Source organism: Pistacia vera, unplaced genomic scaffold (assembly GCF_008641045.1).
Source record: "Pistacia vera cultivar Batoury unplaced genomic scaffold, PisVer_v2 Contig432, whole genome shotgun sequence".
Lineage (NCBI taxonomy): Eukaryota > Viridiplantae > Streptophyta > Magnoliopsida > Sapindales > Anacardiaceae > Pistacia > Pistacia vera.
Window position 1 is genome coordinate 1,585,682 of NW_022196260.1, and position 72,089 is coordinate 1,657,770.

Sequence of the window (72,089 nt, forward strand, 5' to 3'; positions counted from 1 at the left end):
AAGGGGCTAGGTCCTGGGTTGATTGGTTAAACCGGTGGTCTGATTTGTGATAAATAAGTTTAAAATCAAGCAAACACACCCTAATAAATACGTGTCAATCCCTATATGTTTGAATTCTATCAAACACACCCTTGCTACAGTTAGGGTGTTGATTTTTCCGACCAAATTCTGGCTGATTCTGGCGTCAAGAATTCAATCTGACACCACCACCACCTGAACAACTGGCCTCCACTTTACATAACCCCTCTAACCCTGACACTTGATAGCCTCTTGTTTGCTAGCTGTGATTTGTGTATACCACCACGATTGGGATGATTTTCCAATCAAATTCCGGTTGATTCTAGCGTAAAAAATACAATCAAACACCACCCCTTGAATCATTAGCCTTCACTCCACAAAACTCTTTTAACCTCGACACTTGATAGCCCTTCGTTCGTCGGTGATCATATTAGAAATTTTGGGAATAGTTAAAAGCGATAACCCAGCTCGAAGAAGGCCTCGAGTCTCAAACTCTCAGTCAAACCGATTAAACCGATCGGTCTAGGCTGGGTTCCTCATCACTGGTTTTACGTGAATCTATCACTATGTAAGTATGTGGTAAAGAAACCACATTACAGTACCTATTTAATAAACCTTACTAGACCCAACATTATAATAAAGTTACTAAACCTAACACTAATACAACTCTTACAAATCTCAGATTTTTTTAAATGCAATAGATGTATTTACAACCAAATCAATAAAAATGTTCATATATATTTTATATTAAATAAGTTTTAAATTGATGTATTAATACATATGCTGACATGGCTTGTTCTAATTTGATGACTATATGGCAACTTTGTTCTAAAGTTCCATGTTAAACCCTTGGATTGCACAACAAATATACCCAAAAATCTACATGAGGAGCAATAAATAAACACAGTTGAATCTCATCCTCCCCAATAAAGTGAAGCTGCAGCCACCCATCCAAAGTACAAATTGCAAACCCCAAAATGCATAGCTTTAATTACCCCCATAGCCATTTTTGTGAAAAAGCTCAACGTCGACACAAGGAAGTCAAGAGGGAAGCTTTAATTTCTTCACCAGGACCCCCCCCAACACACACACACGACTCTTCATCAGAATCATCATCATCTTCAACCTCTACGTTCGTACCCCTGTTATAGCTATCGCTGCACGTTCATTTTCTTAGTCTTACGTAGGCAAAGAGAGAAGAGTTCAGAGAGCCTGATTTGGATTGACCATGTATTGTCACATCACTGACCTTTGTTATGATTATCAACATCAAAAGCTGTCAAACATCCTGTTCTACATTGCTTCGCTTTGCTCACCACGCTCTCTTTTTCGGTACGGAAAATTAGAATCGTCCCTCAGGTTTTGAAAACACTACAGTTTCGTCCTGAATATGAATTTAGGAGACACTGATAAACATGTCAGTTGATGGTTTACAATTTAAACTTTTTTTTTTTTTTTTGAATTTTTTCCTTCTCTTATTTAACAAAAATTTTTAAAACATAAATGTTTGATTTCATTTGGTATGTGTTTGTCCCAGTTTTTCATTTTTAATTTACAATTTATAATTTAGTTAATGACATTGATGTCCATGAGGTTTCATTAAATAAATAATAAAAAAAATCCTCCCGAAGTATTTGAAATAGCAAAAATCAATTTATCGTTAAAATTTAGGTATTAAAATATATCATAAGACGATAATTTAGTAACTATTCATAAGCTCAAGATAAGTATAAATCATAGTCATTAGTTTATTAAACCTAAAGGATCCATCTAGATCCTAGAAGTTAAAAGAGAATATAGTGTTCCTTTCAGATTTTTCAGGGTGGAAGTAATATTTTATGAAACTTAATTTGGGATACAAAGAAAAATTAAAAATATTGATAGTTTTCGTTCTCTTTTATATCTCTTATGAAACTTCACCAAACCCTTTCATGTTCTGCAATTTTTTCCATCCCCCCTCAGCTCTGTATATCAATGCAAAATTTGTGTCTTTGCTCTTAATTCTAAGAAGTAGGAATTTAAAAAATGAGAAGAGTGCCGTAGTTTCTTATGGTAAACTTGGTTTGCCCGAAATTACTGCCCTTCCGCATATCATTTTCTCTTTCATAGTTGCAGTTTCTCCTAGAGCTGGGCAAGGGACCAGTCCCAAACGGGCCCAGGCCTGGGCCCGTTTGGGACTGGTCCCTTGCCCAGCTCTAGGAGAAACTGCAACTATGAAAGAGAAAATGATATGCGGAAGGGCAGTAATTTCGGGCAAACCAAGTTTACCATAAGAAACTACGGCACTCTTCTCATTTTTTAAATTCCTACTTCTTAGAATTAAGAGCAAAGACACAAATTTTGCATTGATATACAGAGCTGAGGNCGAATACCCCCAAACACTAATAGGAGTGATCACTAAGGTTCTTACCGAGTTCTCAGTTAGGGGATTAGTTAAGATACACCCAAGCTGACCCAGATACTCTCCATGACCAAAAAAAAAAAAAAAAAAAAAAATTTCAAACCCCTAACAATCGTGAAGAAGTAAATTATGAATTTCCATCCAATGACAAGCCTTTTCGTAATAATAATTTTGGATTTGGACAGGATCCCATCCCATGAATAATGAGTATAAAGTAGTTTTGATAATTAAGCTTTATGGGATTCTGAAACACTAAGGGTCTATTTGGGAGTTTTGTATCCACTGGTTTCAAGAAGTTTTTAATTAGACTGATTTTGAGGTGTTTTAAAACTATTATTTGTAGAATTTTTATGCATTGGTTTTGACTGGCTCAAAAACTCCCTAGAACCAGTGTAGTATATTTTTTAAGGGTTTATAAAACACCCCAATTTGGGGTGTTTTGATTGGTTTTAAAATTTTATTCTACAAATACCCTATCCACTATAAAATTATCACAATTATATCAAAAAATAAAAAATAAAAAATTAACCATATTATGCACGTCTTCAACTATATTAAATATAAAATAATTTTAAGTAATCATAAAAAAAAAAAAAAAACATTAAAATCTCATATCTAGATACTTTCTTGGAGAAGTTGAGTTACAATTTTTCAATCATTCCAGATATTGTAAAGAATGGCGAAGAAGGATAAAAAGACTTTATTGTAAAACTTACGTTACATGAGTAACGTAAATAACGTGATTTTCATCAGTTTAAAGTTGATGGTCCACATCCTTTGTTCAGTTTTCAAACGCTTCAGTTTTCAAACGCTTCAGTTTTCAAACGTTTGGGATTTATGGCAGCCATTAAAAGCTTGATGGAAGCTTGGTTATGAATATATTATTTTGGTCCCTAAGCTCAAAAAACACGAATATACAGAAAAATACACCATCAATAGAGTGTCTTGAGAGCTTAGAAGATCCAAAATACTGCTCGTGAGTTTGTTTCAATGGCTGGAGGTAATTCTTGATTCCTGGTTTATAGTTTAAGAATATTATATTCTTTGTATTTCCGTCTAGATTACAGATAAAATATCTTACATTTATCACATTTGAAGTTATAAAATACTAATAAGTAGAAAACAAATTAAGAACTCTTACCTTATAATTGGAAAAACAAAACTCCCAAATACTAGTTAGAGTTGAGGTATTTTTCTGAGCATATATGTAAATTTATTATTTTAAAAAACTGTTAGAACCGTTGGAAAATAAACTCTAAAACATAGATTGTGTATTTTAAAAACCGCTGTTAAAAACTCCTGGACTTAAGGTTATTAAATGAATTTTCAGTAGCTGTTTTATACCACCTCTGTAACAATTCTTTGGAAGATTGTAGATTATTCATGTCAAATCACTACTATATGGGCCATGATCAAATGGAGGATAATACATATTGGACGGAATCTTTTACTGGTTATTATCTGAATATCAAATTTTCTCAAAGATTCATTCTTTCATTTGACATGGGAAGAAATTCGGGAACCGTGAACTATTCCTGAATACACTGTGACTATTGGGTTATATGATAACAACTCTCATTCTCTACTACTTTTAGATGGGATGGATGGTTGTTTCATGCAGAAAGACTAGCTTTTTACAAGAAATCCATTGCATACTTGCATTTGACATATGGGTGAGGAAACAGAGATGTTGGAGCAAGATATTAAGAGTTGGACCAATCATAAGAGTCCATACGCCACTTGGATTCTGGAAGAAAGGTGCATTTTTTTATGCATTCTAATAATCTAAGACTACTCTTATATGACCCTGGAAACGAAGAAATAAGAGATTTAGCACTCAAAAGTGATTTTTTTTCTTCATATTTTTGGTTTCACGAAAAGTCTAATTGAAATCAAGCAAGAAGATAGCTTGCTTGAGAATTTTGACATTCCATGGCATATATTGGGTGTTTACTTATAGATGCATTTTTGTTTTTTCTTATTGTCCTCTTTGTTGGCATGGCATAGTTTCATTTGAGATGCTCCCATGGACAAAACTAATCAAGTACATCGCAAGAACAAGTTTATCTCTTGCATTTTGCACTTGTTGGGATTGGAATATTAGAAAAAAATTCCTAATTGCAGGCTAACATTAATTATATTTTGTTTCAATAAAACTACGTCTTAATACCCACCCATGGATAGCCTAGCAGTAAGGGCGAACCAAGGAGGCTGTAAATGAGTAGAACCCACAGTTCTAAGTTCAACTCTCTGTTGGGTGTAAATGTAGTACATTTGCCCATAGTTTACTTGGGGGGTCATGACGATGGATTGCTATAGGATAGCTCCCTCTGAGGATTAGTCAAGTTTAAGCTCATTAGCTTAAAAAAAAAAAAAAATCTAGGTCTCAATGTGATCATTCTAGGATTGACTGGTTAGTGGAATTGCATTTCTTCTATCCCTCTCAAGCTTTGTATATAAAGAAAAAAGAAAGAAAGAGTGGCGTAGTTTCTTATGGTCAACTTGGTTTGCCAGAAATTATTGCCCTTCCACATATCATTTCTCTCTCTCTCTCTCTCTTAGTATCGTGGGGTTTCCGAGCCAGCTTGCACACATCTTGACTATTCCCTCGAGGTCCTGAAGTTGATGGCCAGGTAATCCTCCAGTGGCTACCCCTTATTAGTAGTCGTGGGGATTCGAACTTAGGATCTCTTGAGTAATACACCCAAGAGTCTCAAGCAAACCAGCAAGCTACCTAGAGGTAGTTCATATCATTTCTCTTTCATTGTTGCAGTTTCTTCTTTGGCATTTTATCAACTTTTAAGACCATAAAATCTTCATTGCCAACTGTATAACTTGAATTAGTTAATTTGATGTCAGTTAGGTTTGATCATTGATATTCATATCACTTTGGCTCTCTCTCTCTCTCACACACACACACAGAGGGGTGGATTCAGCCCCTTTGAGGGTAGGCCCAGGCCTACCCTCAAGTTTTAAAAAAAAAAAATTATTAATATATAGACCTACAAAATTGTTATTAACATATATACCCAGGTCTATCCTCGGATTTTAAAAAAATGAGAATTATTATACATTATTTAGGCCTACAAAAAACTTGTTATTAATATATATATTCTAAGTCCACATCATATTAAAAGTTTAAAACTTTCTCAACTCTTCTTTTGGCTCCACCTGCTTTTTATTATTTTATCTCTAAAATTCTTAACTCTCTCATTCTCTTCCTCATGCTATTCAATCTTAAAACTTTTAAGACTGAAATTGTTGAAACTTTCACTACTCAAGATGTCACAATTAACTCTGTTTTCTGTTTTATCAGTTTTAGGTATGTACATTGCTCATTTCAATTTAGTTTATTTTAGGGTTGAATCATACTTTCTTTTTTGGAGGTTTTTTATTCTAATTTGAGAGGAAATGACATAGATATTGTGAGTTTATTTTGTGTTTTGTGTCTAAGAATAAACTTGATTTCCCAAATTAAAACTTTAACTATATTTTAAAAGATGTTATTCTTCTCCCTTCACCCACCACTTTCCTACATTTCAAACGTCACTATTCTGTTACTCAAAATAAATAAATAAATTTGAGTTACTATCGATGTTTATATCAAGAATTATTTTTTTATTAATTTATATTAAAAGTCAACGTAATGTTGACTTGATTTAAGTTTTGGTCAATTTTAACTTAGGTTAGGTCTAGTCAAAGTCATGAAAATTTATAGTATAATATTTGGAAGCCAAAAAATAACAAAAAATAAAAAATAAAATAAAATAAAAGAAGGTTTTGCTCAAGGTTTAATTAACATTTACTCAAAATTTTGCTTCTCATGAATTTATTCATATAGAAAAGTATTGCGTTATTACATTTTTTCTCAGGTTTTTGATATTGTATTATTTTCGTTGCTTAAAGTTTTATGGTTTTTTAAAGTTTTTACTAGTTGTTTAGCAAACAATGACGGAGCTGCGGAGGCTCCCTCTCAACAAAAATCCTGGATCCGCCACTGCACACACACACACATAATTGCTAAGGACTAGCAAGAAGCTGGTTGGGTGTTGACAGGTTATTCGCAAGTGTACGAAATCGCATAAGTAGTAAAGCTCAAGTAAACGAGTGTCGAATCCCAAGAGAACTACTTACCAAGTATTATTTTATTACTACTTGATAAACAAAATTTTAAGAATGATTTAATGAAAAATAAAACAAACTAAAAACTAAACAAAAACAGAATTTTATTAATACTCTGGTAAAAAGATCAATATGACTAAACTTAGGGCACAGATTTCACACCAATTTAATCATATGCATTGACAATTATTGTTAACCTAATTGAGCTTATTTTAAAGGCCAAACTCCATAATATTTTACTAACTTTCTCTCGAATAATTAGCGAATTAACCCTTAAGTAACAACTCAAAATATCTTTAAAGTAGATTTAGAAGCTGAGAGATCATTAAGTTCCATGAAATTTACCAAAGCCTCACAGATCGCGGTAACCTATCTCTAACATTCGCTCAATCTATGGTTTTATTATCTTAAATTAATCAGGTTTTATCTCTCGATTTCAACCCAACCCATGATATCATTTAACTCTCATATTTATAAGAATTGAAAGCATTACACATAATAATAAAACTTAGAATTAATGCTCAATTAAAATTAACAACAATAAAATTAACACATATTCATAAATTAGGCTACATCTTTAACCCTATAAAAGAAATTTAGTTCATAATTATAATACCAAAACAACCATTGTATTCAATAACATGAGTTCAAGAAAGAAAATAGAAAACTTCTCTAATTGGTGAACGAAAATTGCAAGAATTCTGATCTCCGAAATAGTAGCCACTCCCTCTCCTTCTCTAATATCTTAAAAACTAAATAAAGACCCTTATTTATAGTGCTAGGGTGGGTTTGGAGATTAATTAGGAAAGAATTAAATGCCTTAAACCATTTAGATTCGGACTAGGAAAATACAATAACCCAAAAAGGCCCGCAATCCATCGCTGCGACAACATAAACGGTTGCTATAGCAATCGTTTTTTTTGTCCCACAAGTCTGAAATATTTAGAATTTGGCAAAGTTATCAACACAAACTTTGTAGCTCTTTGAATAAGCTTTTCAATGCCAAAAGAATCATCGAATTCCGATTTCTACAACTTAAGTTATGATCAAAATATCAAAGCATACTCATCTTGAATCTTGAAGAATTTTCAAGTTTTAAGTCTCGTCATCAACGCATCATAACTTTTTTATTTCAATTCCGATTCTTGCACCGTTTATTTTTACTTGTCACAATTTTCATCGACATCATTCTTCTTCATTCAAATATCGTTTATAACCTGAAAATACTTAAACTATACCCGTGATCCCATAAAAAATATTTATGAAATAATTAACTCAAATTTCGTAATTTAAATACATTTTTCACAAATAATCAAATTGAATTACTAACAAAATATGTATTTTAAAGCTTTTATCACTAATGCTATTGCAACGGTAAGAATTGAATCACAAGTTAGACAAAGTATGAAACTTCTATTTCTTTCTTTCCCATTATTGGTCTATAATTGTTCAATTTACATGAAACATAAATTGATCACGAAAGGATTTATTTGAATTTGAACCTTAAGAGTAGACAATGACGACAAGCATGGAAGATTTGTCCGAAGATATAATAATTGAAATTCTATGAAACTACCAGTGAAATCTTTGATGAGATTAAGACGCGTCTGCAAATTTTGGTATATGTTATTTAAAAGACCTAGTTTTATTTCTAAACATCTCCAAAATCTAACTCTTACAGAGATCCCTTGAATAATGACAATAATGCATTACCATCGGACACTCCTTTTATTCTTATATAAAGTTAAATCTAACTCTGACCAAATGTAATTATTCCTTCAATGTGAAAGTATAAAAAACTTTGTACCCTAATTGATAATATCCCTTGACTTTATATATGTTTTTCTCACGAACTTTAGCATTTTTTTAGATAATTTTTCAGTTTTGGTTTTAAAATTTTATGAAATTATATATGTTTGATATAATTTCATGACTTTGATTAATAACGTATAAATTGTTAGGAGATTGCACACTAAAAAACATACATTCAAGATTAATAACATAAGAATAAAATTACATCACATAAAAAAACACGATATTACGTGGTTCGATATAACATGTATATATCCATAGATAAGAAAAATTCATTATAATTTTATGAACACGATATATAATAGTACATAACACCGTAAACATGATACATAATCGATAGAGCAGAAATAATTCTCCTGGTATATAATTAATAAAGTAAAAACAATCTTAGTTTTTAACTACGATCAACCTAGTACCTAGAGCGTAAATAATCCCACTTTTTAAGATACTATCCATGGTGTTTAACAACCGTTACATCAAATATTTTGTGTTCTCACATTCTTTCATCACCTTAAATCGGTTTTTATTCGTTATATTTATACGTAGTATATGAGATATTTTATTTTTAATAAGATTCATATTTCAATTATTTATAATTGTATTCATTATTAAATAATTTTCTTAAAAATATTTAATTTTAAATCTATAGAAAAAGGGGTCGCAATGAACCAAAAGAAATTTAACATGTAACTCCGTTACATTTTTACATGTTAGTCGCATGGTCATAAAACATTACGATCCCAAGATAAAATGGTTTTTATTAACCACCTTGTGACATGTTAGCTATTTTCACGTGCACCAACTATTTCTGAAAAATTAATTTTACAATTTTCTAAGTTATGTATTTATAATGGAAATTGGAAAGAGAGTATATTGTTCTTTTGAGATTGTTCAGGACTGAAGCAATAATTTAAAAGTTTAGGAATTTCCGCTGTTAACACTTCGTAATAACTCTCTCTAACTTCTGGTCCTTGAAATGGATTGATCTCGACCTGACTGTTAACTTTATGGCTCTTTCTTCAAGGGAATCTGTTGAAATAAATAATTGCGCTCTCTCTTTTCCTTTCCGTCTTCTTTCTTTTCAGACAGAAAGAAACCCTAACCCTAACCATAGCTCTAGCTTGATAAAATCTTTGGTTAGGGAGAATTGGAGATTATTATTATTATTATTAATTAATTAATTTGTGCATTTTGTGCGATGAGAAAAGGCAACAAAAGATCTTGTTTGACAGTGGATCTATGAATTATTGGGGATTGTGTGCTCACAAGTCATTCGTAGTCTAATTCTAATGGTGTTTGGGAAGAAATTAAGCACACAATACAAGCCATTTTCATGCAGGCCTTCTGGGTTTATGAGCTCTCAGTCAATTCAACAGCTTTTTTAAAGACTTCACTAAACAGAACACGTAAACACATAAATAAACGGATAACTATCATACATACATGCATGGTTGAAAAATCATGGCCTAAAGTGTGAACCAATCAAATTAATTAATTACGAAAATAACTTCATAACAAAGATAGACTTATAAATATTTTTCACAATATTCTCTCGTAATCATTAATGTGATAGGTCACATTGATCAATTTATATTTGATCAAACAAGACCCATTACAAACTGATCTAACTAATATATTATGTTTGTGAGAGAAAAATAATAAAAAATATTTATGAGTGTAGTATTACTTATAACCGAATACCCATTACAGAATTGTTTCTTAAACAGTCATTACCATTAATTTTATAGACTTTTATATATTAAAATTAAGTTGATTGAGATTTTATTTTATATTTTAACATTAATAGGAACCAATAAACCATTAATCAATACCACTTGATTATGTAACGTTGTCTTCTATCTAAACTTTCTTATCAAAATAAGTTACCTTTTCCATACAAAGGCCTAGATTGTGAATAGCTTAGCCTTTTATACAAATTTCATAAATATAACAGTTCTGAATTGTAATACTCTATCATCATTAGATTGTGGTCCGAACACCCGATTCCCAAAAAAAATAAAAAATAAAATAAAAAATTTGCGGTCACTACATGTACAGTTAGGGTTTATATATTACAATATCATCTCGAAGTTTCTGCACATAAACTTTCTCCCCGTCGATTCGAGACACTAAACACAAACTTTCTCCAGGCCGATGCAAGACACTAACACAATCACCTATAAAAGATATCTCTGTTAGTTAAATGTAATATTTTTAATAATCTATTATCTTTTATGGTTAAATGGTTGACAGTTTTGGACAAACAATTAAAAATTTAAACAATTGACTAATTTGCTACTGTTATAATTCTTGAATATGAAACTAGTGAATTGTTTGACCAACACTATTGAATATGAAACATTTTTACATTTAACTGCTATAACATTTATTTGGGATGTTAATGTTAATTTCTCAAAATTGGAAGGAGTTTACAGTTTACACTACAAAATGACAATGAAATTATCTCCCTATAGTTATCAAAGTTGATCAATTTAGATTTATCATTACGCAACTTCAAAACTATAGTATAATCCTTAAATTCCATTGCAAAAATTTTATAGCCGTGAGGGAAAATATGAAAATTACATGTAAAAGACAAAATTGAAAATAGTCAAAGAAGGCTAGGGTTTTACTTTTTTTTTTTTTTGTGATAAAACTGGAAATTTTATAAAAGAAAGAATCTAAGAAACAACAGGGAGGAAAAAGACCCTATCAAACTAAGAGAGCAACTTTGACAGCCCCAAGAGCTCAACAAAGAGTGGAAACTGAGAGAAAAAGGTAGTACGTTACCGTTTTTCTTTATACGTTTATTGAATTGAATTGAATTTTAATATCGATTGCTACACTACTATTCACTCTATCGTCTTTCTTCCGGGTCCCAATAAACTTCTTCTTATTCTTCCAAATTTACGTAATTCAGAGGGTAAAAGATCATGTGCAACAAAAGAGAAAGAGAGAGAGAGAGTCTGAAAAAAAAAAAACAAATTGTCTTTAATTAATTGTTACGTCAAATTGAATTTTACTTTCACTCCTCCTGCTATTCTTGTACTTTCTCTCGTTTCACTCCCCGTTTACTTGTTGAATGAAAGACACAGTTTCTCTCTTTACATACTTTTGGAATGTCAGCTCTCTCTGGTTTCTCATTTACTTCTTTTCTGATTAATTAAACTTTGAATTTCGATCTCAATTCAATCTCAATAAACCCTTTTGCCTTTTTGGCCTATTTATATCACTTCACCACTCAGCTCAACTCTCACAAAACACAACACAATGTCTTCAACATTTCACTTTTCTATCTCTCTCTCTCTCTGGTTTCAGCTTCGTCTTCAAGCTTTCTTGCTATTTCTAGCAATGGAGTTCTTTGATGATGATGACAAATGGAGATTCATGGAGCATGCTTCTAGGGTTTGATTTTGATGGTGCTATCCCAACTGAGCTTCTTTATAATTTTTTTTTTTTAATTTTTGTTTTCCTTTGTCCTTTCTTTTCTTGACCTTGCAAGGCTTTTTCGGTTTTGCATCGCCTTCATGGCCGCCCTCTACTCCGTCCTATTTCTTCGCCAACCTTGCCAATCTCACCCACTTTTCTGTGTTTTCTTCCTCTTTTATCTCTCTAATTTTTATTTTTACTTTCAACTTCACCGACCCTCCCATGTTCTGCATTTGTTCTATCCCTCCTGAGCTTTGTGTATATATCAGTGCAAAATATGTGTATTTTTCGCTGTATTTTGTATTGTTTCTTTATGTCTATTGTACTGCTCGAAACGTTGCTGCAATGAGAACTATCTTTTCTTATGTACGTTCAATGTTGTTATGTGCAGGCTTACTGTTAGTTTTTTGTTTTTCTTAATTAATCGACTGTAATGTTTAATATTTATACGAATTATGATTACGTAGTTTTGGCTTGGCTTTTGCTAATGTTTTCATGTAATCAAAAAGAGCTATATGGCCGACCAAAAATGAAAGTTATTGCAATGGACAAAAAACCATGACCCTTTTCAGTTTTATACTTGTTTCAGTTCCTACTACAGGTAACTTTTTCTTCTTATTAATGAACCCTAAAAGCTGGTAAGATTCAAAAAGTTGAATATCAAAGCAGGAAATTATCTCAATAATTAAATTAGAATTACAATAGATTGGCAACTATCGGGGTTGTTATTGGCACTTTCAAGATATAATTAATTAGCCAGTCAATGAGACAATTGCCGCTATGGTTTTCTTTATTTTTATTTGTTTCTGTGTCCATACCTTCTTCTGATCCCAAAGCAAATTGCATTACAGTTAACTTCAATGCTTTAGAAGTCTCATTTAACGTAATATTGATAACTTCAACTTCAATATCACACAGATGTAATGGTATCGTTCGGCTACTATATGTAGCTAGCATGTTTAATCTACCATGCATTGAAGTTGAGGTTATAATTGATTTGTCCAAACGTTAATCATGAAAAAACTGATAATATAACTAGCATAATTACGAAAATTTGAGTGATAAAACTTGTGTTTGTTTTAGTATTTTGGATAATATTTTTGAAAAAGGAAGAGTTGAATGGTAATATCAAGTAGGATTTAAAAATTAATAAAAATATTTTTAGGTTTGTTAACAAAACTGTAATAAAAACATTGAAAATTATAAAATTATCCTCATTCACCCATTAAATACCAGTAGTCGGTTACCACCGCTAGAGGGTGGTTGGAATCATCATATCGACGCATGATTGGTTAAATCGGTTACCACCGCTAGAGGGTGGTTGGAATCATCGACGCATGATTGGTTGAATCTAGCCGATCATGGTTGTGCGCCGAGATGACATTTTCTACCCAAATTCACCGTGGATTTAGTCGAAAAAGTCCAGATACGGCTAGATTTGGCCATTGACGGCCAGAACTGGTCGCATTTGGTTGTCAATAATGGCCAAAGATATGACTGTTGTTGATGGTCAACGACAGCCAAAGATTTGGTCGTCAACGACTAGATCTTTGGCTGTAGATCTTGTCTTTTCTGGTTAAATCCACGGTGGATCTAGTCGAAAAAGGCTATATTAGCGTACTACCGGCCAGATCCAACCAGTAGTGCGCCACTATACTAGATTCCGGTCAACTTCTGACGGTGATAACCGAAATCTGGCAAATGTGGGTGGTGAGAGTGTTTTTGTCAATTTTTAAACTTTGTTTTCGGTGTTTAGTTAAATTAACAAACTTAAGGGATTTAAAAATAATTGAATACAATATAATAGTATTTTCAGAATAAGAAAATAAACTTGTATATCGGAAATGATTAGAATATGCTAGGGGGAAAATAGGGAAACAATCGCGCTCACTTCCCTTAAAACATTTCTATCACAACCCCTAGTGGCAACTTTCAATTCTTGATGAATTTTTCTAAATTCAAAATTATCAAAAGCTAAGAGTTGTCAGGTCAAGGTTATGAGTAATCCTTTATAGAAATTTTTATATCTTAAACAATATTATGTTAAAAGAGGAAATCTAGGCTGCGTTTGTTTCAGTTTTGGGAATACTACTTTTAGTATTCCCAAAAAAGTTAAACAGTAAAATACCTAAAAACTCAGATTTTTGGGAATACTACTCCCAATATTATTCAACTTTTTTAAACCCCTTAAATTTGATAATTTAATTAAATACCCCTAAATATTTTTTTTTAAAATTATAAAAACACCCCAATAATCCACATTTACCAGATTCCGGCCACCACCACCGGAAAATGGCCGGAATCTGGTAGGATGGCGCACTACCGACTGAATCTGGCCGGTAGTGTGCCGATCTAGCCTTTTCCAGCCAGATCCACGGTGGATCTGGCCGGAAAAGGCCAGATCTAAGGCCAAAGATCTGGTCGTTGACGGCCAGATCTTTGGCCGTAACAGTTGGTCACGACGGCCAACAAACGGTCGTCGTTGACCATCAACGATGACTGTTTGTTGGCCGTCGTTTAGAGCAAATACGGCCAGATCTGACCGTAGATCTGGCCTTTTCCGACCAGATCTACCGTGGATCTGGCCGGATAAGGCCATAGCGACGCATGACCGGCAAGATCCAACCATGCGCCCATAAGGCGACTCCGGCCACCTCCGGTGGTGGTCGCCGGCTGGGGGTGTTTGAGGGTGGGTTAGGGGTATTTTTGTTAACTTTTAATGTTTTATTATAGGGGGTATTTTGTAAAAAAATAAACATAAAGGGTATTTTATTAATTTATAAATTTTACATCGTAATACCCGCCCAATTCAACTTTTTTTTAACTTTTTTCAAAAAAAATTTTCCAAAACCCCCAAATTTTGAACCAAACGGAGCCCTAGTATGTAGAACTAGCTAATCATGGGGCGAGTGTCTCACGCATGCTGATGTGACAATCTATGGTTGGCTGATTGTTCATATCACTGTGTATCCTGTTACAATATACTCAGACTAAGATTCTCTTTAAATAAGTAAATACAAAGATTTTAATTACAATTAGTAAAAAATAAAAAAAAGCATAAAAAGGAAATATTTTGATTATCTATGTTATAAATAAATAAATAGAGGATCATGCTTTATAGTTACTTATGAATACACGTAAAGCCGGGCCGGGCTTGGCTCAATGTCAATAAGTAAAATGGATCTAATAATTGGCCCTAATGTGCCCTTGCCCTTAAAAAAAGGGACTATATAAAAGGAAAATTTGGAAACAACGTGAGCAAAGGAAAAAGGATAAACAAAATGGCGGTCCTCTCACTCACGCCATCTTCAACTTCAATCTCTTGCTCAACTACTTCGTAATAAAACGCTACTTCAAAGTATTTCTACTACCGGTAGTTTAATTTTCATTATACCGTCTCTCGCCGTCCAGTCACCGCCTTGCACGTGTGCACTCCCCCCCCGCGGCGAATTCATCTCAGTCGACAAGGTCGTTAATGGTCGAGGAAACGACGTCGGATGACCAGCTCTGGGCCGCCGCGTGTCTGCGTGTCCGCTGCTTTTATGTTTGAGCCTAACACTTTTGCGTCCAAGTCAGTCGTTGAATTTGATTTTTTTTTTTTGTTAATTTTATGTTTCTGTTTGCTTGTTGAGAAATTAAAAGAGAAAAAAAAAAAAAAATTAACTCAACTGCTGTTCCTTAAAAAGTCAACAAAATGAAGTTAGTGCGGAACTATAAACTAATGTGAGTTTTTGTTGTTGTTGGTTTTTTTTTTTTTTTTTTTTTTTTTGTAAATAAATGTGGATTGTTGTTTGTTTGCCGGAAAATGGTAAGAAAGTTCGGATTTTCCGAAGGGTGATAAAATAAGTTTAACCTAAACTGCGCATGAATAAAAGGTCAACCAAAATCCCGAAATTAAGGGCACCACTTTTTTAACTCAATATGAAACATTATTTTAAACCATTGGATCAAAAAACTGTTGGTGATTGAGATTCATGTTAATTTCTACTATTGATTCATCTTGGAAATCACATATTTAAATGTAATCTTAACCATTCAAATACATGAAATGAAGAGCTAAAACATTGTGCTGTTGGTAAATGAATTTGAGATTGATAATGTATAAAACTAAAGTTGACATATGGAATGTTGGACTGATAACAAAATAAACGGTGATGGGGACATATGGAATTTCTATTATTAGTCACTCGTACTGTACCAGATAATGGTCCGGCTTGGCCAGATTCTGAGTATACAACTGCATAATGCGTTTGTTATCGCAAATGAAATTAAATCAAGCATCTGATTCTGATTCTATAAATATGATATTGATGGAATTTTGGGTTTGTCAAGTTCTATTAGAATCATAAAAGAGCTTGGCCGAGCGTGAGTTTTGAAGCATTAAAGGAACGGGTTGCAGGGAAGAGGACAGGGTTTACAAAGAGTTTCCTGCATAAATGCACTCTTCCTTTGTCACAGCGTGTCAAGCGTCTCAGAAGATTTATGTGCTGCATGTAGGTTTTTGTTTGCTTTCATTCTTTCTTTGTCCAAAATAAGATATATTGGCTTTTATTCCCCATTGTTATATTAAGAGCATGGAAGCAAATTTTAGATTTTGTCAATTGTTATATTATGGAGAAAATGAGACTTATGATCGAAGTGTTATTTTCTGTTTATATTCCATCAATTTTGGATTCCGTTGGATTTTTGTATAACTCGTGTTTTTTTTTGATATTTGACAAAGTTCCATGAGTAGTATAAAGGAAAATTATAATTTCTTGTATACCATGAAATAGGTTTTGTTGAATACAGTTGAGAACATGATTGGTAAATGCATGTGTTTTTATTTTTTATTGTTTAAGAATGCAGGTTCTACCTTTTGTACAACTATCATGTATGTTTAAGCTTTTCCTTGGTCTTGTGGTGGCCCATTACGAGAATGGTCTAATAGGTATATATGCAAATCTAGAACCCAATTGCACCTATCTAGATTGTCATTTTTTTTATGATATGTGTAATATCTTTATGGAAATTAGCACAACTTTGATCCTGATGCTTTTGTTGTTTTTTTTTGTGGTTGTTTCCCATATCATGCTCTTGTAGTAATGGCTATCTCATATGTGCTGTTATTGGTTTTTGACATAAATAAAGTACTCACTTTATTGCTCCCTTTGTCTGTTTTTGTTACCATACTTCTTATATCTACTTATGTTCTAATTATGGAGAATAATGTGAAGTTAGCTCTGACTGTCATCCTTGCTGTCATAAGCTTTAAAAATTGCATCTGGAAAATTGTTTAGCTCTGCAACATCATCCCGACAATCAAGAAGAGCCAAATTAGTACATTGTTCATAAGGCACCCTCTAAAAAGGCATAATACATGGCACCCTATGTTTATAATTAAATTAGTTTAATTTTTATAGTTTTGTAATAACATGTATTTGCTGTCATAATGCTAAAATGGGCTTTTCCTCTATTTCTGTTCCAGCTCTCTCAGTCATCATAGAATTTGAGGATGTTTTCTTAGTGTATATAATATATAATACCAAATCAGTACTGTTACTCTGTCATTGTCTCATCATCTGTCATATTAGTTTTTTCTTATTCTTTTACAGTTTAGGTGATGAGGGAAAATCGAGTAGTAGTTGGGACCCTTGATCTTAATCAGTGTCTTAACTTCCTGATGAAATTACAGGAAAGAAACCTGAGGTAATTTGTAAGATGTCAGTTTTATTTTTTTAGATGTCACATGTGCTTATTATATTCATAGGATTAAGTAATATATTGTTATGTGTTGGTTGATTTAAATGACATCTTTGTTCTTATTTTCACCATTTCCTTTCTCCATATGTAAGATTGTAGTTGTATAAAATCTTTATTCACATTCACACCATTTTCATAAACCCATATGGCTATAAATGTTCAAAGTTTTTAATTGATTCAGATGATTGTTGAGATTTGGTTTTTCTAGCTCGCCTGCCCTTTTTCATAATTATTTACAGAGAATTTTTTTTTTTTTTTTAATTTTAATTTTTTAGTTCCACAGTAATTCGTGCTTGTTGTATCTCTACATGTTTATATGCATCTGTATGCATAATACAAAACATATTGCTGATTTTACTTTTATGAATCTTGAATGGGTTATATTATTATTTCCCCTAATAACCAAAATGACAACCTTTAATAGGGGATTGGAGCTGATTTTGCAGAGCATACCTAAACATGTATGTGTAGCTAAGGAACTTCAAAGAAATGGTTTAGGTTATGAACTTATTGCAAAGTCAAAGATAGTGGGCTCGGAATGGGGTAACAACTCATCACTGAACTATTTAACTTCATATTGCTGATTAATATACCCTGTTTTTTTTGCTACAATGTAATTAGTTATCAAATTGTTGAGTTTGTGTGAACATTGAAAAATAAATGCAATCAAACTACAACAAACAGGAACCCTTTCCCCCCTTTCCTTGGATAAAGAACTTGCTCCCCCCTCTGGAAAACCAAAATAGAAAAAGAGAGGAGAGTAGACAAGCATTTTTATATATTCATTCATTTCACATCTCTAGTTTGCTATGTGTAAAAGATCTTCAGCTTTTGATTATTTTGGTCTTTTTCTTTTATAGTGTAAAAGAAATTTGTGGCCATAGACTTAGTTTCGACCGGTTTAATGTTGTTTGACAATGAATATGTGGATATGGTTGAGTATCGAAAATTTCATACTTGTTGATATGGAGTTCTGTCATTGTCTTGTGGAGCTCTCACACTTTAAGATTTATAACAAACTTATACCAAGGGTTAATTTTGTGTTAAGAAAATGACGTGCTATTTTTCTTCTAAAAGGTTTTTTCCTCTTTTTCATATTATCTTTATGTTATTGCACAAGTTTTCATTTTATGATTTGCAGAAACTTTGTACAGAGATGTTAACCAATAAACAAACACTCTATGTGGCGTGGCTTGAAAGATGTTACCAGCCATCTCATTCCCTTGTAAATTGTTACTGTTCAGTTCAGGCCAGAGCATAATTTGTTCATAACTATATATTTCATTCACTCTTCTAGTTTGAGCCTTCAAAATTTGACATTGGTACGTAATATTATTTACAGCGCTGCACGACCTGAAGCATATTTATGTACATTTAGGTTGACTTTGCTGATTTTTTGCAGGCATAACTGATCTGTTGTCCATGTCGCTGGACACTGAACCAGCTAAGAAATTATACATGAAGAGTGGTTTTGTCTTTGAAAACGATGAGCCTGCATGCAACCCAGTTTCTAGACCGGCCTCGGAGGCTCTTACCTGGTTGGGTCTCTCGGGCACGCATGATTTGTGATGTTTATATTCCTCTCCTCTCCCAAATGCTTCACTGCTGTTTGTTTGTACATGTTTATAGTTTCTGAATCTTCTTTATATTCAAAATGTATAAGCTACTCTGAACAACATTGATCCGAAATATTTATACCTTTGTCATAATTGATCAAAAAGATGAGAAAAAAATATTTTTTCGTTCATTCAAATTTGTTGATGGCAGGGAAATAAAAACTTCATTCTATAGTGAGAAGAATTTGAAGTGCTCTCTAAAGAAGTACTGTAAAAAGGGCTTTCAAGAATTGTGTTTTACTCGAAACATTTTCTATGAAAATTGGTAGTTCGTAAACATGGAAATGTAGTAATGGAGCTATCAGGGAGTTACAATTAGCATGATGTGTTTGTAAAAACTGCTTTTGAAGTGTTTTAAAAGAGTGCTTTTATAAAAACACTGCAAAATTCACCTTTCATGAATTGGTTTTTGATTTTGGTCGGAAACGAACTTTGAGGGAAATCTGCATTTGACTACTGAGTACATTTGCACAACAAAAGGGATTTCAACTTATTTTTCTCCTGGTTTTCTTTCCAAACCAACATCCTAAAACACCAAGAAGAAACTGTATAAGAGTATATAAACACTACTTTAATCCATTCCTACGAAATCCCCCCCGTTTTTGTTTTGTGTGTGTATAGTAAATTCTACTTCTATCAAGAACTTGTTTGATTGAGTGGAGATTCGGATATTGGTATTGTATAATTTCTTGGATATGTATGTTGTTATAGTACAATTGTTTGTTGTTGCACAACCAGGACTTAATGTTTTATGGGAAGATCTTTGGTGAGAAGAAAGTTGCCCAACAATTCCAGGTTTTGGGAATTCACAGTGTTTTTCAACTCCTGATGTTTGTTGAGTTGCTTTATCGTGTCGTCTTCTAGCTATAATAAGATCATATTTACTTGCTATTGATTCAATTTCTACTATTGTTTCTTGTCCATTTTCAAACATTTGCTCTACATAACATACTGTTGAAATGAAGACTAAAACGGTACAGTTTTGGAGTCTAAATGAAACGTTGCACTTTGATATTTGTCTATAATAAATCTTGATTGTTGGATCAAATCAGATCTGATGGCTGAGAAGCTTCATTAAGTCAACACTATAAAAAGGGGCACTGCACAGTAAAATATATGCTGCGTTTCTGTCTTTGGTTGAAGAAGTTTTACATTCACGATTTTCTCTTTGTATAGGTCATAGATTGATCTTTGTAACTTGTGTGATTGGGTAATCTGTTAGTCAATCAAGAGGGCTTCTTTGCTCTTGTTCTTGGGGATTCCAGGTGAGTATCTCTAGGATTAGTTACTGTGAAGATTACTTGTAATCGTTGAGAGTGTGATTTGGTTTGTACTTGTTCTTGGTTGAATCTTATTAATAAGTAGTGCAGCGAGCTCTCCTATTTCCGAAGCTCAACGTGAACGTAGCTTATCCAATTAGGATAAGTGAACCATAGTAAAATATGTGTGTTGTTATTGAATCTTGCTTTTCTTTGTAGCATGTGTGATATATTTGATTTGTGGGTATTGTAGTTTAGTTACAACAGTGGTATCAGAGCTTTAGGTGTTAGGATTGATTGATTTGGTGAATCTTTGAACAAGCTAGGGTTCCTGGAAATTTCTAAGGTTTGTTGAAATTTGGGGCTTTTCAAATCAAGTCATTCCTTGGTAATCTAGAGTCATAGAAGTATAGATTTGAGGTGTTAAATCGCCAATTGAAAGGTTCTTGGAAGAGTTAGGGTTCGTTATTCAGTAATCTTTTAGGAATTCTTTAATTGCCTCAGTATAGGGTTTCAATTAGGGCTTCTTGAATCAAAGACAAATTAAACACAAATACTTACAATATGTCAATCACATGACTGGAAATCACATAATACGATGGAAAGATTGACTTCGACAGTTGGAAGAAGAAGATGAAGGCGCTACTTTCCCACAACAAGGTGGGGCTTGCTCTGTAGAAGGACGTATCCAAATGGCCAGAGGAAAAATTGAAGAAGAAGGATGAGATCAACGAGGAGGCATACAATCTCATTGTGGAACTTGTTCGATAACGTCCTACGGAAGGTAGATGGGCTAGAAACTCCTCTAGCCCTATGGGGTAAACTCGAAACTTTGTACTCATTACAGTCAACACCCAATCTTGCTTTTTTAAAGAGTACCTTATTTTCATATAAAATGGATAGTACAAAGTCCATTAAGGACAATCTTGATGAGTTTCTAAAGATGGCCCTAATCCTTAAAGGAACTGACCAAGAGTTAGGGGACACTAGTCTAGCAATGATCCTACTGAATTCTTTGATTGAGGAATACCAAGTAGTCAAGAATGCATTACAATATTCAGGAACTGTACCTAGCCTAGACTTGATTGTAGTTGGACTTAAAGCTAGGGAATTAGAGTTAAAAGTCTAGAAACGGTCTGGTAGTAATTTGTTTGTAAAAGGTAGGCCTAAATCCAGTCAAGTAGGAAAGAATAATCAGTATCAGCAAGGGTCTAGGAACAAGAAAAGGGGAAAGGGTAACAACAAAGCAAAAACTAAATCAAGAAAGTGTTTTTTCTATAACAAACCTGGGCACATTAAGAAAAACTGTTTTGAATGGTTAAAGAAACATAAACAGGGAAACACTGAGAGTAACCCGACCTCTAGTAAAAACCAATTGGATGAACCTGAGGTCCTGACAGTGTCAACATCTAACACTACCAAGGAGTGGGTCCTGGACTCAGGCTGCTCATTTCATATGAGCCCACACAAGAACTGGTTTCAGAATCTAGAAACACATGAAAATGAGGCAGCCTACATGGGAAACAATAAGGCCTATAGTGTTAAGGGTATAGGCAGTGTAACCCTTAGACTAACTGATGGAAAACTTGTAAAGTTGACCAAGGTTAGGTATATCCCTGATTTAAAAGGAAATCTCATCTCTTTAGGGACCCTAGATGAGGCTGGATGTTTCTATAAAGCTAGCAATGAATGCTTGAACGTGTATAAAAAACCAGAACCTAATCCTTAAAGGGGAAAAGAGAAATGGTCTTTATATTTTGTGTGGCACTTTTGATTCTGAATGTTTTAATGCTGCTCTGCTTTCTAGTAAAAATATCCACAACTCAAAAATGGCACCTTAGGTTAGCGCATATGAGTCAAAAGGGTATGAATATCCTTAATAGTCAGGGGGTGTTGGGTAAGGATTCAATCTTTAACCTAGAATTCTGTGAAAATTGTGTGTTAGGAAAACAACATAGACTGAGTTTCTCAAAGGGAACTCACCTAGCCACAAACTGCCTTGAATACCTACACTCAAACCTTTGGGGGCTTGAAAAAGTTAAATCCCATGGTGGGAATAGTTATTTTCTATCAATAGTAGATGACTATAGTAGAAAAGTTTAGACCTTTCTCCTGAAAACCAAAGATCAAGTCTTGGCCAAGTTTAAGGAGTGGAAAGTGTTAGTTGAGAACCAGCTAGGCAAGAAAGTAAAAACCCTAAGAACTGACAATGGGTTAGAGTTTTGCAATACTGAGTTTGATAATTTCTGTAGAGAGCATGGCATTTCAAGGCATAGGATTGTTGCTAGGACTCCTTAACAAAATGGGGTGGCAGAAAGAATGAATAAAACCTTACTAGAAAAGGTTAGGTGCCTTATATTCACCTCAGGGCTACCAAACACTTTGGGGGGAAACTTTAGCTACTACAGCTTACCTGGTAAATAGAAGCCCATCCATTGCCATTAATGGGAAGTGTCCTGAAGACATCTGGTCTGGAAGGAAACTAGACTTAAGCCACCTAAGAATCTTTGGTTGTACAACTTATGCACACATTGTGGGGGGGAGGGGAAGCTTGAGCCTAGATCCACCAAATGCATATTCCTTGGATATCAAGAAGGCACAAAAGGGTATAGATTATGGGATAGGGAATCTTTAGGGGTGAAAATCATAGTAAGTCGAGATGTGGTGTTTAATGAGAATGAATTCCCTTGTAAAGCCACTGCCATTGACCAAGTAACACCAAGAAATATTGAGACCTCATCCATTCCCACCGAAAGTACACAAATTGAGGTGGAGCCTATACCACATCAACCTATCCAAATCCAGACCTGGATCCTCAAACTGAAGTAGAAATAGAACAACTAGAACCTAAACAACCAGAACATGAAGCTGTAGAAGAAAACTTAGAACCCCAAACAATGGATTTACAGCAGTACCAACTAGCAAGATGTAAAACCAGGAGAGAGGCAAGGACACCTACACGATATTCTTATGTAAATTTAATCTTTACTGCTTTGCTTGCAGGTACAGAAGTCCATAGGACAGAACCTGAAACATATGAAGAGGCCATGAAATCCAAAGACAAAGACAAGTGGAAAGCAGCAATGAGGGAAGAGATGCACTCGTTAGAGGTAAATAATACTTGGTCTTTGGTACCTAAACCCAAAGACCAAAAGCTTATACAATGTAAATGGCTTTATAAGATAAAAGATGGAATTATTGCCTCTAATCCCCCTAGGTATAAAGCCAGGTTTATAGCCAAAGGCTATACCCAAAGAGAGGGAATAAACTTCAATGAAGTCTTTTCCCCAGTTGTGAAATACAAAACTATCAGACTTATGCTCTCCATTGCTGCCTACCAAAACTTAGAATTAAAACAGCTTAATGTCACCACTGCATTCCTATATGACAGCTTAGATGAGCAGATCTATATGTGTAAGCCTGTCGGTTTCATTGATTATAGGGTGCCAAATCATGTATGCCTGTTATATAAGTCTTTGTATGGCCTCAAACATGCCCTTAGGCAATGGTACAAAAGATTTGATACTTTCATAGTGAGCCTAGGATTTAAAAGAAGTAGATATGACAATTGCCTCTATTTTGATTTAGATGAGGATCTGCCTTTACATCTCTTGTTGTATGTTGATGATATGTTACTAATCAGTAGATCTGTGTTCAAAATAGAAGCATTAAAGAAGAAACTTAGTTTAGAATTTGATATGAAAGACTTAGGAAGTACAAAGAAAATTTTAGGCATGGTTATATCTAGGGATAGGGGGAGTAATGAGTTAAAACTTGATTAGAAAGCATACTTGAAAAAACTAGTAAACAGATTTGAAATGGCTAACTCAAAACCTATCTCTATGTCCTTAGCAAACCATTTTAGGTTAAGTAAAAACCAATGTCCTAAAACTGAAGCTGAAATGATAAAAATGGATACTGTCCCTTATGCTAGTGTGATTGGCTCTATTATGTATGCAATGGTAAGTACTAGACTTGACCTATCATTTGCTATATCATTGCTTAGTCGATTTATGTACAACCCTAGGAGTGATAATTGGACTGCCCTAAAATGGGTTGTAAGATACATTAATAGTTCCTTAAGTGTTGGTTTAAAATACTATAAAAGAACTACTATGCTTGATCTGGTGGGGTTCATAGATTCTGATTTTGTAGGTGACAAGGACACCAGAAAATCCACAACAGCCTACTATTTTACACTTGGTGGAAACTATATAAGCTGGAAATCTCAGTTGCAACCCACTGTAGCATTGTTATCAACTGAGGTTGAGTATATAGCCATAGCTGATGTGTTTAGGGAGGCTATATGGCTGCAGGGGATGTTGTCAAAAGCAAATTTATTTGATGGGAAGGTCACAATCTACTCTAATAGCCAGAGTGTAATTCTTCTCAGTAAAAACCCAATCTATCATGAAAGAACCAAGCATGTAGATGTCCGATTTCATTTTGTGAGAGACCTTGTTACACAAAGAGTAGTTGAATTGAAGAAGGTAACCACTGAAGAAAATCCAGCAGATATGGGGACAAAAGTCATTACACTAGCAAAGTTCAAGCACTGCTTGAAGTTGTTGTCAGTGGAGTAATCAGGAGCGACCTAGAGCTATGAGGGATATGGTTTAGAGTGAGTTGCACTGCTTAGGTTTCAAGTCTTCAAGGTGAAGATTGTTGAAGTAAAGACTAAAACGATATAGTTTTGGAGCCTAAATGAAACGCTGCACTTTGATATTTGTCTATAATAAATCTTGATCGTTGGATCAAATTAGATTTGATGACTGAGAAGCTTCATTAAGTCAACACTAAAAAAAGGGGCATTGCATAGTAAAATATGTGCTGTGTTTCTGTCTCTGGTTGAAGAAGTTTTACATTCATGATTTTCTCTTTCTATAGGTCTTAGATTGATCTTTGTAACTTGTGTGATTGGGTAATCTGTTGGTCAATCAGGAGGGCTTCTTTGCTCTTGTTCTTGGGGATTCCAGGTGAGTATCTCTAGGATTAGTTACTGTGAAGATTACTTGTAATCGTTGAGAGTGTGATTCGGTTTGTACTTGTTCTTGGTTGAATCTTGCTAATAAGTAGTGCAATGAGCTCTCCCATTTTCCGAGCTCAACGTGGGCATAGCTTATCCAATTAGGATAAGTGAACCATAGTAAAATCTATGTGTTGTGATTGAATCTTGCTTTTCTTTGTGGCGTGTGTGATATATTTGATCTGTGGGTATTGTAGTTTAGTTACAACACATACTGTTTGATTGGTGCAATTTTCAGGTTTAACATCACTCAACACCTCGGAGTCAAAGACTTTCTCCCAGTCTACACAGTCTCAACATTCTTGGCAATGATACGGACCATAGTGAGGCTTATGATCGACTTTTGGCTCATGCATTTAGTCAAACTTAATGCTTTGCGATCATCACTACCTCCAAAGAAAAGCATAGCTAGAGAGAGATGATATTGATGATAAGTCCTTGGAAATGCTGAACCTTCACAAATAGCCACGATTAGCAAGAATCGCCACAGAGCAAGGTGATTGTTCAAGAACACAATGATTCATGGCTTTTCTTGTATTGTCCTCTGATTGAACGGATCCATCTAAGAACCATTTTCAATGAAATGGGAGGACTACAATGGTTGTGAGCTTGCCAAACACCACCATGCATATATCCTAGCGCATAAACTTGGTGGAGATACTGCTGTGAAGAGATGAGCATATACATTATCTAACCACTCCTATTCTGAGCATGCATTTTGTGGGAGATAAAGAGTGGAGCATCTTACCCGCTTAGATTGATTAGATGAAGGACATAAACAGCGACAGGGCTGCTTCTGGTCAAACAAGAGGCATCGAGAAAATTGAGTATGGCAGGGATGTTATTTGGCCTGAAAATACATGCAAGTATATGCAGCTCTATGCACTTGGCTTCCATAATGTTTCTTTCCTGGTAGCCTGCATACTTCCTCGAAGGATCATAAAGAGCTTCACAAGGATTGGCATGACGGTGGTTGTAATTAGAATTGTAATAATCAAGAAATGAAACACCTCCGCTCTTTTAAGCTGCATTTAAGGTAAAAAGTTAGCAATATTAGTGGCCTTGTTATCAAGAAATGACATTTGATAAACATTGTAATTGGATCCATGAAAATGCTAATGGTACCTTGTTGTCTCTAACTTTAGTGTAACTGATCAGCTCAACTATGCCTTTGGAACTTAATAGGAAGGCAAGTGCAACAGCATCCCTGTTGGGTACCTTGGAAACCAATGGAGGAATCAAGACATCAACAAATTTGGCCGTGTTAATCGTAGCAACAAAGATTGCAACGCTAATCATTAACTCGTCGCTGAAGTGAATAATATCTTGCACATTCACTTTCATAGCACACATATTTAATAGAACGGGGATGAATAGGCCTAAGACAAACGGATCGAGTTTATCAACCAGAGTAGAATACAGCTAAACCCAGAAGAAAAGGACCTAAGAAAACACATTGATTAAATATGAATGACACTAGGCCAGATCCCACTACCAGCATGATTATATAATGAACGTACAAGCTTTTGACAGGTTTTCCTTCAAGTGTTTGTTTGATAATCCAATGGAATTATGGCTTCATTATGGTTACTATTTTTAAGATGAAAACCATCATCGATGCAATGTCGATAAGACCTTTTTTGACAGAGCTTAATTTCCAGCAACCTTGTAAATCTAGATTGCAATCCACGTAAAAACAAAGTGACAATTTCACAGACAAATGCGCATGATAGTCCTAATCGGCCGAGTTCTGAATTTATGATTTGAAGGTCATTGATGAGGTAAGAAATGACTGGGAATAGACTCTGGCAATGTATTATAAGTACAAAGAATAGTTGTATTCTTCCATCAAGACCAAACTTCCAAAAATTGCTCACATTTACAAGGACTGCTACACCAAGTAGTATAAGTAGCAGTAGAGACAGCAGAGAAGTAAACAATATCTTTTTTCAAGTCTTGGGAATCATGCTAACTTTCATTTTGACTCTCATTAGAAACATAAACATCCTCGTGTGATTATTTGTGTTGATATTTTTGTCAAACTTATATTATGGTGACACATTTTGCCAAGTGGCATTTTCTGTTTGATTGTCTTGCCCATTAAGTTTATTTTGATTCATGATATCCTTGTATAATCTAACTTTAAATGTGTCACAATTTCCTTATGTGGTCTTAAAAGTTTGTAAGGTTTGTCTGTGGTCCCGCAAGAAAGAGAAAAGATATGTTTATGGTCCAGCAAAGAGTTGGAATTGTTTTTGTCCTCCACGTGTTCAACTATGTTAGACTTATGTCTTTTGCTTTTTCATTTTGTGTGTGCACACACTTTTTAGTTGTGCTAACATCGCATGTCTGACTTACTTTTGCACAAGTTGCGTTTTTATCTTTATCAGGTGATATATTTTTTCCCATCTATTGTGCTGTCATGTGGACCACCTACAGGTGTCCCAATATCCTCTTGTGGTCCAAGGAAATAAGCTTTTTCCCTTTTTGGTTGTGGTCCCAAAATTTAGATAGACTGTTTTCCATTTTTGGACCAACATTTGTTAGCCCTTGGTTTCTGACTTGGCAAGAATTGGGGAGCACCAAAATGGGTCTATATCATCTTCATTCTTGCTCATTTGTAAAGCTAACCTTTGATATTTTATTTTTCTTGTGCTCTAAAATTTTTAGAGAGTTTTTCTTCAAAGGTTCAACTTATGTTTATGTGCTAAATCGTTACCATCTCTTATTATTGATTGAATGGTTGTTGGAACTTAGTTCCATTGTTGATGTTGGAGCATGGCTTGGGCATGTGAAGCTTGGGTGGAGCTCAAGTGTTCTTTAGGTGTGTTCCCGACATGAAGAAGTGTTTAGAGCAACAAGACATTAGAGATTCAAAAGGTGGTGTTTAGTTTAACTAGAGCAAGAAGTTTTCTTTACTGTAGCTAAAATCAACTTTGAACTATATCTTGTAATGTTTGTTGTTTAGTGGATTTGCTTCGATCTGAATGAGGTCCCATGAATGTAGGCTAAGAGTGGTTTTAGCCGAACCTTGCATATGCTGATGTGCACATTTATTGTTTATGGATGTTTGATTCATGTTTAACTTGATAACCATTTATCAACTTAGTAAAAACTTCTGCTGCACTTTAAAAACGGGTATTTAAATGCTATCTAGAGTTCACCGACTCCTAACAATTTGAAACTCAAATCCTGGCAACGAAGCCTCCAAGTGATTATGTAATTTATCATGAATATATTCCCATAACCCATTTGAATCAACTGATGGAGGAAACTTTATGCAGAATCTTTGCCTTACTTCATATGATTTCGGTTCTACTTGAAGAGATTCACTCACGTAGTGAATTGATGTCATCGAAAACTAAACCACCGCTGCTGCCGGAGAGCTACCAAGGCTATAGCTCCCTTTGAACAAATGCTCAACTGAATAATTCTTCATCTTCTTCTTCTCCAAAGGTAAGGCTGGAATGTTATTATTGATTTATTTTTTATGTTCTTGGGATAAAAGCCTTGTTAAGGTTAAGTTGTTTTACAATTTTTGCAAATAAAATGTCAGTGTTATTGAAATGGAAGTAAGAGTTTGGCACCTAAATTTTGGGACTAAAAAAAGATTTTTGTTTTTGTTTTTAGAAACCACTATTGGATGGCCGGGTGGGACAATAAAGACTCTTTGGTGTATTACTTAAGAGGTCTTGACTCTTGAGTTTGATTCCTATTGGTCTCTAATAGAGGTGACTTTAAGGCCTTGGAAGATTAGTCAAGGTGTATGCAAACTGACCCGAATACCCTCGGTCACACGAAAAAAAGAAAAAAGAAAAAAACTTTTTACACTTAATTACATTGTAAATTTGCGTATCATTACTCTTAAGCTAGTCAATTAAAGCATCATCACTATGATCAGCTTCTAATATTGGTTAATAGTTAGTTGAGTAGTTAGTCTAGTAGAGGTTAAGTTAAAGTAACAGCAGTTAGTACGTCTAGTTAATTCATCTTTGTATTAATTAGTTTTATTAAAGCTAAATCCAGCTGTAAGCTACTTAAATACCCAAAATGTAATACAAGGTATCAGACTTGAATAAAAAAAAAGATAGTTGTTTCTTCTCTCTCAGTCAAAGAGTTTTCACTTCTTCTCTTTGTAATAAGCATCAGAGCTCCGATCTGAGCTCATTCAAGCAAAATTCCGCAAAACTTCCTTCAATTAGATTGTTTTTTCTTCTATTTCATTCAAATGATTCAGAATCTTTGAATTTTTGTTTGAAATTTCTTCTTGAAAGAGTTCTTTCTTTTGACCTAAATTCTTGATCAACGATGAGTGAATCTACAAACACCAGTGTTCAAGGAGCTACAATGGTAGCAGATTACAATAATCTACTATACATGCATCATTCTGATACTCTTGGAAGTCAAATAGTGAGTCAGATTTTGACCGGAATAGATAACTATGGACTTTGGAGTCATGCGATGCGAATAGTGCTTTTAGCCAAGAACAAGTTGTGCTTTATAGATGGCTCATTTGCTCGTCCTCTTGATTCTCTTTAGGTGCAACAATGGGATTGGTGTGATGCAACGGTGAGGTCATGGATTATAAACACAATTTAGAATGATTTGGTTGCTAGAGTTATTTACGGGAACAATGTTGCTACAGTATGGAAAGACCTTCAAGAGACCTATAATAATATTAATGGTTTAAGAAGTTATTCAATAATGAAAAAAATTGCTATGAATCAACAAGGTACATCTATTATTCCAGTCTATTATACAAGATTGAAGATACTTTGGGATGGCTATGCTTCAAGGCTCCTACCAGCTAATTGTGCTTGTCATGTTTCTAACGTTACTAAAAACATGAGCAAACTCAGAAAGTTATGCAGTTTCTTATGGGTCTTAATGAGAGTTATTCAGCATTCGTAGTTCAATCTTACTAATGAATCCATTGCCGACAGTCAGCATTGCTTATTCAATGTTAAACCAAGAAGAAAACCAGCGAGGAATTACCACTGTTGTTAACACTCAATCTAATGTCTTAGCTTTTTTCACTCACAATGCCAAAGCTGTGAACAATTTTGCTCAAGGTACCAAACAAAAGAAACCTATGGAATGTGAATATTATCATTTGGCTAATCACACAGTCAATTTTTGTTGGAAGCTGCATGGATATCCTGATAATCGACAAAGAAATAAACAAAAGAAAGGGACAAATCATAAGACTCTTACTGCAAATCATAGTGAATCTCCTGTGATGGATGATCCATAAAGGACTTCTACACCTATGAGCAAACCTTCGAGTCTTTTTACTCCAGCACAGTACCAAGAAATCCTGAAACTTCTTGGCAAAGATGGTTCAAGTATTAATTCTAACCTGGCTCAGGCAAACTCTGAAATCACCGTTAATATAGCAGGTAATATCACTTCTCTTCTTGGCACAATTTTACATAATGTCTGGATTTTTGATACAGGAGCTATTGACCATATGACTTTTGCATTTCAAAGTCTGGAAAATGTCTCTCCATACAACTCTTCAAAAAAACCTAGTGTTAAACTTCTAAATGGTATGACCACACCTATTACCCATATTGGTGATATATCCCTTTCATCATAGAGAAAACTCCAAAAAGTTTTTTTTGTCCCTCACTTTCACTATAACTTGTTATCTGTTTCTAAATTTTGTAAAGACAATCATGTTACTATCATATGTTTTCCTCATGTTTGCTTGTTTCAGGACCTATGGACTGGGTCAATGATAGAGATTGGTAAAGAATATCATGGGCTCTACTATCTGGTTATGCCACAGGCTGATAATCTGTCTTACTCTATTATAGAAAATAAATCAAATTGTACACCAATCTTGACTGCTTGTACTAGTGTTAATGCTACTGTTTGGTATCATAGATTAGGACATGCATCTTTTTCTAGAATAAAATTGATTCCTTCTCTTAAGCACATCTCTATACAGGAATCATTTCACCATTGTAAAATTTTCCCTATGACTAAGCAATGCAGAAAATCTTTTTCACATAGCATGTCTTCTTTAGCTCATATTTTTTATCTTTTACATATTGACGTTTGGGGTCCTTATAAGGATCCAACATACAATGGTTTCAAATATTTTCTTACATTGGTTGATGATCATTCACGAGCAACCTGAACCTTTTTAATGGTTACCAAATCTGATACTTTTCATGTGTTCAAACAATTCATTTTGATGATTCAAAATCAATTTTCTTTTACACCTAAGAAAATTAGGACAGACAATGGAACTGAGTTTTTTAATAAAGAATTGACATTTTTTTAAGTTCTCTTGGTATAATTCATGAGCATTCATGTCCTTACACACCCCAACAAAATGGGGTTGTAGAAAGGAAGCATCAACATATACTGAATATTGCAAGAGCACTAAAATTTCAATCTCATGTTCCTATTCATTTTTGGGGAGACCGCATTCTCACTGCTACATACATACTTAATAGAGTTCCTACACCTCTTTTAAATAATAATTCTCCTTATGAAATTCTTTTCCATAAAACATCAGACTTGACCAATTTAAGAGTATTTGGATGTCTTTGTTATGCCAATGTTTTCCCAACACAGATAAATTTAGTCCAAGAGCTTTACCTTGCATTTTTTTGGGTTATCCTACTTTTCAAAAAGGGTATAAAGTTTTTGACATTTCTAATAACAATAATCTTGTTAGTAGAGATGTTGAGTTTTTTGAAAACATTTTTCCATATTTTGATTCCAAACTATATATAGAGTATACAACTTTATTTCCCAGTATAGAAACTAGTTTTGATTTTGCCCCTATTGGCCTCATGCCTAGTTCTAAATCCAATCCTTTATATGCACTTGTCCATAGCTCTTCTTCTTCAGGTAATATTTCTTTTGCTGATCCTGATTTTTTTGTTAATCCCAATGTTGTTTCTCAATCTATACAGCATTCTTTATCCAAAAAATCAACTAGAACCACTAGACCTCCCATATGGCACACAAATTATGATATATCCAATAACACCAAGTATCCCATTTCTAATTTTGTTTCCTATTCTAATTTATCCCTCACATATCAATGTATGCTTTCTTCTTTAACCACCCATACAGAACCTAAAACCTATCAACAAGCTATCCAACACCATGATTGGAGAGTTGCTATGGAAAATGAGATTCTTGCTTTGGAATCAAACAACACTTGGGAATTAGTTCCTTTTCCACCTAGAAAAAAAAGCCATAGGCTATAAATTGGTGTACAAAATCAAACTTAAAGTTGATGGGAGTATCGAAAGGTATAAAGCTTGCCTTGTAGCCAAGGGCTACACTCATCAAGAGGGTATAGATTATACTGAAACTTTTTCCCCTGTTGCTAAAATGGTTATTGTTTGTACTATCTTGGCTTTGGTTGCTATGAATAACTGGTCATTGTTTCAAATAGATGTCTTTAATGCTTTTCTACAAGGATATTTACAAGAAGAAATTTATATGAGAATTCCCCAGGGGCTTGAGCATACTGGTCAGAGTAAGAATACAGTTTGTAAGTTACTCAAGTCTTTATATGGCTTAAAACAAGCCTCCAGACAATGGCACCGTAAGTTTACTACTGCTCTTCTTCACAATGGTTTTCAACAGTCCAAGAATGATTACTCTTTGTTTACTAAGAGGCAAGGATCCAGCTTTGTCATATTGTTAGTTTATGTTGATGACATTCTCCTTATAGGCAATAACCTTACTGCCATTGCTGAAGTGAAGAGAAATCTCAATTTCAAGTTCAAAATAAAGGATCTTGGACACATGCGATATTTTTTGGGGATGGAAGTTAGTAGGTCTAGCAAAGGTATTGTTCTTAATCAGCGAAAATATGCTTTGGAGATTCTCTCTGAAGCTAGTTTGGCAACCACTCGACCTGTAGACATTCCCTCTGAACAACATTTGAAATTAACTTCTATAGCACTTGACTAGATTTCAGCTGAAACCAAAGCTGATCCCTCGTTAGCAAATCCTTCTTCTTACCAAAGGTTAGTTGGCAAGCTCATTTATCTATGTATGACACGCCCTGATATATGTTACTTAGTCTAGAGTTTGAGTCAACATATGCATTTACCCAAATATTCTCACATGCAAGCTGCTATAAGAGTCTTGAAGTATGTCAAACAGAATCCTGGTCTTAGAATATTATTCTCCTCCACAAAACAGTTACACCTTACTGCTTATTGTGATGCTGATTGGGCCTCCTGTCTTATTTCTCAACAATCCTTGATAGGTTACTGCATCAAATTTGGCAACTCCTTAATTTCTTGGAAAACAAAGAAACAATCTACTGTTTCTCGATCTTCTTGTGAGGCAGAATATCGTGCCATGGCTTCCACATGTTGTGAAATAACTTGGATCCTTAGTCTATTTTGTGATCTAGGGATACAAAATTTGCAACCTGCTACTTAATTTGTATTATGATAACAAAGCAGCTCTTCATATTGTAGTCAATCTAGTTTACCATGAAAGGACCAAACATCTTGAAATAGAGTGTCATCTTATCCGTGAGAAGATTACAACCAATGTCATCCAGACTGCTCACCTTTCTTCTAATGAGCAGTCAGCTGATTTGTTCACCAAAGGTTTATGCAAGAGACAACATCGTCACTTACTTTCCAAGCTTGGACTCTTTGATATTCATCATATGTCCAGCTTGAGGGGGGATATTGGTTAATAGTTAGTTGAGTAGTTAGTCTAGTAAAGGTTAAGTTAAAGTGACAGTAGTTAGTACGTCTAGTTAATTCATCTTTGTATTAATTAGTTTTATTGTAGCTAAATCCAACTGTAAGCTACTTAAATACCCAAAATGTAATAGAAGGTATTAGACTTGAATAAAAAAAAGATAGTTTTTTGTTCTCTCTCAGTCAAGGAGTTTTCACTTCTTCTCTTTGTAATATATAATAATTGGAATTTGCACGCTTTCTCTTAATTTGATCTTTGAATCCTCTAACCCTATTTTGGTTTCTACCCTTTTTTCTCAGATAGTCATTTATTCTTAGATGCAAAATATTGACTAATATTACAAACATTCTTGTGGTTTCAAAGATTAAGTTATACTTATATCAGTCAATGCAATATTGTTTTATTATAGGTTTTATTTTGTAAATTACGGATCCGAACCTGAAAATTTATTTTCAGACTATTCTGTTAATTTCTTTGCTTTTGATATCATTTCAGTCCAATAAACTGAATCTAACAGTATTTCTTATTTATAGTACCATTTTCTTCCAATTCGTAAATGAATTCATAGGACATTGGTTGATGATTTTATAAATGAATAGCCTTGTGTTATTTTTGCATTCTCGTTATTTAAATTTATATATTTTATCATATGTTAATCTAAATTTATAAAACAATATACATATATTTTTTTTTTCTTGTACTTTTATTAACTTAATAAACTTTTCCCATATTGTGTATAAACAAAGTTATTCATGGTGTCCCTTATTCTTAATCTATGGTTTCAGAAAGAGTAGAGTTGGAATAAATGTGACAGACAGTGACAATATTTCATCAACTTGTATTTACATTTATATATTTTTTCCATGTTAATCTAAATAAATTTAGAAAACAAAAAAAATGTTTTATTTTTTGTACTTTTATTAATTTACGTAATCAATAAAGTTACTCATGATGTCACTTATTCTTAATCTATGGTTGCAGATAGAGCAGAGTTGGCATAAATGTGTCAGCCAGTGACAATTGAACATCATATGTATGTGGATGCCTTAAAAATATATTAGATAGTTTTTTTTTTTTTTTTTTTTTTTTTGTTAAATTTGTATAGTTTTTGTTTCTTAAATTATTAAAATTGGAAAATTGAATGTTATTAAAAGTTATTATTTTACTTTCCATTAAAATCTCTCGTATTCTTAACTTAATCTAATATATAAGATAAATTCTTCAAAACTCAAATATTGTTACAAAAATCATATTTAAAACAATATATATACATTTAACCACTATTGGGTGGTCTGAATGTAAAAAAAACAAAAGGAGGTTTCATTAGCTTTAGAGTTTGAATCCCTTAGACACTAATAAGGGTGATCACTCGAACTCTTATTCGGTTGACAATTTCAAAACCCTGAAAGAATAATTAAGATACGCACAAACTGATTCAAATACTCTCGATGAAAATAATATATATATAATTTCAATTATTCAAATGGATTGTACAGAAAATATGGACTAGGGAACCTGTGGCTGTGGATGTTTAGGAGAAAAGTGATTTTCAATTAATTTTTAATTTTGGGAATGATTTCACTAAGTAAGTATATGTATCAATTTCTTATTTAAACTAAATGTGACAGTTGATTTGATATTATATATATTATAAAAGTGCTAAAATTGTGTCAAATTAGAGTCAAGATATTTGAATACAATGATAACGTTTTGTCTTCTGGTGATTTTCAGGGTGTGAACTGTGAAGTTCTCCTCTAGGAGAAATTTCAAGCTCTCGATATATACTGAAATAAGAGGGTTTGGCTTGGAAAAAAGGTAGCTTGGTCTATTCCTTTTACATAAATAATTTGTATTGGAATTATAGTATGAATATTTTTATCTATTTGTCTTTCTTCTATATCTGAAATAAGATCGAGGCTTGACATGGGAAATGAGAATTACTTTTTCCGTTGAAGCTTCCACTGGAAATATGAAAATTATTCCTATGTCTATTTCTGTTCCAATTCCACATTTCGTATATGCCAAATAATTATATAATTATTAAAATTTGTAAAATGAAATACATTGAACAATAAACAATGTTATAATAACTAGTAAAATTTTGTTATAGCTTAATTAATCCAACATAATGACGTACCTAATACAATAAGACTTGAGAATAAAATAAAGCAAATTACATGGTCACCGACTATGTACGGCATAAAGGAAAGCTTATCTCATATTTTCATTGGTTTTATAAACAAATAACGCCGTTCATTTCTCCGTTAATCTTAATATATACTTCTAAAATTGAAAGTGAAGTCTTCTTAAGAATGGATGTTGGAAGATTCATTGAAACAACACTATTTTTGGTACATTTTGCAATGAAATTTAAAAAAAACAGAAGTTCTATGTAGATCACAATTTAAGTAAGCTTCACACTTAAATTGACTAGACTAATGGCAGCTTTCATTTTTTTTTTTTTTTTTTTTTTTATCATTAACATGATCGACGGTTAATTAAATCTAAAATTTGCGTAACATATATGCTATGTGTAGTACTTTGTGGTAATACAATGATACCCAATGATTTCTCGCAAAAGAAATGTTTGTGTTATATTTTTACATTTTTTTAGTTTATATGATGATCTAAATGATCAATTATTGATTAATTATATACATACGAAGTTATATTTGTTGGAGTCTTACATTGAATAGACACGCTTAAGTCTACTGGTTTATAAGAGAAGATAATTCTCTCATTCAATAAAATCTATTGGATGAGAAGTCAAACTCACTTCAAATTCTATCATGGTATCAGAGTCCATGTTCAATTAAGTTGAGTGTTTGACCGACAAGCAACTATCTCCAATAACAGACATAACCCAACATATGAGTTTCTTCTCATTCAACAAGGTTTGATAATTTAAATTCAAATAAATCTAGTTAATTAGGTTATATATTAACCTTTAAAAAGAAATAGTGGTAAAAGGGAGATAATAATCGATATATATATATAATATATATTTATAATATATATATTATATATATATATATCTATATTATATTATATATATAATTATATATATATATATTGGAAAATGATTAACATCTTTTTAAAGAAAAGGAGTAATTAATCTTACGGTAATATTACTTTTGAACTTTCATAATATTACATAAAAGATCACGCTTATTTCATAATTTTCTGCTTATTAAAAAAACATCTTCATCTTCTTCGCTTGGAGACCCTTTTTAACTGTAAGAGCTTCAAGCCCTGCAAATAACAAACAATAAAGGGGAAAAAATTAAAACAAAAAAAGAAATTGGAAACTATATGTTCCATTACTGATCATATGTGAACGGTAAACTTACCGGTTAAATTCAACTTTAACATTGCCGGCATCAGTATCAGCAATAACAGCGAAAGCATCTTTAGAAAGATTAAGATTCCATTGCACTGTGGTCTACAATAATCAACCACCGTTACCACGACACTAGCACCGTCGTGGCAGGGTGCGGCGCCGTATTCGTCGCCCCTATCATCGCACTCGGTACTGTTTTCCGCACGCTGCTCCGCCTTCCATAGGGCATCGCTTACCCCTGTCACCATGTTTCCACGGTCTTGGTTCGTATAGCACGCAGAAGCTCCCAAAACAATATATAATATACTACAGTTTCAGTACTGATCTGAATATGTCATTACGTTTTTGAAATATTGGATTACATCAATCGAACGATTTTGTAAACGGCTAATTACGTTTAAGTTAATATATGGAGGATAGTAATGAAATTACTTACGGGTATAAGGGGATTGTAGTAATAGCATTTGCTTGATCGGCGTGTGCTGCTGAAATAAGGCATAGTGCGATCCAAGAATCATAAATATTTGCATCTGAATGCATTTTTGGTTCAAAACAAGCAATTCAGTCGGTGGTTATGTTTGTAGTGCAAATTAGAGAGGCTCTCTTCCTTTTTATAGAAGCTGAAAGACCAGTTTGTCAAGAACACCGCGTCAACCTACCAATATACGTCTCCTATAAATATTTAATTTAATAACTATCATCACTATTGATAAATACTTACATGGACCGTCTTACCAATTTATTTTTTAATGTGGTAAGACCATCCAATGATATACGATTGATTATTACATATTTAATTTCTTTTTCATTTATCCATCACGAACCACTTTAAAAAAGTGCCTGGTGAGACTTAATCATATAGGTTTTTTCTCATATTCTAATCAAATTAATTATAAAAAAAATAAAAGAGAAAAAAAATAAGGAATATCTAATTTTCTTTGATATTTAGATTTTATCCTAAAAAAAATGATAATTGCAAGCATATTATATCATTTATATATCAAAATGACGAAAGATTACAAAAACTAGAAATCCAATAACATGTTGAAAATTAAATTAGAATTCACTTTTAAAATTCTTTTAATAACTAGTAATACATTAATATTGTCATTGACACTTTTTTCTCTGACTGACTAATAGACTAATGGCAGCTTCATTTTTCTTTGTGTGAAGTGTGAAAATAATGAAGTCCTCCATCAAAAAAGTGTTGCTTGAACTTGCGTTTCAAACAAGTATGGCCTCTCTTTAATGCTCTTCAATTTCTTATACCTGTTTTCGTGAAACTAATGCTCGTAAGAAATGGCTTTGTTTAGTCAATAGTCAATGCATCTAGTGCGATGACTGTATTGTCCCTCTGCTTCCTCGTAGGTTCAATTTAACAACTCTTTAATTTCTTGCTGGTAAATGGTTCAAAATACAAAGCTTAACCATTGACTTGACTTGCAATGACTTTATATTCTGTTTTAGGTCAATAATTTTTTAATTAGCATTGAATTTCAGAATTTTCTCATATTAGTTACTTTTAATTAAAGAGATGCCATCTTTTAACTTAAAATATATGGCTTAAACCTGACTTATAATAGAAAAAAAAAAAAGGTGGATTTATTTATATGAATGGGGTTTTTCTTGACCCGTTTGAAGTTTGATCAGTTAAAAAAATTTTCTCTAAAATTTCAGAACAATATAATCCTTTTGCTTGTGGTGTCGTTAGAATTATGATAGGATAGATTAATGAATATTTACCCCTTGTTGTTGAAATATTTAACGGTAGAGAGATTTTAATTACTATAACATTTTTTTTTAATTTAATTATACCTAAGAAGATTATTTTATTAACTCTATATATATAGTATAAATAATATTAATGTCATATTAATCCACGTTTCTCTAATTATTTCGTAAATTGTTGTAAAGAAAAAATTATAAAACTGTGATTGCTAATTGGTTGGTAGTTAATATAAAATAAAACCAATATAAACCTTAACCACAATTTTTATTATTTACACATTCAACTATTCTGTTAAAGTTCAAGAGAACTTATGCCTAATTCTTCTTTTTACCATCACTTAGCTTAATACATAATCAATCTGGTGTGAAAAAAAAAAAAAAAAAAAAAAAAAAAAAAAAAACCATAAAGGGTTGCCTTGCCTCCAACTTATGAAAAAAAAAATCAACTATAATTTTCCTCAATTATTAATGTGTACGGTACAATTTAATCCTCGTCTAGTCAATTCTATAATTGGGTAGCTATCAAATTAATTAAGTCTCCCAACATTTTTTTGTCATTGGGTTTAATAATGAAGTAGGCAACATGACAAATAATCATCTCATCAAATCTGTTCTTAATTCATAGGTTCCTCATATTTTATTTAAATATGTGAAATTAATAGTTCTTCAATTTAACATAAAAGTAAGATGTATAGCATAAATGAAGCAAAAATATTACTTTACACCTCAATTTCATAACCTTCCTTACACCCTATTGTAGCAACAGAGTTGCAATACAGCGTCAACTAACCGACTTTGACTAAACATGAACACACCGTTCCTTAGAGATGAACGATCGTTTATTCATAAGGAATGATGGTTCTATTTATAAGAATTATTGTTTCTTCATAAGGAACAATCATTCATAAGAAATGAACGTTGTTCTTTCATAAAGATAACTATTCTTTATGAAGAAACGATCATTCGTCCATAAGAAACGATTGTTCGTGTCTAGTCAAAGTTTTTAGTGCATTGGATGTGCTGGGAGCTAATATGACAGTTGTCACACGTTGGGTTGAGTTGGGTTGAAAAAAATTGTGAGATGGGTTTGTGCGTAGAATTGCTCAACTTGGAAGTAAACTTAGAGGAGTTCAAATGTTTAATGGCTGCAACTTGGAGATGAGGCCCACCACGAAACTGGCTCTTTGGTTAACATTCTTAGTTGTCTAGCTACGCTTGGTTGATATCATATTTGGCCTACCAAGACCCTTTTAAAGTGGGAGAAACGACATTTTCCCCCACCTGCAAGTTTTAAAATGACACTTTCCTACCTTTCGTCAAGTTTTGTTAGTATTTTATGTTAATATTTGATTGAAAAGATAAAAATATCCTTAAATAGTTTTCTTTCTTATTAGTTTATTATGAATTAAAATTTAGTTAAGTCAAAGTCTTACTCAATTATTTATTAGTTCAGTGGAATTTTTTTTTTCCTTTATTTATTTAATTAATTAGGAATATTGATTTTTTTATGTTATTGGTAAAATGAAAAACATTATATTATGAAAAACATTATAAATTTATAGATAATTTGAATAATAGTGATGAAACATAGATGACATTATATAAATAAATATTAAAATCATTTAAACTTTAAACATTCCATAACAACTCTTATTTTGTAGGTTGGAGCCAACTATTTTGTTCTTTTTGACTTTTTGACTAATTAAAAAATAAAAAAATTTATAAAGTCAAGCATTTAAGGATATTTGTCTTATCAGTCAAATATTAACGAAACATAACAGAACCTAACGAAGGTGGGAAAGTGTCATTTTGAAACTGAAGGGTGGGAAAGTGTCGATTCGCCAAACCTTGGGTGGGAAAATGTCATTCTCCCCTTTTAAAGTGTTTTGGTATCAAAGCTAGCACATATCATATGAGAATAAAAAATTTAGATATCTTATGTTAAAGATATTAATTTTATGTCAAACAACATCTATTATTAATCAAAGAATATTAAAGTTATCAAACTGTAACAGGTTTCATATCTTGAACTATATATTACATTGACATAATAAGAAGTGAAAAAAATATAAATTTAAAAGTTACCAAGAATCTAGATATATTATTGATCTAGCTAGTAGTACTTTTAAAAATACAGAATTACAAATTCATAACATTATCTCTATTAGATGTATAAGCTTTTTTATATAGACTAATTCATGTATTCAAAATATTAATAATAGGATTATGTGATTCGAGGATTAAAAATTAAACAAATTAATTGATATGGCTCCATTTGTTTTAATATTTTTACACTATCTTATTCCTATAATTCTGAAAATACACATTTGTTTTTTTATTCTAAAAATCCTATTCAATTTTATTCTACTACTTTTAAACCCTTAGGTTTGTCAATTTAACTAAACACCCCCCAAACAAAAGTTTAGAAATTGACAAAAACATCTCCACCCACACACATTTGCTAGATTTTGGCCACCACCGCCGGAAGGTGGCCGAAATCTAGTATAATAATGCACTACTGGATGGATTTAAAAATTAACAAAAACACCCCCCACGTACCCTATAAATTGATCAGCATAATCCATCAACTTTCAGTCTTTCACAAGTTTTCTGGATATATGCACTGTTTTATTATAAGAATGATGCTATGGGTACTAATGAATGAGTACTAATATGTGTACTAACTAAAGCACGGGTACTATGCTTTAGTTAGTACACATATTAGTACTCATCCATTAGTACCCAAAGTATTATTCTTATTATAAATAATAAACACTAAGGCTTTCCATTCCCGAAGCTTCTCTTCTTAGTCTTGGAGAAAACTTCAAACCCTGCAACGAACAAATAAAGAAATTGTACAATCAAACTTTTTTCATTGAAAACTGTGAAATTTATATTATCTAACGAGAAGTTTTTCAAAAAAATGTAAAAGTCTGCATGTAAATAAAAGAGGGCATTTAGACATACGGAGTGTACTCGATCTTGATCTTTCCCGCTTGGCGATCTTAGCGAAAGCTTCCTGGGAGAGATCAAAGGTGGCTCGGCATCCTTGTGGACATAAATCAACAATTTTAACGACAACGCTGGCACCAGTGCAAGGTTGTGGCACGCCTTTGTTTGTGGCACCGATGCATTTGACTCTATAACTACAACAAAAAGGGTCTTTAGCTACGAATTTTTTCGTTGCTAAAAACCTAGAAATCGTTGCAGTATACGTTTAACGACGAAAGAAAATCGTCGTCATGATCGTCGCAATAGGCATGTCGCGCTTTATTTTAGGCGACGATTTGTTAAAATTCGTCACTAAATCTGGCGACAAACCAAAAAATTGTCGCCTATACCATTTTCGTCGCTAAAACTATTTACCAATGAAATATTAGATGTCGTCGCCTAAAGTTAATAGCGATGTACTCTCTATTGTGTCGCCTACACTATACCGCGACGAGATGTGTATTTGTGTTGCCTAACGTATACCATGACAAAATGTGAATTTTGCTCGCCTATGATATACCGTGACGAAATGTGCATTTTTGTTGCATAAAGTTAATAACAACGTCATAATTGTGTGCATCGCTTAAAGTATATAGCAACAAAATATGACATTTTGTTACTTAACATGTAGTGCGATAAAATATGAGTTGTCGTCTAAAGTAATTAATATTTAATTTATCTAAAACATTTTAAAATTTAATTCTAAAAACATAAATATTAATTTGTAAATGTAATTAATTGAAATCACACAAATATATCAAACCAAATATATTATAGAATTATATATGTTAGTTTTCAAATAAAAAGTTAAAAATATCTAAAGTTGACAAAATTGTAATATTCAACAAAAAGTAACAATTGAAAACTCAAATTGTTGTAGGTGGTGGAGGATCCGGTGAAAATTGGCTCGGGAATGAGCCATCAGAAGAAGAACCCATATTAACTGAGATGAACTGCTGCATTTTCTCCATCATTTGCCTATATTGGCAAAATTCTTCCCTTATGTCTCATAGTTCTTGCACCTCCTCACACAAGTGTGTGAATTCCTCTAAAACTTCTTGATTGGCTCGCCTTGAAGTCTTAGAAGATGCAGGTCGTTTTGGACCATAACTCAATCCACGATTTGTTCCTACAAAAATAATATATATGTACATACACACAAATGTATAAATTAAAACAATATAATTTTATAAATTAAAAAATTAAAAGGTATTAGGTTATAATATAAATATAATATAAAAATATAATGAACTTTTATACAAAAAAAATGAAATACACTAGATAATACTTACATATCGAACCTTGGCTTCATCATTTATCCAAGTATTTATTTTACTGCTAAAATGAGTGTCATGGAATAAATGCACCTCCCCTTAGAGCTAGCCTCCTAATATTCAAAAAAAAATAAACAAAAAACAAATAAAAGACAATTAATATTAAAATAAATAAAAATTACAATATACACATTAAATAAAAAATTATTCAAAAATAAATATTTCAAACCTTTGAATTATTTGTTTGGTGAAAAACAATTATCGAAATAAACCCTACCCATAAGCTAATTAAGATACTCAAGGACTAAAAGATCATTCAAATCAATATCAAACTTTGTCTACTAAAAAAACAATATTCAATATATTAGTAATTAATAAAATTAAAAACAAGTTTACCAATAAGCGAGTCATAATCAATTTTTTATCATCAAGGTCAATCTTCTTGCTCCAAACAAATCTAAGAGTCAGTTTCTTTCACTAAAACTAATCTAACAAAGAATCAATCACAAACAAATCTGAAAGATTAAAAATAAAAATTAATTCAAAAACCAAAATTACCTCAGCCATCTCAACCTTTCCAACGGTTTCAAACAGGCCAGCGAGCTGGGCACTGTCATTTGATGTCCCTTCTTCATGCCATATAAGCACTTCACAATTTAGTATTCAAGCTCATTCTATTACCTGAAACTGCTCAAAGGTATAGCTTAACAGCCTTGGCATGTAACAATAACATGTTGTGCATAACAATGAGGGGCTCTACATCAGAGTTGCCAGCAGAACAATTTCCAAATGATGCTGAACAGTGAGCTGGAGGGTACCATCCCCTAACATATCCCATTTCGCTTAACAGGTTCGGCTCGTTGATGGTTGCCAACTCTTAAATCTATCACTAAAATTCTCAAAGCATATTTTGGCAAAATGAACGAAATCTTCCCTGCAAGAACACTGAAACCACATACTGTACCAACAAAACTGATTCATCATAACTAAATGAACAAGAAAGGGATTAAGGGATCTTAGAGCAACCAGGTATTGCAATCTTAAAAGCAAAAGTACTTAAGAAACCCCTTTAGAGAATGGTAGAACTTAGTTACTAGGCATATATTCAGAACCTATTGAAAATAAAGTCGAGCATTTTTTTTCAGGGAAACAGAAAAGCTTATAGAGTGTGAACATAAGTTAAATGAATTAGAGGGCTGAGCCAAGACCCATATCTATCTTCTAGTTCTTGTGGTAAGTCAAAAATGGAATATGGTCACAAACAGCTCAATTCCTACATTAACCAATTCATATTCGTCATCTTCAAGAATATTGTAAAAAAAAAAAACACTAGTGCTTAAGTTATAGATTCATTGAAAAGGATATTACCTCTGAGCAAGAGATGGTCTATAATATTATTATAAGACATGATTCCACTTGGATTAACTTCACCAAGTCTGCCTTCTGTTACAGCTCAGGAACATTATCATCAAGTAGTTGAATATTAATCTCACTACATTAACATTCAATTAATTGCTACTAAGAACATACTTGGTAAAATTCTAACCATGAAATTGAGAACCGGTACGCATTTACTCCAAGTGAATGCATAATCTCAATATCTTCCTGTGAAAATAAATAAGAAATTCATGTATGTTGAATAGAAGTTGCAGGTAAGTAAAAAATTAGTAAATTCAACCATTCATTTACCGAGAATCGGTGGTAATGATCATCAGCAACATCTCCATTATCATTCATTTCTTTAATTGACGAATCTGTTCAAGCGATTCTTGAGTTCAATCAGCTCCTTTTTCGAATACGACGCGATATAGAAGGTCACATAATTGCCCAAGAGGAGAAGTGACGGATTTAGGGCAGAAATTGGAGTAGAAGTGGCGGCCGGAGTGGAGAAGTGGATCTGCAATGGCGTTGTCGGCGGTAGGGTTTTGTGGTTTGGGGATTTTCGATGCCAAAGGGAAGAGGACTGTAGATTTTAGGAGCTAGTAATTTTTTTTTAACTTTTTTTACTTATAAGGGTTCAAACGTTTTTCCATTTGAGGCAAATTTTATTATTTATTTATTTTTTTTAAACCGGGTTTGGGTTTTTGAGGTTCTCTTTAATTTTAGATTTATAATCTTTTAAATTTAAATTTTTTCTTTTTTAATTTAAACGGAAAAAAATTTTTAACGAAAAATTTAAATCAGAAACGAGAACTTTTTTGTTCAATGCCGAAAATAGGTCGATTATGAGGGTTTGCCAAAATGAGTGAAATAGGGAGTAAGAATAAGTTTTAAGGAAAAAACTGTGGGAATTGTGAATGAAAAATTGGTGGCAAAAACTAGGTGGGAAAAGTTTGAGGCAAATTTTTTGTTTTTTATATACACCAAGTAATCCTAAAGAAATTGCTAGTTTCATTTTAATTAGTAGCATATCCTCGAGTAATCCTAAATTACCCAAGAAATCCTAAAGTAATAATTTTACTCAATGTAAAATAAACAATGGGTAATTTTTCCTACCCTAGTGTATATATAGACAATTAAAATACTGTAACCACAAATAGATAATGTTGTCTTGTGATAGACCATGTCCTTGAGTTTTACATGTATCACATTCTTATGATGTGAATACCTGCATCCACTGTTTAAAGAACCGAACCGTACTTGTTAGTCAGACCAATCAAACCGGAACCTGATACCTTTAACGGTCCAGTTTTCTCTAAAAATTGGAATACACATCGGCCTTGTTTCCATATTGATGTCGAAGTTAATGAACAAGAAGAACTTCGTAGTGTGGATGTGGAACCAGAGGTTGTTCAATTTGTGGAGCCAAGTAGTGAAGTTAGTGATTATGATATCAGTTTCATAATGATGATAGTGAAAATGAGATGAGTGATGAAAATTTTTCCAATGATAGTGAAGAGGTATAAGTTGAACATGATATTGAGAATTAATAATATTTATTATTGTTATTGAAGAGTCAAACTTCTATGACATTATTTTTTATATTGACACTGCTTTTAATTTTGATTTCTTTTATTACTGATTGGTTTCACACTTTCAGTTATTGTCATATAAATATAAAATTACATTAAAAATTAAATTCTAACATACTAATGGCAACGATTTTAAGAAAATCGACACCAAAACGTTTTCATGACGAAACATAGATTGCGTTGCAATACATTTTTGGCATTGTTTTTTATATTTGCGTCACCTAAAACGTTTTCTGACGAACTATTTGTTGCATAACCATATGGATTTTGCATCATTTTTTATATTTGTGTCGCCAAAAACATTTCCCGATGAACTATTTGTTGCGTAGCCAGATGGATTTTGCGTCATTTTTTATAGTTTCATCAACAAAAAGATGTTACGACGGGCCTTTTGTCGTGTAGCTAAACTTCGTTGGCTTCGCTTTCTATATTTTCGTCGCCAAACACATTTTATGGCACCGTACATTTGCATTGCTAAATACTTTTGGCTACGTTTTCTATTATTTTTGTCTCTAAAAAGTATCCACGGTGACATATGGTTACGTCGCGAAAAAATTTGGGCGTCGCTATTTGTATTTTCGTCATAAAAAACATTATGTGACGAATTATGTCGTCACTAAGTCTGTCGCCAATTTGCTTCCCGCCATCTCGTGTGAGGATTAGAAAGTCTATGAAACTATTAGCAACAAATTTCATATTTCGTCGCTAATAGTTACTTTTGGCGACGAATTTTGAAATCGTCGTTAAAAAAATCGTAGCTAAAAGCCATTTTTGTTGTAGTAAGATTTGTTACATGCTGCTTTGTTGTTCCAAATAGCATAGCCTGCAGCCGCGATCATCACTCCATCATTTTGTTACCCATTGCATGAGGAGGCTATCGAGAAAAATCAACATTAGGGACGGATTAAATAATTAATTTCAAGGGGACAAGTTTAAAATAAACTAATATAATATATTTAATGAAAGTAAATGCTAATAGACCAATCTTTGCAGATTAAATAAAAACACTTGTTTGATTTATACTCACGATTGTAAGGAGGAGTATAGTAAGTGGCAGTCCCTTTAGCTGCATATGCGGCGGAGCTAAGGCACATTGCCATGGCCACCATCATCAAAATTTTCATTTCTAAACCCATTTTCTTTTTCCTTCACCTTATAGCTTGAAATGTATAGTTCTACTTCTCGGTTTGAAACAACTGAAGGGTTGCCTTCAATTTATAGAGGAAAAAAAAACGCACCCTTATAAATTAATTAATTAAGTCTAGAGTCAATTATCTTGACTTGGGTTGGTATAAAATTGATTAAGTCTTCTATGGATAAATTTGAGAAAGAAAGATAGAAAAAAAAAAAAAACTTGCCCTTCTCATATAAATTAATTAAGTCTAGTCAATTATCTAGATTGGGTTTCTGTAAAATTAATTAAGTCTTGTATGGATAAATTGGAAGACTCATGGAAACCACAAAACATTTTTGGTACACTTCCACCAACTTGGCTATATACTAGTACTTAATTTAACAACTACCAATTAACGTATTATAAATAAATGAGAAGAAAAATTTTAATATTACCTTGTGATATTTTTGTGATACGACTTATTTGAGTAAAATTTATGAAAAAGCATTTATTACAGTTGATATTTGAAGAGTTAAATTGACCTTTAATTCCACTCCAATGGTGACTAATTGGGATTTGGATATGTGAATTAGTCCACCTTCCAATTTCTAAGAGTAATGAGTGAACATCTCAGTGGAATTTATGACTTATGACAAACTTTTATTTTATGAGCATTTTCTTCAGTTAATTAAATTACAAGGGACACAATTGGGGTGGCAAAATTTTAGGGTAGAACTGGAATCGATGGGTATCTGGGTGTCTGTTTGGAACCTGAATCAGGACTAAATTGATATATATTAGATAGGATTTTTTTTTGATATTTTACATATGGGAGGTTTTTTTTGATATTTTGCATATCTATAAATTATAAAAAAAAATTGGTTTTTTTATCTTGTATCAAAGTCTTATTAATTTTTATAAAATATCAGTTTTTCAAAATTCTTATTAATATTTAAGTTTCACTTATTACTTGATTACAAAATTAATATACATTAACACATTTACGTTAAATAATAGCTTTTAAATTTATTATCGGTGAAAACAAACAATAAATCCTTATAATCAAGCATCAAACATTAAGTAATAAACAAATATATTATTTAATGTTTTGCACTTAATGTTAGGGGTGTAATGGTATAATTCTGCTTCTTGTTTGAAACAACTGAAGGGTTCCTTCAATTTATAGAGTAAAAAAAAAAAAAGGCACCCTTCTCACATAAATTAATTAATTAAGTCTAGAGTCATTATCTTGACTGGGTTGGTATAAAATTGATTAAGTCTTCTATGGATAAACTGAGAAAAGAAAAAAAAAAAAAAAAAAAAAAAAACTTGCCCTTCTCTCAAAATTGATTGTCTAGTCAATTATCTAATTTGGGTTTCCGTAAAATTAATTAGTCTTGTATGGTATTGGAAGACTCATGGAAACCACAAAACATTTTGGTACACTTGCATTTGTTGAAGGTGGGCGTTAACCCAAAAAAAAAAAACAAATATATATATATATATATATATAACAACTACCAATTATACTAATTATTAAAATAAATGAGGAAGAAAAATTTTAATAGTACCTTGAGATATTTTTGTGATAAATGACTTATTTGAGTAAAATTTATGAAAAAATAATTTATTACACGAGATATTTGAAGACTTAGAATTGACCTTTAATTGCTCAAAAATGGTGACTAATTGGGATAGTACAATTAGTCCAACCTTCCAATTTCTAAGAGTAATGAGTGAACATGTCTCAGTGGAAGGTTATGACTTATGATGAAGGAGCCGTTTGGATTGAGGGGCATATAAGACAACGGAGGCAATTTTCATTTATTTTACAAGATTTCGATGTTTGGTTTGCAAGTAATAAAATATTACGATAAATTTTTATTGTAAATAGTGTTTGCTGTTAGTAATATGGGGGATAATTTTATTACCTTTCTAGAGGGTGTTATTAAAATATTACCAGAGTAATATGATTTTTTTACTCATTTTGCCCTTGATTAAAAACCATTTCAAACACAATTGCCCTCAAATGTTTACCAAATAACAATTAGTTAGCCCCCCTATATTTGAGAAATTAGCTAAAATACCCCAACCACAAAAAAGTTTAAAAGTTAACAAAATATCCCTAGCCACTCAAGACCACAGTCGGCCGTGACTCACCACCATTAGCTGCCGGCGTCAGTCATTGTAATGGTGTATGACCAGAGGGATTTGGCCGGTTGTGCGCTGGTAAGGCCTTTCTCGGCCATATCTAGCGTTTCCATGGCTATTTCACTGCCAAAGATGTGGCCGTGAAATGACTGCAAATCTGGCCGTGAAATGGCCATAGATTTGGCTGTTTTTCAGCCATGGATTTGTAATCCATGGCCATTTCTGGCTTTGCCAGTGCATGACCAATCATACAACATTCTATCGACTGTTGACGGTGGTGATTGGCTGTCGAAAGTGGCTTGGGGTGGGTGGGGGTGATTTTGCTACAAATTAAAGTTTTATATGGTTAGGGTATTTTAGCAAAATTTCAAATGTAGGGGGTTAACAGAAATAACTCAAATAATAACAATAAAAAATACTATTATATTAATATTTAAAAAAGAGGACAATTTAGTAATCTATATAACATACTCACCGATTTATCTTCTTAACCAAACATATTATTCACCAATTTATTCGAACCAATCAAACACATTTTCTAAATATTCTCAGTAATCTTTAATATGATCTTTCTTTCCGTTAATATAATATACCCTTATAATAAAACATTATGTGATCCAAACGCTCCCTAACTGTTAATTTTATGAGCATTTTCTTCTAGTTAATTAAATTAGAAGCGGATACCATAGAATGTAATAACTGATACGATAGAATAATATCAACAATCACATTAATTTTAAAATGATATGATAAGTAATATTATTTTTTTAATAATTAATGTAATATCGAAACATCATCAAAATTGACTGGTGGGCTACTCGTGTGGTATTTACCCGTACCCAGCCCACTTGTAAAATTGACGGGTGGGCCGAGTGATACCCACGGGTACCCCATTAGATAAAAAAAATATATATATATTTTGAAAATGAAATTAGGCATTAGGGATTCACACCTCTCTCGCAAAATCAATTAGGCTATATATATGAATTACATACTAGCAGGTACGAATACACATCTTTACTCGTTCAAAAAAAAAGTATCCGTTGACTCGTACCCATTTAACCAACACCCGTGACTATCCAACCCGTACCTTCCCAGTCCGCCTGTTTGCTAGGTCTATCAATCACATAAGTTAATACCTAAAATTAAAAATTTAAGGAGCTTATATTAAGCTCTCATTTATTTAATTAAAATAAAGTGTGAACAAACAAACTCCTCAATTAAAGTTGTATTTGATCTTTCTTTCTCGGAAGAAGCAAAAGATAACTAAGGGTAGCTATCAAATTAATTAAGTCTCCCAACATTTTTTTGTCATTGGGTTTAATAATGAAGTAGGCACTGAACATGAATCAAGTCATCTCATCAATCTTGTCTTAATTTCATAGGTTCCTCCATATTTAATTTAAATATGTGAAATTAATAGTTCTTCAATTATAACATAAAGTAAGATGTATAGCATAAATGAAGCAAAAATATTACTTTACAACCTCAATTCATAACCTTCTCTTACACCCTAATGTACAACAGAGTTGCAATACAGCGTCAACTAACGACTTTGACTAAACATGAACACACGTTCCTTAGAGATGAACGATCGTTTATTCATAAGGAATGATGGTTCTATTTATAAGGAATTATTGTTTCTTCATAAGGAACAATCATTCATAAGAAATGAACGATTGTTCTTTCATAAAGAATAACTATTCTTTATGAAGAAACGATCATCGTCCATAAGAAACGATTGTTCGTGTCTAGTCAAAGTTTTTAGTGCTTGGATGTGCTGGGAGCTAATATGACAGTTGTCACACGTTGGGTTGTTGAGTTGGGTTGAAAAAAATTGTGAGATGGGTTTTGCGTAGAATTGCTCAACTTTGGAAGTGAAACTTAGAGGAGTTCAAATGTTTAATGGCTGCAACTTGGAGATGAGGCCCACCACGAAACTGGCTCTTTGGTTAACATTCTTAGTTGGTCTAGCTACGCTTGGTTGATATCATATTGGCCTACCAAGACCCTTTTTAAAAGTGGGAGAACGACATTTTCCCACCTGCAAGTTTTAAAATGACACTTTCCTACCTTTCGTCAAGTTTTGTTAGTATTTTATGTTAATATTTGATTGAAAAGATAAAATATCCTTAATAGTTTCTTTCTTATTAGTTTATTATGAATTAAATTTAGTTAAGTCAAAGTCTTACTCAATTATTTATTAGTTCAGGTGGAATTTTTTTTTCCTTTATTTATTTAATTAATTAGGAATATTGATTTTTTTATGTTAATTGGTAAAATGAAAAACATTATATTATGAAAAACATTATAAATTTAGTAGATATTGAATAATAGTGATGAAACATAGATGACATTAATAAATAAATATAAAATCATTTAACTTTAAACATTCATAACAACTTATTTTGTAGGTGGAGCCAACTATTTTTTCTTTTTTGACTTTTTGACTAATTAAAAAATAAAAAAATTTATAAAGTCAAGCATTTAAGGATATTTGTCTTATCAGTCAAATATTAACGGAAACTAACAGAACCTAACGAAGGTGGGAAAGTGTCATTTTGAAACTGAAGGGTGGGAAAGTGTCGATTCGCCAAACCTTGGGTGGGAAAATGTCATTCTCCCTTTTAAAGTGTTTGGTATCAAAGCTAGCACATATCATATGAGAATAAAAATTTAGATTATCTTATGTCAAAGATATTAATTTATGTCAAACAACATCTATATTAATCAAAGAATTAAAGTTATCAACTGTAACAGGTTTCATATCTGAACATATATTACATTGACATAAGAAGAAGTGAAAAAAATATAAATTTAAAAGTTACCAAGAATCTAGATATATTATTGATCTAGCTAGTAGACTTTTAAAAATACAGAATTACAAATTCATAACATTATCTCTATAGATTGTATAAGCTTTTTTTAATAGACTAATTCAGTATTCAATATTAATAATAGAATTATGTGATTCGAGGATTAAAAATTAAAACAATTAATTGATATGGCTCCATTTGTTTTAATATTTTTACACTATCTTATTCCTATAATTCTGAAATACCATTTGTTTTTTATTCTAAAAATCCTATCAATTTTATTCTACTACTTTAAAACCTTAGGTTTGTCAATTTAACAAACACACCCCCAAACAAAGTTTAGAAATTGACAAAAACATCTCCACCCACACACATTTGCTAGATTTTGGCCACCACCGCCGGAAGGTGGCCGAAATCTAGTTATAATAATGCACTACTGGATGGATTTAAAATTACAAAAAACACCCCCACGTACCCATAAATTGATCAGCATAATCCATCAACTTTCAGTCTTTCACAAGTTTTCTGGATATATGCACTGTTTTATTATAAAATGATGCTATGGGTACTAGTGAATGAGTACTAATATGTGTACTACTAAGCACGGGTCTATGCTTTTAGTCACATATTAGTACTCACCATTAGTACCCAAAGTATTATTCTTATTATAAATAATAAACACTAAGGCTTTCCATTCCCGAAGCTTCTCTCTTAGTCTTGGAGAAAACTTCAAACCCTGCAACGAACAAATAAAGAAATTGTACAATCAAACTTTTTTCATTGAAAACTGTGAAATTTATATTATCTAACGAGAAGTTTTTCAAAAAATGTAAAAGTCTGCTGTAAATAAAGAGGGCATTTAGACATACGGAGTGTATCGACTCTTGATCTTTCCCGCTTGGCGATCTTAGCGAAAGCTTCCTGGGAGAGATCAAAGGTGGCTCGCATCCTTGTGGACTAAAATCAACAATTTTAACGACAACGCTGGCACCAGTGCAAGGTGTGGCACGCCTTTGTTTGTGGCACCGATGCATTGACTCTATAACTACAACAAAAGGGTCTTTAGCTACGAATTTTTTCGTTGCTAAAAACCTAGAAATCGTTGCAGTATACGTTTAACGACGAAAAAAATCGTCGTCATGATCGTCGCAATAGGCATGTCGCGCTTTATTTTAGGCGACGATTTGTTAAATTCGTCACTAAATCTGGCGACAAACCAAAAAATTGTCGCCTATACCATTTTCGTCGCTAAAACTATTTAACCAATGAAATATTAGATGTCGTCGCCTAAAGTTAATAGCGATGTACTCTCTATTGTGTCGCCTACACTATACCGCGACGAGATGTGTTATTTGTGTTTCCTAACGTATACCTGACAAAATGTGAATTTTGCTCGCCTATGATATACCGTGACGAAATGTGCATTTTTGTTGCATAAAGTTAATAACAACGTCATAATTGTGTGCATCGTAAAGTTATAGCAACAAAATATGACATTTGTTACTTAACATGTAGTGCGATAAATAGAGTTGTCGCTAAAGTAATTAATATTTATTTATCTAAACATTTTAAAATTTAATTCTAAAACATAAATATTAATTTTGTAAATGTAATTAATGAAATCACACAACTATATCAAACCAAATATATTATGAATTATATATGTTAGTTTTCAAATAAAAAGTTAAAAATATCTAAAGTTGACAAAATTGTAATATTCAACAAAAAGTAACAATTGAAAACTCAAATTGTTGTAGTGGTGGAGGACCGTTGAAAATTGGCTCGGGAATGAGCCATCAGAAGAAAAACCCATATTAACTGAGAATGAACTGTGCTGCATTTTCTCCTCATTTGCCTATATTGGCAAAATTCTTCCCTTAGTTCTCTAGTTCTTGCACCTCCTCACACAAGTGTGGGAATTCCCTCTAAAACTTCTTGATTGGCTCCCGCTTGAGTCTAGAAATGCAGGTCGTTTGGGACCATAACTCAATCCACATTTGTTCCTACAAAATATATATATTGTACATACACACAAATGTATAATTAAAACAATATAATTTTATAAAATTAAAAAATTAAAAGGTTTAGGTTATAATATAAATATAATATAAAATATAATGAACTTTTATACAAAAAAAATGAAATACACTAGATAATCTACATATCGAACCTTGGCTTATCATTTTCCAAGTATTTATTTTACTGCTAAAATGGTGTCATGAATAATGCACCTCCCCTTAAGCTAGCCTCCTAAATTCAAAAAAAAAATAAACAAAAAACAAATAAAAGACATTAATATTAAAATAAAAAAAAATTACATATACACAATTAAAATAAAAATTATTCAAAAAATAAATATTTCAAACCTTTGAATTATTGTTTGGTGAAAACACTTATCGAATAAACCCTACCCATAAGCTAATTAAGATACTCAGGACTAAAAGATCATTCAATCAATATCAAACTTGTCTACTAAAAAAACAATATCAATATATTAGTAATTAATAAAATTAAAAACATTTTACCAATAAGCGAGTCATAATCAATTTTTTATCATCAAGGTCAATCTTCTTGCTCCAAACAAATCTAAGAGTCATTTCTTTCACTAAAACTAATCTACCAAGAATCAATCACAAACAAATCTGAAAGATATAAATAAAAATTAATTCAAAACCAAAATTACCTCAGCCATCCAAACCTTTCCAACGGTTTTCAAACAGGCCAGCGAGCTGGGCACTGTCATTTGATGTCCCTCTTCATGCCATATAAGCACTTCACAATTAGTATCAGCTCATTCTATTACCTGAAACTGCTCAAAGGTATAGCTTAACAGCCTGGCATGGTACCAATAACATGTTTGTCAATACCAATGGAGGGCTCTACATCAGAGTTGCCAGCAAACAATTTCCAAATGATGCTGAACAGTGACTGGGAGGTCCCATCCCCTACATATCCCATTCGCTTAACAGGTTCGGCTCGTTGATGGTTGCCAACTCTAAATCTATCCTAAAATTCCTCAAGCATATTTTGGCAAAATGAACGAAATCTCCCTGCAAGAACACTGAAACCACATACTGTACCAACAAAACTGATTCATCATAAAAATGAACAAGAAAGGGATTAAGGATCTTAGAGCAACCAGGTATTGCAATCTTAAACAGCAAAAGTACTTAAGAAAACCCCTTTAGAGAATGGTAGAACTTAGTTACTAGGCATATATTCAGACCTATTGAAAATAAAGTCGAGCATTTTTTCAGGGAAACAGAAAAGCTTATAGAGTGTGAACTAAGTTAAATGAATTAGAGGGCTGAGCAAGACCCATATCTATCTTCTAGTTCTTGTGGTAAGTCAAAAATGGAATATGGTCACAAACAGCTCAATTCCTACATTAACCAATTCATATTCGTCATCTTCAAGAATATTTGTAAAAAAAAAAACACTATGCTTAGTTATAGATTCATTGAAAAGGATATTACCCTCTGAGCAAGATGTTCTTATATATTATATAAACCTGATTCCACTTGGATTACTTGACCAAATCTGCTTCTTTTACAGCTCAGGAACATTATCATCAAGTAGTGAATATTAATCTCACTACATTAACATTCAATTATTGCTACTAAGAACATACTTGGTAAAATTCTAACCTGAAATTGAGAACCGGTACGCATTTACTCCAAGTGAATGCATAATCTCAATATCTTCCTGTGAAAATAAATAAGAAATTCATGTATGTTGAATAGAAGTTGCAGGTAAGTAAAAAATTAGTAAATCAAACCATTCATTTACCGAGAATCGGTGGTAATGATCATCAGCAACATCTCCATTATCATTCATTTCTTTAATTGACGAATCTGTTCAAGCGATTCTTGAGTTCAATCAGCTCCTTTTTCGAATACGACGCGATATAGAAGGTCACATATTGCCCAAGAGGAGAAGTGACGGATTTAGGGCAGAATTGAGTAGAAGTGGCGGCCGGAGTGGAGAAGTGGATCTGCAATGGCGTTGTCGGCGGTAGGGTTTTGTGGTTTGGGGATTTTCGATGCCAAGGAAGAGGACTGTAATTTTAGGAGCTAGTAATTTTTTTTTAACTTTTTTTACTATAAGGTTTCAAACGTTTTTCCATTTGAGGCAAATTTATTATTTATTTATTTTTTTAACCGGGTTTGGGTTTTTGTGTTCTCTTTAATTTTAGATTTATAATCTTTTAAATTTAATTTTTTCTTTTTTATTTAAACGGAAAAAAATTTTTAACGAAAAATTTAATCAGAAACGAGAACTTTTTTGTTCAATGCCGAAAATAGGTCGATTATGAGGGTTTGCCAAAATGAGTGAATAGGGAGTAAGAATAAGTTTTAAGGAAAAAACTGTGGGAATTGTGAATGAAAAATTGGTGGCAAAAACTAGGTGGGAAAAGTTTGAGGCAATTTTTTGTTTTTTTATATACACCAGTAATCCTAAAGAAATTGCTAGTTTCATTTTAATTAGTAGCATATCCTCGAGTAATCCTAAATTACCCAGAAATCCTAAAGTATAATTTTACTCAATGTAAATAAAAATGGGTAATTTTTCCTACCCTAGTGTATATATAGACAATTAAAATACTGTACCACAAATAGATAATTTGTCTTGTGATAGACCTGTCCTTGAGTTTTACATGTATCACATTCTTATGATGTGAATCCTGCATCCACTGTTTAAAGAACCGAAACCGTACTGTTAGTCAACCAATCAAACCGGAACCTGATACCTTTAACGGTCCTTTTCTCTAAAAATTGAATACACATCGGCCTTGTTTCCATATTGATGTCGAAGTTAATGAACAAGAAGAACTTCGTAGTGTGGAGTGGAACCAGAGGTTGTTCAATTTGTGGAGCCAAGTATGAAGTTAGTGATTATGATATCAGTTTATATGATGATAGTGAAAATGAGATGATGATGAATTTTTCCATGATAGTGAAAGAGGTATAAGTTGAACATGATATTGAGAATTATAATATTTATATTGTTATTGAAGAGTCAAACTTCTATGACATTATTTTTTATATTGACACTGCTTTTAATTTGATTCTTTTATACTGATTGGTTTCACCTTTCAGTTATTGTCATTAATATAAAATACATTAAAAATTAAATTCTAACATACTAATGGCAACGATTTTAAGAAAATCGACACCAAACGTTTTCATGACGAAACATAGATTGCGTTGCAATACATTTTTGGCATGTTTTTTTATTTGCGTCACCTAAACGTTTCCTGACGAACTATTTGTTGCATAACCTATGGATTTTGCATCATTTTTTATATTTGTGTCGCCAAAAACTTTCCCGATGAACTATTGTTGCGTAGCCGGATGATTTGCGTCTTTTATAGTTTTCATCAACAAAAGATTGTTACGACGGGCCTTTTGTCGTGTAGCTAAACTTCGTTGGCTTCGCTTTCTATATTTTCCGCCAAACACATTTTATGGCACCGTACTTTGCATTGCTAAATACTTTTGGCTACGTTTTCTATTATTTTTGTCTCTAAAAAGTATCCACGGTAACATATGGTTACGTCGCGAAAAAATTTGGCGTCGCTATTTGTTTTTTCGTCATAAAAAACATTATGTGACGAATTATGTCGTCACTAAGTCTGTCGCCAATTGCTTCCCCGCCATCTCGTGTGAGGATTAGAAAGCCTATGAAACTATTAGCAACAAATTTCATATTTCGTCGCTAATAGTTACTTTTGGCACGAATTTTGTAAATCGTCGTTAAAAAATCGTAGCTAAAAGCCATTTTTGTTGTAGTAAGATTTGTTACATTGCTGCTTGTTGTTCCAAATAGCATAGCCTGCAGCCCCGATCATCACTCCATCATTTTGTTACCCATTGCATGAGGAGGCTATCGGAAAAATCAACATTAGGGACGGATTAAATAATTATATTCAAGGGACAGTTTAAATAAACTATTAATATATTTAATGAAAGTAAATGCTAATAGACAATCTTTGCAGATTAAATAAAACACTTGTTTGATTTATACTCACGATTGTAGGAGGAGTATAGTATGTGCAGTCCCTTTAGCTGCATATGCGGCGGAGCTAAGGCACATTGCCAGGCCACCATCATCAAAATTTGTTCTAACCCATTTTCTTTTTCCTTCACCTTATAGCTTGAAAGGTATAGTTCTACTTCTCGTTTTGAAACAACTGAAGGGTTTGCCTTCAATTTATAGAGGAAAAAAAAACGCACCCTTATAAATTATTAATTAAGTCTAGGATTCAATTATCTTGACTTGGGTTGGTATAAATATTATTAAGTCTTCTATGGATAATTTTGAGAAAGAAAGATAGAAAAAAAAAAAAACTTGCCCTTCTCATATAAATTAATTAAGTCTAGTCAATTATCTAGATTGGGTTTTCTGTATTAATTAAGTCTTGTATGGATAATTTGGAAGACTCATGGAAACCACAAAACATTTTTGGTACACTTGCTATATAATTAGTACTTAATTTAACAACTATACCAATTAACTGATTATAAAAATATGAGAAAGAAAAATTTTAATAGTACCTTGTGATATTTTTTGTGATACGACTATTTAGTAAAATTTGAAAAAAGCATTTATTACAGTTGATATTTGGAGTTATAATTGACCTTTAATTCCACTACAATGGTGACTAATTGGGATTTGGGATAGTGAATTAGTCCACACCTTCCAATTTCTAAGAGTATGAGTGAACATCTCATGGAAGGTTATGACTTATGACTAACTTTAATTTTATGAGCATTTTCTTCTGTATTAAATTACAAGGGACACAATTAGGGTGGGCAAAATTTTAGGGTAGAACTGGAATCGATGGGTATCTGGGGTCAGTTTTGAACCTGAATCAGGACTAATTGATATTTTAAGAAGAGTTTTTTTGATTTTACATATGAGGAGTTTTTGATATTTTGCATATCATATAAATTATAAAAAAAAATTGGTTTTTTTATCTTAGTATCAAAAGTCTTATTAATTTTTATTAAAATATCAGTTTTTTCAAAATATTCTTATTAATATTAAGTTTCATCTATTACTTGATTACAAAATTATATACATTACAACTTACGTTAAATAATACTTTTTAAATGTTATTATCGGGAACAAACAATTAAATACTTATAATCAAGCATCAAACATTAAGTATTAAAAAATATATTATTATGTTTTGCACTTATTGTTAGGGGTGTATTGTATAATTCTGCTTCTTGTTTGAAACAACTGAAGGGTTCCTTCAATTATAGGTAAAAAAAAAAAAAAAAGGCACCCTTCTCACATAATATTAATTAAGTCTAGAGTCATTCTTTTGACTTGGGTTGGTATAAAATTGATTAAGTCTTCTATGGATAACTGGAGAAAAGAAAAAAAAAAAAAAAAAAAAAAAAAAAAAACTTGCCCTTCTCTCATATGATTAAGTCTAGTCATTATCTAGATTTGGGTTTCCGTAAATTAATTAAGTCTTGTATGGATAAATTGGAAGACTCAGGAAACCACAAACATTTTGGTACACTTGCATTGTTGAGGTGGGCGTTAACCCAAAAAAAAAAAAAAAAAAAAAATATATATATATATATATATATAACAATACCAATTATACTAATTATTAAAATAAATGAGGAAGAAAATTTTAATAGTAACCTTGAGCTCATTTCATAATTTTCTGCTTATTTAAAAAAACATCTTCATCTTCTTCGCTTGGAGAACCCTTTTTAACTGTAAGAGTTTCAAGCCCTGCAAATAACAAAACAATAAAGGGGAAAAAATTAAAACAAAAAAAGAAATTGGAAACTATATGTTCCATTACTGATCATATGTGAACGGTAAACTTACCGGTTAAATTCAACTTTAACATTGCCGGCATCAGTATCAGCAATAACAGCGAAAGCATCTTTAGAAAGATTAAGAGTTCCATTGCACTGTGGTCTACAATAATCAACCACCGTTACCACGACACTAGCACCGTCGTGGCAAGGGTGCGGCGCCGTATTCGTCGCCCCTATGCATCGCACTCGGTACCGTTTTCCGCACGCTGCTCCGCCGTTCCATAGGGCATCGCTTACCCCTGTCACCATGTTTCCACGGTCTTGGTTCTGATAGCACGCCGAAGCTGCCCAAGAACATATATAATATACTACAGTGTCAGTACTGATCTGATAATGTCATTACGTTTTTGAAATAGTTGGATTGACATCAATCGAACGATTTTGTAAACGGCTAATTAACGTTTAAGTTAATATATGGAGGATAGTAATGAAATTTACTTACGGGTATAAGGGGGATTGTAGTAAACAGCATTTGCTTGATCGGCGTGTGTTGCTGAAATAAGGCATAGTGCGATGCCAAGAATCATAAATATTTGCATCTGAATCCGCATTTTTGGTTCCTGAAAAACAAGCAATTCAGTCGGTGAGTTATGTTTGTAGTGCAAATTAGAGAGGCTCTCTTCCTTTTTATAGAAGCTGAAAAGACCAGTTTGTCAAGAACACCGCGTCAACCTACCAATATACGTCTCCTATAAAATTATTTAATTTAATAACTATCATCACTATTGATAAATACTTACATGGACCGTCTTACCAATTTACTTTGTTAATGTGGTAAGACCATCCAATGATATAACGATATGTATTATTACATATTTATTAAATTTCTTTTTTCATTTATCCATCACGAACCACTTTAAAAAAGTGCCATGGTGAGACTTAATCATATAGGTTTTTCTCATCATTACTAATCAAATTAATTATAAAAAAAAATAAAAGAGAAAAAAAAATAAGGAATATCTAATTTCAGTATGATATTTTAGATTTTATCCTTAAAAAAATGATAATTGCAAGCATATTATATCATTTATATATCAAAATGACGAAAGATTACGAAAAAACTAGAAATCCAATAACATGTTGAAAATTAAATTAGAATTCACTTTTAAAATTCTTTTATAACTAGTAATACATTTAATATTGTCATTGACACTTTTTTCTCTTGACTTGACTAATAGACTAATGGCAGCTTTCATTTTTCTTGGTGTGAAGTGTGAAAATAATGAAGTCCTCCATCAAAAAAGTGTTGCTTGAACTTGCGTTTCAAACAAGTATGGCCCTCTTCTTTAATGTCTCTTCAATTTCTTACCTGTTTTCGTGAAAACTAATGCTCGTAAGAAATGGCTTTGTTTAGTCAATAGTCAATGCATGCATAGTGCGATGACTTGTATTGTCCCTCTGCTTCCTCGTAGGTTCAATTTAACAACTCTTTAATTTCTTGCTGGTAAATGGTTCAAAATACAAAGCTTAACCATTGACTTGACTTGCAATGACTTGTATTATTTCTGTTATTAGGTCAATAATTTTTTTAATTAGCATTGAATTTCAGAATTTCTCATATTAGTTACTTTTAGTTAAAGAGAGATGCCATCTTTTAACTTAAAATATTGGCTTAAACCTGACTTATAATAGAAAAAAAAAAAAGGTTGATTTATTATATATGAATGGGGTTTTTCTTGACCTGTTTGAGGTTTGATCAGTTAACAAATTTTTCTCTAAAATTTCAAAAACAATATAAATCCTTTTGCTGTTAGTGTGTCGTTAGAAATTATAATAGGATAGATTAATGAATATTTATATAATTGCCCCTTTGTTGTTTAATATAACACCAAATATTTAACGGTAGAGAGATTTTAATTACTACACAATTTTTTTTAATTTAATTATACCTAAGAAGATTATTTTATTAACTCTATATATATAGTATAAATAATTATTAATGTCATATTAATTCCACGTTTTCTCTAATTATTTCTTAAATTGTTGTAAAGAAAAAAGTTATAAAACTGTGGTTGTCTAATTGGTTGGTAGTTAATATAAAAAATAAAAACCAGATATAAACCTTAACCACAAATTTTTATTATTGTACACATGTCACTATTCTGTTAAAAGTTCAAGAGAACTTATGCCTAATTCTTTCCTTTTACCATCACCTTAGCTTGTAATACATAATTCTATATCTTGAACTTATAGAAAAAAAAAAATCAACTATAATTTTCTCAAATTATTAAATGTGTACGGTACAATTTAATCCTCGTCTAGTCAATTCTATAATTGGGTAGCTATCAAATTAATTAAGTCTCCCAACATTTTTTTGTCATTTGGTATTAATAATGAAGTAGGCAACATGAACATATAAGTCATCTCATCAAATCTTGTTCTTAATTCATAGGTTCCTCATATTTTAATTTAAATATGTGAAATTAATAGTTCTTCAATTATATACATAAAAGTTAAGATGTATAGCCATAAATGAAGCCAAAAATATTACGTTTACAACTCAATTTCATAACCTTCTCTTACAACCCTAATGTAGCAACAGAGTTGCAATACAGCGTCAACTAACGACTTTGACTAAACATGAACTACCGTTCCTTAGAGATGAACGATCGTTTATTCATAAGGAATGATGGTTCTATTTATAAGGAATTATTGTTTCTTCATAAGGAACAATCATTCATAAGAAATGAACGATTGTTCTTTCATAAAGAATAACTATTCTTTATGAAGAAACGATCATTCGTCCATAAGAAACGATTGTTTCGTGTCTAGTCAAAGTTATTTAGTGCATTGGATGTGCTGGGAGCTAATATGACAGTTGTCACACGTTGGGGTTGTGAGTTGGGTTGAAAAAAATTGTGAGAGTGGGTTGTGGGCGTAGAATTGCTCAACTTGGAAGTGAAACTTAGAGGAGTTCAAATGTTTAATGGCTGCAACTTGGAGATGAGGCCCAACAAGAAACTGGGCTCNTCAATTATCTAGATTTGGTTTCTGTAAAATTAATTAAGTCTTGTATGGATAAATTGGAAGACTCATGGAAACCACAAAACATTTTTGGTACACTTATATATATGTATGGATAAATTGGAAGACTCATGGAAACCACAAAACATTTTTGGTACACTTATATATATAAACCTTGCCCTTCTCATATAAATTAATTAAGTCTAGTCAATTATCTAGATTGGGTTTCTGTAAAATTAATTAAGTCTTGTATGGATAAATTGGAAGACTCATGGAAACCACAAAACATTTTTGGTACACTTATATATATAAACCTTGCCCTTCTCATATAAATTAATTAAGTCTAGTCAATTATCTAGATTGGGTTTCTGTAAAATTAATTAAGTCTTGTATGGATAAATTGGAAGACTCATGGAAACCACAAAACATTTTTGGTACACTTATATATATAAACCTTGCCCTTCTCATATAAATTAATTAAGTCTAGTCAATTATCTAGATTGGGTTTCTGTAAAATTAATTAAGTCTTGTATGGATAAATTGGAAGACTCATGGAAACCACAAAACATTTTTGGTACACTTATATATATAAACCTTGCCCTTCTCATATAAATTAATTAAGTCTAGTCAATTATCTAGATTTGGTTTCTGTAAAATTAATTAAGTCTTGTATGGATAAATTGGAAGACTCATGGAAACCACAAAACATTTTTGGTACACTTATATATATGTATGGATAAATTGGAAGACTCATGGAAACCACAAAACATTTTTGGTACACTTATATATATAAACCTTGCCCTTCTCATATAAATTAATTAAGTCTAGTCAATTATCTAGATTGGGTTTCTGTAAAATTAATTAAGTCTTGTATGGATAAATTGGAAGACTCATGGAAACCACAAAACATTTTTGGTACACTTATATATATAAACCTTGCCCTTCTCATATAAATTAATTAAGTCTAGTCAATTATCTAGATTGGGTTTCTGTAAAATTAATTAAGTCTTGTATGGATAAATTGGAAGACTCATGGAAACCACAAAACATTTTTGGTACACTTATATATATAAACCTTGCCCTTCTCATATAAATTAATTAAGTCTAGTCAATTATCTAGATTGGGTTTCTGTAAAATTAATTAAGTCTTGTATGGATAAATTGGAAGACTCATGGAAACCACAAAACATTTTTGGTACACTTATATATATAAACCTTGCCCTTCTCATATAAATTAATTAAGTCTAGTCAATTATCTAGATTTGGTTTCTGTAAAATTAATTAAGTCTTGTATGGATAAATTGGAAGACTCATGGAAACCACAAAACATTTTTGGTACACTTATATATATGTATGGATAAATTGGAAGACTCATGGAAACCACAAAACATTTTTGGTACACTTATATATATAAACCTTGCCCTTCTCATATAAATTAATTAAGTCTAGTCAATTATCTAGATTGGGTTTCTGTAAAATTAATTAAGTCTTGTATGGATAAATTGGAAGACTCATGGAAACCACAAAACATTTTTGGTACACTTATATATATAAACCTTGCCCTTCTCATATAAATTAATTAAGTCTAGTCAATTATCTAGATTGGGTTTCTGTAAAATTAATTAAGTCTTGTATGGATAAATTGGAAGACTCATGGAAACCACAAAACATTTTTGGTACACTTATATATATAAACCTTGCCCTTCTCATATAAATTAATTAAGTCTAGTCAATTATCTAGATTGGGTTTCTGTAAAATTAATTAAGTCTTGTATGGATAAATTGGAAGACTCATGGAAACCACAAAACATTTTTGGTACACTTATATATATAAACCTTGCCCTTCTCATATAAATTAATTAAGTCTAGTCAATTATCTAGATTTGGTTTCTGTAAAATTAATTAAGTCTTGTATGGATAAATTGGAAGACTCATGGAAACCACAAAACATTTTTGGTACACTTATATATATAAACCTTGCCCTTCTCATATAAATTAATTAAGTCTAGTCAATTATCTAGATTGGGTTTCTGTAAAATTAATTAAGTCTTGTATGGATAAATTGGAAGACTCATGGAAACCACAAAACATTTTTGGTACACTTATATATATAAACCTTGCCCTTCTCATATAAATTAATTAAGTCTAGTCAATTATCTAGATTTGGTTTCTGTAAAATTAATTAAGTCTTGTATGGATAAATTGGAAGACTCATGGAAACCACAAAACATTTTTGGTACACTTATATATATGTATGGATAAATTGGAAGACTCATGGAAACCACAAAACATTTTTGGTACACTTATATATATAAACCTTGCCCTTCTCATATAAATTAATTAAGTCTAGTCAATTATCTAGATTGGGTTTCTGTAAAATTAATTAAGTCTTGTATGGATAAATTGGAAGACTCATGGAAACCACAAAACATTTTTGGTACACTTATATATATATAGTATTTAATCTAACAACTACTAATTAACTGATTATTGTAGACGTAAAAATCTACCTGTATGGAAGGGGGGTCTGATCCCGTGCGGTTGAGGCCACTAGTGATCCGCTACACCTGCACACGTAAAGAAACAAAGGCGTGAAGCGAACGGGAAACACCAAGATGGTGTTTGCCTTAGGCACTCTGACGCTCAAGTCAGCAAGGCTGAAAGAGGCTAGTATAGTGAGGGCTAGGGAGTAGAGAGGTTATCGAAAGTCTAGTCGGGGACTGTGACTATGGCAGTGAAGTGAAGCTCTCAAGTAGGAGCTTCGAGTGTGAAGGTATAATGTAATGTCTTGTGAGAGGGTTGACCTGTGCTTATATAGTGACTGTCTGGTCTCCCAATCCTGGTGGGAGTAGGAGTCCTAGTATGACTCTGATGCGAACCTTAGAGGAATTAGGGCGATGGTGAGCTGTCTTACTAGTGTTCGAGTAGGAAAATGATCCGAACAAGAAAGTAACCTCGAATAGGAGATTGATCCCGAATAGGAAGGTGATCTGTGGGTGCCGTGGGCTCTGAACTCGCTCATAGGCCCAAGAAGTGAACTGGGATTGGGAGGCTTGTGCCCGAATGGTTTGGGCCGACTGTATCTCGTATAAAATGGGCATAATCTGGATGGGGCCGCATCGGGATTGGGCCTGGTCTCTTCCTCATTCAGTCTCGTTCTCCTATTTGGGCCAAGGATGATTTTTGGCCCTAACAGTTTTCCCCCCACTCTCTGAGTTAAGTTTTTCTTAAGTTAGAGAGTAGGAAGCGATCAAGGCATGCTCGATCTCCCTTCCTGGACAACCGATTGTCGGCATAGCTGACCAGTTTGATGTAGGTGATTCGTAGTCAAGGGTCGCTCGGTATCAATCCGCTTGGCATGCCAGGTCGAATGAGTTGGAGACGATGTTAAATTGAAGGTTCGTTCGGTTGGGGTACTTGGGTGATCGAGTGGGATGGAATCGACTCGGCCGGCTTGTTGGACCGTAAGACTTGCCCTTGTGATTCCACGACGCTCTTTAATGGATGCCAAAGGGCCAAATAAAATGCGCAAACATTTGACCCATGGCTGCCCACTCGTCCGCTATGGATGACCGAATGAGCAAGGGTCCTTGGCTTGATCGCCTCGAGGGTGAACATGTGCTAGACTGCTCATAGCCAGTCGCCCCGATTGGGAGAATCTCCTGGATGTGAAGCATAGGAGTGTCGGCTTCGTTGCGGGAGCCGGTGTGTTGCAATGTGCTGGCTCGGTCGGGTAGGAAGGGCGATTGAATCTTTAGACAGGTTGAGTCTGTGTGTTGATCGGTGGCATGGGGTGGGGTGAGTGGTGATAGTCAAAGTTTGAAAAGACCGGGTCGGTCGGTCGGTCGGTCGGTGGCATAGGGAGAGTGGTGATCCAATACTTGGTTCCTGGGGAGTGAGGATGGTGGAGTTTAGTCAGTTAGTCGGCTGGGTAGAGTGGAGATCCAATACTTGGTTCTTGGGGAGTGAGGATGGTGGAGTTGAGTCGGTCGGTCGGTCGGGTAGAGTGGACATCCAATACTTGGTTCCTGGGGAGTGAGAAGGGTGGAGTTGAGTCGGGCGGTCGTTTGGGTTGAGTGGAGATCTAATACTTGGTTCCTAGGAGTGAAGATGGTGGAGTTGAGTCGTATGCTTGTGTTCTGATTTTGGTGCAGCCCAGTGGCTAAGTCGTGTGAACTCTTTGTTGGGTTGGGTCGGGTCGATGACTTGTCGATTTTGAGGTGTAAGAACCCTTCATACAGTCTGGCCAACTGAATGTGTAGCTTCATGAACCGGGTAGGGCCGATCGAAGGTGTGGATCCACGAATCGGGCAAGGCCAATCCAAAAATGAAACTGTGGATCGGGTAGGGCCGATCCGAAGGTATAAATTCGTGGATCGAATAGGGTCGATCCGAAGGTGTAAATCCGTGGGTCGAGCAGGGTTGACCCGAATGTGTAAAAAATCTGTAAATCGAGCAAGGTCGATCTGAAGATGCAAATCCATGGATCGAGCAAGGTCGATCTGAATGTGTAAATCCATAGGATCGAGCATGGTCGATCCGAAGGTGTAAATCCGTGAGTCAAGCAGGATCGATCTGAAGGTGTAACAAACATTTGATTGAGCAGGGTCGATCTGAAGATGCAAATCCATGGATCGAGCAAGGCCAATCCGAAGGTGTAATTACCTGGATCAAGCAGGGTCGATTCGAAGATGCAAATCTGTGGATCGAGCAGGGTCAATCCGAAGATGCAAATATGTGGATCGAGCAAGGTCGATTCGAAGGTGTAATAAACATTTGATCGAGCAAGATCGATCTGAAGATGTAAATTCGTGGATCGAGAAGGGTCGATCCGAAGGTGTGATTATGTGGATCGAGTAGGGTCGATCTGAAGATACAAATCCGTGGTCGAGCAGGGCTGATCCGAAGGTGTAATTATGTGGATCGAGCAGGGTCGATCCGAAGATGCAAATCTATGGATTGAGCAAGGTCGATCCAAAGGTGTAATAAACATTTGATCGAGCAGAGTCGATTTGAAGATGCAAATCTGTGGATCGAGCAGGGCCAATCCGAAGGTGTAATTACGTGGATCGAGCAGGGTCGATCTGAAAGTGTAAATTCGTTGGATCGAGCAGGGTCGATCCGGAGGTGTAAATCAGTGGATCGAGCAGGGCCGATCCGAATGTGTAATTACGTAGATCGAGCAGGGTCGATCCGAAGATACAAATTCGTGGATCGAGTAGGGTCGATCCAAAGGTGTAATTAACATTTGATAGAGCAGGGTCGATTTCGAATATGTATATCCATGGATCAAGCAAGGTCGATCCGAAGGTGTAATTTCGTGGATCGAGCAGGGTCGATCCAAAGATGTAACAAACATTTGATCGAGCAAGGTCGAGCCGAAGTGTGAAAACTCATCAATCGGTCAGGTCTAATTTGAAGGTGTTGCTGAATAATGTTTCATTGAATTCGGGCCATGAGACCGATTATCTATGAAGGAGGTGGATGGGCCCACTCATCCTTTTTAAATAAAAAATGAAAAGAACAAATATTTAGATTGATTTCACCTAAAAGTAGTAGCGTGTGGGATGGATTGCATTCCAACTATTGCTGATGTCTTTGCCTTTGGGAGTTTGGAGCCGGTAGGCGCCCTTCCCTGCTTTGGTGATCTTGTAGGGCCTGCAATCGATCTGAGCTTTGGCCTCCTGTCATTCTGCACTCAGTCATATCTAGCATGAGTTGCTCGGTTTATCTCATCTTCCTCCCACCTTATCTGGATCACTGCTTGGGCCAGAGCGTCTTCTATCATGGTGCAACCCAGCTTCGTTAGTTCTTTGTATAGTTCTCCATTCGGGAGGAGACCCTTCTTGAAGGCATCTACTGTTGTCTCAGGGTTACATGAAGGGATGAAGATCTTCTCTTTGTTGAACCTGCTGACATACTCTCTTAGTGGCTCTCCCCTTCTTTGGTACATTCTGTATAGATCGGCCGACAGCTTCTCGAGTTTCTTGCTACTGGCGAACTGCTCCACAAAGGTGTCGATGAGCTGGGCGAATGAATCGATGGAACCGTTCGGGAGATTTGTGTCCCACTAGAGTGTTGGACCGGATAGGCTCAAACCGAAACTCATGCACATGTAGGCTTCCCTCAGCGATCGAGGTATTGAGACAGTGAACATCCACTGCTTGTATGAGACTATGTGATTATCTGGGTTGGTTGTGCCATCGTAGGGTTTCATGCTAGGAATAGTAAACTTTGGGGCATGTCGGCTAGGGCGATCTCGTCCACAAAGGGTGAATCCGTGTAACAGTGAGGCTTGCTCTTCTTGGTTGGAACCGACATTCCTAGATGCGCCTCATCACTGCCTCTACATCAGCCAGCCTCTTGGCCAGTACTTGTTCCATAGGAGAGGGGGATACCACTAGGCCATCCCGTTTGACTGGGTCAACCATTGCATTCGTCCTTGGCATATTTCGTTGGGTCATCCAGCGCGGTGTAGTCTGGTGGATCATTCCTTCATGCACACCTTGGTAGCCTGGATCTCCATTCATTCCCTCCAGTCGGATGACTCCTATGGTAACTAATCTGGTGTTTCGCCCTACATGAATGGTCAGGGGGGTTGTTTGATATTCGTTCGGTCCGTCAGGATGGGTGGGCTCAAGTGCTATAGTTGGTTGGGTTGGCCGTTCAACCCGTGAGGGTGAGCCGAGCCGAATGGTGTTTGTGCGGGGATGGTTGACTGGAGGTGAGGCTGGATGGTAAGAATGGGTTGGTCTTGCAGGTGCGGGCTCTCTGTCTCTTGGGTGTCTTGATCTCGAGACTGGTGTGGATCGGATGAATGGGGTTCTGTTGGTAGATCCTTTCCTCCATGAGTCAGGATCGAGTCATCGACCACCGATGAACTTAATAGCCGTGGCCTTTTACCGGAGGCCGAGGGTCTGTGCTCTGGGGTTTGGAGAGGATGAATGGATGGAACTAGGGCGCAGAATCAATTGGGAGGTACCTGGCAAAGCAGAAGTTCCAGATCATAGAACTGACTCGCCTTCTCTTTAAGAGACTAGTTTTCGGCCCTAATGGATGCATTTTCACTCCAGAGTGCATTTTTCTCGGCTTCTAGTGTGGCCATCTTGTCTGAATTTTGTTGCATTAGAGCAGTCAGAGCCTCCAGTCTAGCGTCGAGGCTGGAGTTAGCGTTGTTCGAAGGGTGAGCCATGGAAAATTCCTCTACGTAGCAAGGTTCATCGAGATGAATGATTGCTAGAGGCCCCACGGTGGGCGTCAAACTATAGACATAAAAATCTACCTGTACGGAAGGGGGGTCTGATCCCGTGAGGTTGAGGCCACTAGTGATCCGCTGCACCTGCACACGTAAAGAAACAAAAGCGTGAAACGAACGGGAAACACCAGGGTGGTGTTTGCCTTAGGCACTCTGACGCTCAAGTTAGCAAGGCTGAAAGAGGCTAGTATAGTGAGGGCTAGGGAGTAGAGAGGTTATCGGAAGTCTAGTCGAGGATTGTGATTATGGCAGTGAAGTGAAGCTCTCAAGTAGGAGCTTTGGGTGTGAAGGTGTAATGTAATGTCTTGTGAGAGGGCTAGCCTCTGCTTATATAGTGACTGTCTGGTCTCCCAATCCTGGTGGGAATAGGAGTCCTAGTGTGACTCTGATGCGAACCTTAGAGGAATTAGGGTGGTGGTGAGCTGTCTTACCAGTGTTCGAGTAGGAAAGTGATCCGAACATGAAAGTAACCTCGAATAGGAGATTGATCCCTAATAGGAAGGTGATATGTGGGTGCCGTGGGCTCTGAACTCGCTCATAGGTCCAAGAAGTGAACTGGGATTGGGAGGCTTGTGTCCGGATGGTTTGGCCCAACTGTATCTCGTATAAAATGGGTCTAATCCAAATGGGACCGCATCGGGATTGGGCCTGGTCTCTTTCTCATTTAGTCCTATTCTCCTATTTGGGCCAATGACGATTTTTGGCCCTAATAATTATAAAAATAAATGAGAAAGAAAAATTTTAATAGTACCTTCTGATATTTTTGTGATACGACTTATTTGAGCAAAATTTATGAAAAAAGCATTTAGTACAATGGATATTTGAAGAGTTATAATTGACCTCTAATTCCACAACAATGGTGACTAATTGGGATAGTGCAATTAGTCCAAACTTCCAATTTCTAAGAGTAATGAGTGAACATCTCAGTGGAAGGTTATGACTAACTGTTAATTTTATGAGCATTTTCTTCTAGTTAATTAAATTACAAGGGATACAATTAGGGGTGGGCAAAATTTTAGGGTAGAACCGGAACCGACGGGTGCCTGGGTGTCGGTTCTGGAATCAGAATCGGAACTAGGAATCGGGACTAAATTGATATAATATTAAAGAATAGGAGTTTTTTTTATATATTTTATATATGGGAGGTTTTTTTGATATTTTGCATATCATATAAATATATAAAAAAAAAAAATTGGGTTTTTTTATCTTAGTATCAAAAGTTTTATTAATTTTCATTAAAATATCACTTTTTCAAAAGATTCTTATTAATATTTAAGTTTCACGTATTACTTGATTACAAAATTAATATACATTAACACATTTACGTTAAATAATAGTTTTTAAGTGTTTATTATCGGTGAAAACAAATAATTAAATACTTATAATCAAGCATCAAACATTAAGTAAATATAAATAAATATATTATTTAATGTTTTGCACTTAATTGTTAGGGGTGTAATTAGAGCCAGTCAAGGACCAGTCGCTCAGGGCCAGGGATCAGTCCCAGGC

General features: G+C 33.6%; 3 protein-coding genes and 1 pseudogene across 3 annotated transcripts; 2 read left to right on the forward strand and 2 right to left on the reverse strand.

Annotated features, from left to right (window-relative positions):
* Positions 1–11,704: 11,704 nt before the first annotated feature.
* LOC116143722 lies at positions 11,705–19,093 on the forward strand (annotated as a pseudogene).
* Positions 19,094–24,310: 5,217 nt separating this feature from the next.
* LOC116143723 (secreted RxLR effector protein 161-like) lies at positions 24,311–24,982 on the forward strand. Its single transcript, XM_031429156.1, has one exon. The coding sequence runs from the start codon at positions 24,311–24,313 to the stop codon at positions 24,980–24,982; it is 672 nt and encodes a 223-aa protein (XP_031285016.1).
* A 12,489-nt stretch (positions 24,983–37,471) lies between these two features.
* On the reverse strand, positions 37,472–47,566 carry LOC116143668 (EG45-like domain containing protein). The gene is given in 4 exon segments (XM_031429110.1): positions 37,472–37,509; positions 42,188–42,341; positions 47,216–47,304; positions 47,458–47,566. Coding segments are annotated over 4 exon segments (390 nt in total).
* A 12,681-nt stretch (positions 47,567–60,247) lies between these two features.
* LOC116143670 (EG45-like domain containing protein 2) lies at positions 60,248–60,937 on the reverse strand. Its single transcript, XM_031429112.1, has 3 exons — positions 60,804–60,937; positions 60,369–60,645; positions 60,248–60,269 (listed from the first exon to the last, which is right to left on the reverse strand). Exons 1-3 carry the CDS (start codon positions 60,910–60,912, stop codon positions 60,263–60,265), a joined length of 393 nt encoding a protein of 130 aa, XP_031284972.1. The 5' UTR covers positions 60,913–60,937; the 3' UTR covers positions 60,248–60,262.
* Positions 60,938–72,089: the final 11,152 nt, after the last annotated feature.

Coding starts and splice junctions, on each gene's coding strand:
- LOC116143723 (XM_031429156.1), top strand. CDS start 24,311: ATGGATACTGTCCCTTATGCTAGTGTGATTGGCTCTATTATGTATGCA.
- LOC116143670 (XM_031429112.1), bottom strand. CDS start 60,912: ATGCGGATTCAGATGCAAATATTTATGATTCTTGGCATCGCACTATGC. Junction 60,646..60,803: donor CTACAATCCCCCTTATACCC/GTAAGTAAATTT, acceptor GTTCTTGGGCAG/CTTCGGCGTGCTATCAGAAC.